Source organism: Oreochromis aureus, linkage group 11 (assembly GCF_013358895.1).
Source record: "Oreochromis aureus strain Israel breed Guangdong linkage group 11, ZZ_aureus, whole genome shotgun sequence".
In the NCBI taxonomy this organism is placed as follows: domain Eukaryota; kingdom Metazoa; phylum Chordata; class Actinopteri; order Cichliformes; family Cichlidae; genus Oreochromis; species Oreochromis aureus.
The window spans coordinates 28,513,532-28,574,479 of record NC_052952.1 but is presented as its reverse complement, the minus strand read 5'-3'; the positions used below and the strand labels follow the sequence as shown (position 1 = coordinate 28,574,479).

The following is a 60,948-nucleotide window of genomic DNA, read 5'->3' as shown; positions in this document are numbered from 1 at the left end:
GTACCCACCAATGCATTAATATAGCAATGTTCAAATAAGATTGCATAGCAATTACTAAGAAAAGCAGAAATGCTGCACAATATAAATGGATACAAATAAAGCTTAAATATGCAGAAGTGTTAGCAGAGAGGCTGCAAACACTTCTGCTCTTGCTCTTTAAAGCATTCAATCTGTCTCAAGGAACATTTTTTTTTTACACTGAGTACATAAGAAGCACTTATAAAGCAATATAATGGTTTTTGATCGGTTGTATGATGTTGAATGTGAAATAAAGATAAGCTAAATGCCATATACAAATCATGTGTTCACTCTAATATTGTGGGGTCTGTACCTCACAGTGATAAGGGCCATGAAGTGAATGATGATTATTTGACGCTATATGAATATATAAAACTTATTGGAGCACCATTACTACAATCTTAAAATCTCAAGATAACAGCATGTTTTAAAAAGGTAAATTATTTAATAAACAATAAAAAAAATTTATAATTATATATAGCATACAGAGGAACTTGAATGTCAGTCTGTAAAGTTGAGTGGTTAACTGAGAAACTTCCTGAAATCTTGTTGCAAGCAGGAGGAAGAAGGCAAAGAGAAGACAGATGAGGATTTAGAGAGTCAGCGAACATCAGTGAGAAGAGACGTTTTGAAGAACAAAGCAAAACAGGTAAAAAATAAAGTTTAATGAGTTTCAAAAAATCTTTTTAAAAGAATAAATGTAAAGACTTTTTCACATCTGTAGCAGTGATGGTGAATAAGATCACTATTTATTAATTAAATATTATCAGTGACCTAATGCTGTCCTCTTATTTGGGAGTTAATATACATTTATATTGTATTATATATATTGTATATCTTTTATTGAGCTGTGTGATGTGAACTGTTGACGTTTTCTTTATTTTATTTTTTGTTTTGATTTCTTTTTGCTTCATCTGCTGGATAAGTTATTCTGTGGAGGGAGAGACTGAACGTCTCGAGCATCGAACATGTTTGTTCTCATCTGGTTGACTCTGTTTGTCTCTGTAAAAGGCAGCATTGCTGACACAGGTTTGTATCTTCTCCTTTACTGTAATTCTGCTATATTTGTATTTACATTTTTTTTATATTTGTATGTAACACTCTTTTTCTGAAATTTATCCAGATGATAAGAATTTATTATTACCCACAGTTCGTCATAAATTTGTGCCTTTACTATCATCTGTTGGCTTGTGTGCCATTTTAATTTAATCTTTTGTTAAACATGTCCTGAGATATTGTTAACCAATATCCAGGAATATTTCATAGCCTGGATATAACAGGCTATGAAATGTGAAAACCATAGTAGCTGTGCAGACTACAGCACAAACATGCAAACTGTGAAAACATAAAAGTTACTGTAATATCTTTATTTCGATATCATGTTTATTGTTGTAATCTAAATATTTTTTCTCACTTTGTTTATCTTTCCCTTTGCATTAACAGGTGCCTCAGCCTGGGGACAACAACTCTGTGTTGGAAGATACTGTGTTACTCTGAGTGAGCGAGAACTAACAGCAGAGGCTGGACTCTGTGTTGTGATCCCGTGTTCTTTCACTACTGCTGATGAGTTTACACCCAAACATACAATTTGGTACAAATGTGAAGCATCTCAAAAATTTTGCACTGATGCTGACATAATATTTCACAGCAACAAAAACACAGACAAAAAAGCTCAGGCTGGGTTTGAAGGACGAGTGTCACGTTTGGAGCCTGATGTGAGTCAGAAAAACTGCAGCATCATCATTAATGATCTCAAAGAGTCTGATTCTGGATCTTATCAGCTCAGAGTTACTGGTGAACTGAATGGACAACAAGATGCATTCTCATTCATTCCAAGAGTAAATGTCTCTGTTAAAGGTGAAAAAAGCTTTTTCAAGGACAATCATACAGACAAACAAGATATTTGTTCACGTACAATAACATATTTAGAACTGCAGCAGTTCCTGATAAAACTTGTGCTTGCCATTAACCATTTTCATTTTAAACCACTGTTCTTTCTTATTATTTGAAAAAACAGATTAATGTACTAGACAAACTTCAGATAGTTAATCTGTTTCTATAAATGCAATTTATTTCCATTAGGTCTTAGTCAGAAGCCCACAGTAATGATTCCCACACTGACAGAGGGACAGCAGGCCACACTGACCTGCACTGCTCCTGGTCTCTGCTCTGGATCTGTTCCTGAAATCACCTGGACATGGAGAGGAGCAGGAGGGACTGAATCTTACATTACAGGAAACAGCACTGATTTCAAGACTGAGAATCTGACTGATGTAACACAGAGACACATCTCAACTTTAACCTTCAATCCTTCAGCTGAACACCACGACACTAGTGTAACCTGCAATATCAGCTTCACAGGTGGAGAAAGTACAGAGAAGACTTTGGCTGTAAATGTGAACCGTGAGTACTTTGTAACCTCTGAGTTTTTTGTATTTTTGTATTTATTTTTTAAATCTATTGAATGATCAGCAGAGTCTTAAAAGGAAATCACATGATTGTAAAATGTATATTTTTATCTCACAGATAAGAAAGAAATTACAATCAGTGGTGTTACAACTGTTAAGGAGGGAGATGTTCTGAATCTGACCTGCAGTGTTGAAAGTTTCCCTCCATCCATGATTGTGTGGTCTAAACTTGGTTCTGACACAAACCTGCACAGTTATTCTGGATCAGCCAGGCTTGTCATTGAGAATGTGAAACCAGAACATTCTGGACAGCACATCTGTGCAGTTACATATATGAACAATACCCTGAAGAAGGATGTCAATATCACAGTGATATGTAAGTACACAACTTTGTGCTTTTAAGCAGAACGTTTTTAGCAGTGGTCATTTTGTTTCATCTGGTACCTGAAATGGTGAGTTTAGATTAGTGTAATTCTTTTGAATAACTCTTACAGCCGCACCTCGTTAAATATGTGATATTATCTCAACATCTGTGCATATTGGCTTTGAATTGTTTAGATAGTGATACCATTGACTACTTGTATTTAACAAAATGTCATAAATGTCATTGAAAATAATTTTGAAAAGTTGAAGACGATGTACAAATGTATATCTTTTATTTATAGGTGTAGAGTAAAACTTTGTTTAGAAAGAGAAACACTGTAGACTGCAATATACAGGGGAAGTAAGAGGAAATGTATTAAGAGCCTTTTGAAACCTATTATGATAATGTACGGTGACCAAATTGTAATTAGCATTTTATCGACATCTGTGGCATTTTACACTTTGCATTAATTAAACACACATTGTTATCATTCTTATGCTTCATTTTTCTGGTTGAATTATTACATGTCGGTGTAATTTGCCCTCTCCTTAAATATACCACTGAAATCACTGAATGTATTTTACAGATAACAGGACTGCTCAGATCATTGGGAATACAACTGTTAAGAAGGGAGATGTTCTGAATCTGACCTGTAATGTTGATAGCTTTCCTCCATCTCTGATTGTGTGGTCTAAACTTAGTTCTAACACAAAGCTGCAAAATGACACTGGATCAGCTACACTTGTCGTCCATAATGTGACATCAGAACATTCAGGGCAGTACATCTGTACAGTAAAACATCTGGACACAACTCTTAAATCATCTGCTGATGTAACTGTGACTTGTAAGTAGATGCCATGTATTTTTAACCTGAAATTCATATTAACATTATAGCTTGCAGCGTCCCCTGTTTTATGATTCTGGTTACATGTTTACAGGGCATACAAAGATACAGAATGGCTCAGGATGTGTGCTTCAGTCTGAGGGTTTGACCTGTGTGTGCATCAGTGAAGGCTTTCCTTTACCTACCATCAAATGGCCTCTGTTGAATCAACACACTGAGTACTCTGTCATTACCACTGTATTAAATCACACAGTCAACAGCACTGTCAGTGTAACTGTGAAAAACCATGGCAACAGCACTGTCCAATGTGTCAGTAACAATGGAAATGGAGAAGAAAGAGAAAATCTGCTGATCAATAACAACTTGTCCAAAAAAGATGGTAAGTTTTGTTTGGTTGTTGTTGTTTTAAATTAAAACCCTTTCTGTAACACTTTACATTTTTACTACCATTTTTTTGACCCATGTAATCTATAACCTATATAATTAAGACAATCCGTAGACCAGCAATTAGGTGTACTGTATATAATTCAATGCCATATGTGAGTTAACAGGTTTTTCATGTTGTTTTCTGTGATTGCAGAGGAGTCATCGGGTCTTAGGTGGCGATTTCTGGAAATTATCATTGCATTTTTGATTGGTGCAGTTCTTTCATCAGGTGTTTGCTTTTTGGCCAAAAAGTGCTACAGGTACAGAATTTATTTTTGTAGTTATTATTAAGGTTTCTCTGTAGATGCAATTTAACGTTCATTTCAACATCGTTTCTGTAAATATGCCCTTTTCTACAGGACTGAAATGACGAGTTCCGGACATTTGAATGACACTTTTGTGATGCTGACATGTCCAGATGATCCACTGGTATTTATGTTAATTCGTCTTTTTTGATATAGCTTAAAATAGTTCAAATGGGTTTCTGCACAAATATCTCGCATACATATGGTGGAAGTCTCACTGCTGCTGGTAATCCAGCAGTGTCGCCACCTTTATTCTGCTAGGCGGTGTTTAACACAGCCTGGCAATTCTCAGGTGTACTCCAGCGCAATGCAGTAAGGGACAGATGGAGAGAGAAACCATGCAAATAAGATGGTTTGACTTAAAATATGACACATCTCAACTTTCTGTCACAGTAAAAGTTTGATCTTTAATATTCATGATAAAACAAACATATAATAAAATAAATAAACAAATACACAAATGGAAACCAGAATTACAGTAATGCAAGGTTCCTTTCTTGTGTAAAGCTAATTTTCAGGCCACCCAATGAGAACTCAAACCCTTTGAAGCATGAAAGACTTTATACAAGATACATGGATAGTATTCACAATGTTGGTGTGCCTGTAGCTGATAAATGACTGAAACTATTTACTTTGTACCTAACAGATATATGATGGTCAAGCATTACAAAACAACCAGACCCTGAACTCAAACCGTGGGACAAATGAAGTGAAATATGCCAGCATTGATTTTTCCCTGTTAAAAACACACAGCAGCAGAAAGGCAGCAAGGACGCGAGAAAGCACAAAGACGGAGTACGCTGAAATTAAGAAGGTAATAAAAAAAGAACAAGAAGATGATGATGGAGAGGAAGGTAAAATGTTGGAGGGGGAGATGAAACACTGTGAACCAGAAAAGAAGGAAGAGGAAGATGAGCCAGTGTACTCCACGGTGAATGACATAATAGATGATATTTGAGGAATTCTTTTGTATAGTTGCTAAGGATAAATATTGATCTCATCAGATGTAATGGATGGATTGATGGATAGATGGATTTCCATTTTGTGTTGGAATAACTACCTGTAGAACAATTTTCTCTATGCTGTAAACTTCACAAATATTAACAAATCAAATCTTACAGAATGTTAGCTCTGAATATAGTGCTCTGCAATAGTTTAATGATTACAAATATTAGAAAAATGTTATGGTTAAGCAAATTTTAGATACCTATACTTCTTTACTATAAAATCTTGCCCAGTAACATTTAGCTGTAGTAGTAAATATAGTGGCTTATCTTTTTCTTGACTTTATTCTTGATGTATTTTGCAGATTTTTAACGGTTTAAGATTCCAGGTGGCAGATGGCCAACACTGACATTGTCTGGTCAAACATATTTGAAAATGTGCAGCCAAAGTGTGCCAATGTCAGGGTTTCTGGGTCGTTGACCCAGTGTTTTCAGTTAGTCCTCATTCTTTATCTTCTGCCTGTTTCACTTCCTGTTTTATTGTGTTAACCTTGGTCCATGTGCATTATGTTCAGTCCTCTTCCCATTTATCATTAGTTCATTATGTTCAGCTGTGTACTGACCAGTTTCTAATCGCTCCTCACTCAGCCTGTGTATTTATGTTCCTCAGTTCAGCCAGTCCAGTGTCGTGTCATTGATGTTCCTGTGATGTTATGTCGTCTTCCCGTACGTATGTTCAGATCAGCCAGTCAGTCAGTCAGCCAGCCATTCAGTTCTTCAGTCAGTCGTCCACTCAGTCAGCCATTTCAGTTCGGGTTCTGTTCATCCAGCCTGCTTTCAATAAACCCCATTATCCTGCACCGTGAGTCCAGCGTTTGGGTCATCCTTCCCTCGCCTCCGCACACGACACCCCTGACAGCCAAATGACCTTTGGAGTTGTCTTTTTGTGCTTTCACAAAATGCCCTTTTACACCATGTTTTGTGCTTTGTATTCTTCCAGAAAAACATGTCTTTTTGTTAAGTAAATGCATTTTTTACCTCTTTTGCATAAGATCATTTATTTTCTTTTTCAGTTTTTATCTGGCACCATCATCAGGTTGACCAAATCATTTGTTCTAAATGGTAAATAGCCTGTATTTGTATAGTGATTTACTTAGTCCCTAAGCACCCCAAAGCGCTTTACACCACATTTAGTCATTCACCCATTCACACACACATTCACACACTGGTGATGGTGTCAGGTTTATATTATTGGATTGTCATTTATGCGTAGAAATATTTGCTCATATATACTTAGACTTTTATAATCAATTGCATATTGATAGAGGTTTGATCCTTAGCAGTCTGTAAAGACTCTGTGTAGCATGAAGAGGGGAGTGCGTTCACTCCTCTTTAGAGTGTTCTGGCATAGATCACACACCTCCTAGGAGATGATGAAGGAACTGACCTCCCAGCCCATTGTTCCTTCAGTGGGCTGGTTTCAGTCATTATGCAATTGTACTGTTTATAAGGTTTGGGGAAACCTGCAGTCAGCTGAGACTGAAGAAGTCACTTGGATGAGTGACGAAACGTTTCTCCCACAAAACGCTACGTCCAGATGAACAGATTCAACTTTTGGAGACCTCCTAGGAGAGGTCATATCTTCTCTTGCTGATATATGGTATAGCAAACACACGCATATCTGTTTGAATGTAAGAACCTTTGTTTATGTGAACTGCTGGACTCCCTGGCGCCAGTAAGGTGGAGAGTCTTCATGGGGTCATATCTTGACCCCCCCCCCACACACACACACACACACACACACGTACACACACACACACACACACACACACAGACAAGGTATTCTTTCTCCACATGTATACCTATGTGAAACGTCATATGTTAATGAACTTATGCATATTCATGTAACCTCAATAAAGAGCAGTCTTACGAGGGAGCAGAAAGAGCAACAGAGGTCAAGCGAAGGAACGGCGTTTGTCCAGTTGATCTTCCTCGTGCACGAGAAACATAAAGAATTTTGCCTAATCGTGTCTTGCTTTGCTGTGTAAGCTGAAATGTCTCATTCCAGCGACGGGTTTGTGCTAGACAGACCCATCAGATGGCAAGCTACAATGTAGCCACAGCTGCCCTGGGGTGCACTGACTATACCAATAATCCATTTAAAGCTATTGATATAACTAGCTTCAGTAGTTCTAATGCTAATGACAAAAGTCGAAAAACACTTCTGAAGTATGCAATAACAATGCCAGTGTAAGGGTTACTAAAAACAACATACAGAAGTCTTTACAGCTTACAGCTTGATATTAGTTGACAGAGTACTGATCAATAAAAATGACACTTTTTTCTATTATTTACTTGGTTTAAAACCTCTTGAGAACAATAGAGTTCAACACTAAATATGTTTTATTGCCACCCCCCACAGGGCGCCCTGGACCCTGATAAGTATTAGAGTAAGAGAATGGATGGATGAATGAATGTGTGTAATTTAAGCTCTGTGTTTATGAAAATTTTGAAAAATAATAACTAGCTGCTTTAAATAAATCCATTAAGTTGATAAAATTTGATATCTAGGAAGTATCATTCATTTCTAATAAATATGACTCAAAACAGTCTGTCTCAGCTTAAATCTTAGACTGCTTGAGCTCCACGGCTGTTTCACCTTGTCAATATTCAGTGTTTCACAAATGATATAATTTAATATTCAGATTACTGCTATGTATATTTTCCTCTTTACAAATGACAAAGCACGCATCAAATTCAGAAGAACGTCAGTAAGCCAATCTTAACGTAAAAAAGGCTGACAAGATTTTTTTTATGACATATACAATGTTAGTGATCACAGTCCTCTGGGTCGGGCTATGTAGACGCACACAAACAACAAACTGCTGTGCTGATCTGTTTTTTAAATGGTTAAAAATAATTTTCCTAAACACACGTGCAGAGCAGTGCATCGTTATAACAATGTTAAAATAAGGTTGCAGAGCAATACTAAGAGCAGCAGAGATGGTGCAGAATAAAAATGGATACAAAAGAAACAAAAATATGCAGAAGTGTTTGCAGAGAGGCAGCAAACACTTCTGCATATTTGGGCATGAAATATGACTAAATATGCAGAAATGGGGGAATGAGAGAGGAGGAGTTTATTTTAAATTCTTAAGTTCTTTAAAGTATTCAATCTGTCTCAAGGAACTTTTTTTTTAACTAAGTACATAAGAAAACACTTATATAGCAATAAAATGATGTTATATCGGTGGTATGATGTTGAAGTAATGTAAAGTTAAGCTAAATGTCATATAAAACTCATGTTTTCACTCTAATATTGTGGGGTCTTTACCTTACAGTGTAAAGGGCCATGAGGCGAATGATGATGATTTGATGCTATATGAACATATAAAACTTGTTGGAGCATCATTACTGGAATGTTAAAATCTCAAGATAACATTATGTTTTAAAAACAGAAATCATTTAATAAACAATGAACATTTTATAATTATATATAGCATACAGAGGAACATGAATGTCGGTCTGTAAACTTGAGTGGTTTCCTGAGAAACTTCCTGAAATCATTTTGCAAGAAGGAGGAGGAAGAAAAAGAGAAGAGAGACGAGGATGAAAAACCCCAGTTTAGAGAGTCAGCGGACATCAGTGAGAAGAGAAGTTTGAAGAACAACACCAAAGAGGTAAAAATAAAGTTTAATGTGTTTCAAAATGTCTTTTTAAAATAGGAAATGTAAAGACTTTTTCACATCTGTAGCAGTGCTGGTGAATAAGACCATTATTTATTAATAAAATAAGATGAATGACCTAATGCTGTCCTCTTATTTAGCAGTTAATATACATTTATTTATTGTTATAAATGATTATGATTGTAATGTATGATTGTATTGGTGCTATTGCTGCACTGTGAGGATATTTTTTATTCATTAAATAATAATTAAAAACAGATGTCACAAAGGTCTTTACCATAACAAATGTTAGAGTATTGGTATATTGGTGTCACAGTTTGTAAAGTAGACATTACTATGACTCAAAGCAAGCAACATCTTTTATTGAGCTGTGTGATGTGAACTGTTGACTTTTTCTTTATTTTATTTTGTGTTTTGATTCCTGGATGTTTGCTTCATCTGCTTGATAAGTTATTCTGTGGAGGGAGAGACTGAACGTCTCGAGCATCGAACATGTTTGTTCTCATCTGGTCGGCTTTGTTTGTCTCTGTAAAAGGCAGCATTGCTGACACAGGTTTGAAACTTCTCCTTTACTGTAATTTTGCTATATTTGTATTTGTATTTTTTCAAATATTTGTAGTGTGAAACTGTTTTTCTGAAATTTGAGATGATAAGAATTTATTATTACCCACAGTTCATCATTAATTTGTGCCTTTACTATCAGCTGTTGACTTGTGCGCCATTTTAAAATAATCTTTTGCTAAACACATCCCAAGATATTGTTAATCAATATCCATGCATATTTCATAGCCTGGATATAATAGGCTATGAAATATGAACATTATAGTAGCTGTGCAGACTACAGCACAAACAAGCAGCTTGCGTAAAAAATAAAAATTACTGTAGTATCTTTAATTAGATATGTTTATTGTTGTAATGTAAATATTTTTTCTCACTATGTTTATCTTTCCCTTTGCATTAACAGGTGCCTCAGCCTGGGGACAACAACACTGTGTTGGAAGATACTGTGTTACTCTGAGTGAGCGAGAACTAACAGCAGAGGCTGGACTCTGTGTTGTGATCCCGTGTTCTTTCACTACTGCTGATGAGTTTACACCCAAACATACAATTTGGTACAAATGTGAAACATCTCAAACAAGATGTAGTGACGATGAAATAATATTTCACAGCAACAAAAACACAGACAAAAAAGCCCAGCCTGGGTTTGAAGGACGAGTGTCACGTTTGGAGCCTGATGTGAGTCAGAAAAACTGCAGCATCATCATTAATGATCTCAAAGAGTCTGATTCTGGATCATATCAGCTCAGAGTTACTGGTGAACTGAATGGAAAACAAGATGGACTCACATTCATTCAGAGAGTAACTGTCTCTGTTAAAGGTGAAAAAAGCTATTTCAAGGACAATCATGTAGAAAAAAAAAGATATCCAGTCACGTACAATAACATATTTAGTATTTTTATGGCCTTAATGAAGTATTCATTCTTTTGGGGAATTGTTGACCTTTGTGGTAGCTGGTAGGAACTGCAGCAGTTCCTGTTAAAACTTGTGCTTGCCATTTTTATTAAGTATCATATTATTTGAACCCTGATTAATGATGTGCTTGATGAACTTCAGATTAGTTAATCTGTTTCTGTAAATGCAATTTATTTCCATTAGGTCTTAATCAGAAGCCCACAGTAATGATTCCCACACTGACAGAGGGACAGCAGGCCACACTGACCTGCACTGCTCCTGGTCTCTGCTCTGGATCTGTTCCTGAAATCACCTGGACATGGAGAGGAGCAGGAGGGACTGAATCTTACATTACAGGAAACAGCACTGATTTCAAGACTGAGAATCTGACTGCTTTCACACAAAGACACATCTCAACCTTCACCTTCAATCCTTCAGCTGAGCACCACGACACTAGCGTCACCTGCAATATCAACTTCACAGGTGGAGAAAGTACAGAGAAGACTTTGACTGTAAATGTGAACCGTGAGTACTTTGTAACCCCTGATTTTTTTGTATTTCTTTCTTTCTTTTTTTATCTATTGAATGATCAGCAGAGTGTTAAAAGGAAATCACATGATTGTAAAATGTATATTTTTTATCTCACAGATAAGAAAGAAATTACAATCAGTGGTGTTACAACTGTTAAGGAGGGAGATGTTCTGAATCTGACCTGCAGTGTTGAAAGTTTCCCTCCATCTCTGATTGAGTGGTCTAAATTTGGTTCTGACACAAACCTGCACAGTTATTCTGGATCAGCCAGGCTTGTCATTGAGAATGTGAAACCAGAACATTCTGGACAGCACATCTGTGCAGTTACATATATGAACAATACCCTGAAGAAGGATGTCAGTATCACAGTGATATGTAAGTACACAACTTTGTGCTTTTAAGCAGAACATTTTTAGCAGTGGCCATTTTTGTTTCATCTGGTACCTGAAATGGTGAGTTTAGATTAGTGTCAACATCTGTGCATATTGGCTTTGAAATGTTTAGATAGTGATACCATTGACTACTTATATTTTTTTTAAAAAATGTTAAAAATCTCATTTAAAATAATTTAGAAAAGTTGAAGACAATGTACAAATGTATGTTCTTTATTTATAGATGTAGAGTAAAACTTTATTCAATCGTGTGCTGTTTGGTCAGAAATTGCTATAGGTGCAGTATTAAGTTTAAAAATTATTGTCAGGTTTTCTCCGTAGATAAATTTTAATATATATTTGTAAACATATTCTGTAAAAATTATCTTTTCTCCAGAAAAAAAGGGCTCCAGAAATTCGAATTAGACTTTGGAGATGGATTTTTTCTTTGTTTGCATTTCTTATTGTCTTGGGTGAATAATAACCACAATCTTTTTTTTCTCAATACATCCTATAGTTTTTAAATATTGATCTCTACCAAATGGTTTAAATTCAACTTAATGGTTTACTTATATGTTATTTAAATACAAGTACAGTAGATAATAAAGCTGCAATAAATAAAATAAAATATCAAAATATAATTTTATTAACAACAAAAACTATCCAGAGCATTTATTTCTAGTAGTTTGCCACAGAACATTGCTGATTTTCATTCCAGCAAAGGAAAATATTGTATCCAACAACAAAAAGGTGCATTTCAGAATTTTTTTTGTCTTGACTGCATCTGCACTTTAACTGCAGCAGCAGAAAACTCTCACATTCAGGACAATGGTGATTGTATCGCGCGCTGCAAAATCATTTGTACTTTCAAACACAAAAATAAAAAAACCCAAAAAATATGCAAAACAAATGAAATATTTCCATTAAACATTTCCTAATCAACTTTTCTCAACAACATTCTACACACTATGTATCAGTCAATGTGACAGAAATATGTGCAGTATGTACTGTTAAGGTTCAATGTTGAGAGAAGAATCCATAAATAACCACAGATCCAGGCGTGTGCAATTAGACAGTATTTTAATAAACACATGTGTGAGTCCGACCGCTGTGCAGATTTCAGCGTCGAACTGAACTTACAATCATGAGACAAGGTTTTATATGGGTACAATAACAAAGCCCCCCTCTTTTACCAAAATAGACAATAGTACAGCTTACGTCAATCCAAACCACAAAATGTTCCATGACCTTTAACATAGCTCTAAAGAACATTGTCTTCGGGTCGGTGCTTCCCCTCTTCGCTGTCGCTCGTCTGGTGCACTTCCTCTAAGTACTTCGGCACACTTCTGCATTTGCCCTACCAAAATAGATCTACCATGGTGTGTATGTGTGTGTGCGTACACGTGCGAGGGCGCGTGCATGCTGTGTACTGCGTACGTGTCATGACCTCTCACTATTTGTCTGTCTGTACGTGCAGAGTTTGCATCTGCTTTTCTGAACCTTAGTTGACCTTAACTTAAGCAACTTGAACTTTCCCCTATCAGTGATTCCTCTAACTAAGTGTGTGTTAATCACCGATACATGCATAACACCCTGCTCTTTGGCTTGCACTCACTCTGCTTTCGGTTTCACTTCTGCAAAACATGCTCTGCAGACGCGTTTCATTTCCTGTCTCATTTTGGCACAGAGAGTATTTTCCTGTCTCTGCCCTCTACACAGAGATCATAAAAGCATTAATAACATTTAAATTATAGATTCAACAGAACCATTTAAAATGGTTCTTCTTTGGACCTGTAATAAAGACTAATATAACACCAATATATTTGAACATCTGAATGCATCTGAATGCAACATCACATGAAATGGTAATGATGATTATAAAATAGCAGCAAATAATAGCAGGAAAATATTTCTATTCCTCTCACCCCCACTCTCGACCTCTGGCACACCAGAGGTCGCCATACATTATGTTGGGTCACTCCTTGGCCCATTCAACTGTTTCCCTGTCCACCCCTGACGTCATGGACATTTAGGATCACTGTTCTTAGCTCTGACCCTCTCTTGGCATCCTGTGACTTAACAAATCAGACAACCTCATGTCATCTAGGTGGTCTTAGTTATAAAATGCCCGCTCCCACTTGAGAACACTTCATGCTTAAGTGGTCTCTGCTCCTCTTCTGGGTCCCACTCTAGTGGAAATCTGGCCACCTGCAAAGGAAACAAAACACTTTCTCCCTAGTACGGCTTCCCTGCCTTATGTCCCTCAGTTGTCTTCTTTATTCAAACCTAATGTTACTCAACCTAATGTTACTCAAAACATGAACCTAATTACGTATTTGGTTTTTCGACATTTATTTTCATATCTCATTCAACATTACTCAGCATTTGTGAACCTGAAAAGGTCTGAAAGCGTTGTCTTTAAGAGGATCAAAGGAAGCATGTCTCTGCATGTGCTTCCTCTCTGCTCCTTATCTGATCATCAACATCCTGTGCACAAAACTGTCACTGCTGCAAGGGCCTACCTCTCATCTAAAGTCACCTTTCACAAGAAAAATCCTAAACACTTATTCTACTCAAGGATCAAAGAAAAAACAACCATTTTAATCACTAAGTGTAAGCACCTAGTTAATTGCTCCTAGATAAACTTCATCATAGCTAAAAGCTGAACTCTAACAGTATTTTGAACTCCCATTTCCTGGGTGATAACCTGTTTGAATCTATCATTTTATTTCATTTTGCTGCTTTTAATGTAATGACTCCTTCTAACTTAAACTTTATCAGACTTAACCAAAATATATAAGCTTTCTCCCTTTGCTTCTGTTTTCTGTATTTCTGTAACTGCTTTTTATATAAGAGGACTAAGTTAGAGCTGCATCTGTTATCTCAATATTTTACATGTCACCCCATTTAGTTACCACCGAAACTCCTATTCAGTTCCTCTTTTGTGTCACTTGTTACCGGGCCAACTCAAATTCAGTTAAAAGCTAAAGGAATTTCAGGCCCTAGGCCTCACCTATGTTTAAACCATATGTGTTCGTAAGCGTGAATGCTGTTTATCCTTCTGTTGCTCCAAGTCCCCTACAATATATCGACTGAGACATAACGCTCATCGAAGCTTATGACCTTCAAATGGACCGAACCATCAACTCTGTTAATGAGCACGATTGCAATGTGTAAGAAAAAATCATTTCTACATATATAATCTCCAATATTATTCATTTGAGTCCATAACACTTTTAACATCCTCATAAAAAGCTCTCCTCTACCCTAAAAATAAATCTATTTACTATCTGTTTCTAAAGCCTACATTATAACAACATTCTAGCATTATGTCACTGTGACAACTTATCCTAAAAATCAAAAAGAAATCCCACATTTTCTACTCATCAAATGTTCACTATTTTCCCCAAAGCATATCCTTTATTCCCACAGTTTCCCCTTTAAATTTGGTGTACAACTTCTTATTAACACCAGCAATTTATCTTCTAAACCTAATTCAGTTCATTTTAATCCTTTCTTTTAACAAGTCCTCAGTTTTACTATATCTAGATTATCAAACAACCCCAATCATTATAGAATCCTAGTAAAACCCCTTTCAAATTAAACAAATTAAATCTTAAATCCTCTCTTTTTTGACACATCTCATGTGGCAAAAACTCAACATGCTCCACCCAAGCTTAACAAATCAAAAGGAAAAAGGTTAGTCATTTCATTTCTCAGAACAGCTCAGCAATTCTCCTCTCCGGTGTTTTGCTCCAGCCCTGAAAACCTGTGTTTAAGGAACAAAATCAATTTAATCATCATGTCAAATCTCCTTCAACTCGTTGCTCCATGCAAAGTCTGGATCCTTGGAATTTCCTGAAAACAAAACCTTTACTCAACTCTCCCCCTATATGATCCAATCTGTGTCATGACACAAAATAAACTTAAACAGAACAGTTATTAATCATGTGTTACCTCAGTTAATGGTAACTTAAGTTACATCAATGTTTCCCTTTTAGCATTTTATAATGTAGTAATATGGTCTAACCCAAATCAATAAAACAGAAATTCACTCAAAGGAACATCAGCATCCCCAGATTTAAGTCTCCCACTTGTCCTGCGTATGGCAAAAGCAAAACAAAGCATCCCCTTTCTTTTCCTCACATGATAAATCCGTCCACATTTATTCATTCCCACCTTAGTCCAGTCACTCACATTCACTCACATGCATCCACACATGATATTTTTGCTGATCTGCAGCCCTCCGCGCACGTCATCAGATGCTCCACATCAGCAAAATGAGCTCAATCATTTGTTTTATTTCGTTTTCCTTTTTAGGAAAATAGTTCTCTATACTTTTGACTGGATTGAATCGATACAATCCATTTTTAGACAGAGACTTGCCGCCAATCAGTCTCTGATTGTAATCAATTATAATTCTGTAAAGCCCACCTGATTTTTCGACTTGGTAATTTTGTCAGCGCCGTCTGTTCACTCTCTTCCAGGCCTGCTTAGAACAAAATGAAAAAGAGAGCTGATTATTAGCTCATCAAAGTACCAAACAAAATCACCTGACAGGTTTTTCCTGAGTGCACTTACTACTACAAAAATTTTTCTCTGGGCCCCTCTCAGACCTATCCAGGTCCAATCAAACTCCCTCTCTTGAAATAAAACAACAGCCTCAAAAATCTGAAACAATCTTAAATTTCACCCGTTCAACACACCGAAAACCTCGTCAAAAGATCAAAGACCGTTTGCACCATGTCTCCCTTCCTCACTTTACCATGTGTTCATTCAGCACAAGATAAAAACCAATTTCAACCACATATCATCCTTAAATTATAAATTTCCTGTCCAAATCTGCCCCTCTGAACAGGCCTGACCACCGTAATCAACTATCCTGATACTTTACCATTATATTTCGCCAAATACTCTTCCTCAGCCCCGATCTCTCTTGAACTGAAAGCCTCCGACACACACGCACACAGGAAGTGTCTTTGTCACTCACTCACTCCAGCTAATTTGCATAAACCCACAGCTCAACAGCCAACTTAACAAGAGGAATACATGTTTAAACCTTATCACATTATTGAATTATTTTCATTTTCTTTCTATACTAATCACTTACTTTGATAAATCAGTGCAAGAGCACTCCTGAGTCACTCTTATAGACACTTTTCTTTTGTTTTTGTTTGTTTTTTTTTTTCATAACTCACTCCCTTGTCATACAGCTTCGTTTGAGTTATTCCACAACAACTCTATTTTATCCAAGTGTGTTTTAAGTGTATTTTCTTCAACATTCACACCATTTTAACCCTCATGAAATTACCAGGCTGATTTAATTACATATGTTTGTGTTCTTAGCCAAGTTTTAATCACTATCTATGCATTACTCTTCATGAGCTTATCTCTGTATGGTTAGTGCATTTTCTGTTTGTATGTGTGATTTTTATAAATGTTTCTTTATGATCTTTGTGATCTTGTAAATGTTTCTTTTGCAGTGTTTCAAACTCCTTTGACAGGGTGTGTTTTCTCTCTCTGGTTCCTTGTTAATGACATTTCCCCTCGCCTGTGCCCAGTGGCCTTACCTGTTAAATCCCGTCTCCTCCAGTGACTCCACGGTCACTCCGGGACTTAGGTTCAAGCAATCGTGACTGCGCCTTGCCTTAGGTTGTCCCAGGGTTTCGAGGTGGGATCTTACCCGTCATGGGCTGTCCAGCCTTCCATGCCCGCCTACTACAGGGGCCAACTGGCAAGGGTGTTATCAGGCCTAGGGGACACACTGGTTCTGGAAATTAAAGGAGTGTAAACTGCTTTCTTTCTTAAACTTTCCAACCATAATTTCACATGTAACAGTTTGTGTACGTGCGTTTTCAATTCATTAATGTAATTGTTAGTTCATGTATTTATTTCTCTCAGTCTGTCTCTTTTCTAAAACCTGTAATTAATATAATTTTATTACTTTATTACTTTTTCTTAAAACATGCATCCGCTTCATCTTCTTAGAATTTAACTCTGTCTATTTCTCTGGGTGCTCCCCTGACATCATCAGTCACACACACCTTCCTCTCACACACACTTTTAAATATTCTAACCTCTTTCAGACGCCATGACTCGTCTCACACACACTGCCTTCTCTCTCTCAAACTTCCATTTTCCACTCACTCAGACAAATCATGCAGAGTCACTCAAATCACATACTGACAGCCTTCACACAGTTAAAATCACACAAAATACGCTTTCATACGAGTATTTTGGACATGCCTTCCATGATCAGAAAGAGCAAGTCAAAAGAAAAGAAAAAGAAAACTGAAACCTCTCATCGTCTCGCAGCTTCTCCCCACACACACATAACTGAAAAAATAAAACACACCAACATTTATGGCTCACGAAATATACATCTATCAAAATTCAGTCATTTACTATGCATCCACACTAATATATTCAAACTGTATTTACACTCTCATAATAAGCTCTTATATACAGGCATTTAGCAAAAAGCTCAATTCTGTCGAAATTGAAACCCCCCTCTCTGCGCGTCTCCGCGGCTCATTTGCATTTACACACCATCAGTGCACATCCGGCTGTGTATTACTGACACAGAGATTGATCCTACTCATAGATCTCATATTTTATATTACAGACGTCTTTAATTACAACTGCACAGATTTTTTAGGCCTTTTCAACTCCTATGTAATTTCGATAATAGAACATAACGGCTCCAACCGATCAGTCCCAGACTTTTTGTGCTCAATTCACCAGGGCGGTCCCAGACTGTCCTGTCCAGATCTCTAAACCTAACTTAATTTGCCAGCATACCCAATAAGCGCAAAAATAGGAGACTCTAACTCCTAGCAATTTCAGAGGTTCCCAAGTTCTCTCCCGCTGTCGACGGTACTATCCCTACTCTTCAGGGTAGGCCAAGGGTCAGCGTCCTGCCCAGGTGCAAGCGTTACCAAGGAGAAAATGCGCTTCTTAACAGGCGCCGCTGTCGTCCTAGAAAAATTTATAATAATTTGAAACAACAATCTACACCCGGATCAGGATTAAGATTGAGGCAGATCTCCCGTTGTGGACATAAAGGGACTTGAACCCACGAACTGACCATCACACGTAGATCAAATGACCAACGGGGCTTCACCCCACACAATGACCAAATTCCCTATCATTCTAAGTTCACTTCGCAGTCCAACTGCCTTAACTCTCTTCATTCCTTTATTCTCATTAACTCAGTACTGTCACTTATAAACTTCCATTTCATTATCATTACTTCAACCGGTAAACTTCATGAAAACTTCACCAAAATTAAAAAACAGACATTCACCAGTAATTTTCAGTGAGTAGACTTTAATTTGACATGTCCAATCTAGCACATTTTGGAAAATTCAACAGGTATGTGCCTTACCTTTGTTTAAGCCGGCTTATGTCCACTCACTTCAGACCACTGACTCCTATCTGCCCATCCAATCACCACCGACCCTGGATCTCTCCATCTACACCAAAATTAATTCCCTCTCTTCACCGGAACGAGCCCCCAAATGTTAAGGTTCAATGTTGAGAGAAGAATCCATAAATAACCACAGATCCAGGCGTGTGCAATTAGACAGTATTTTAATAAACACATGTGTGAGTCCGACCGCTGTGCAGATTTCAGCGTCGAACTGAACTTACAATCATGAGACAAGGTTTTATATGGGTACAATAACAAAGCCCCCTCTTTACCAAAATAGACAATAGTACAGCTTACGTCAATCCAAACCACAAAATGTTCCATGACCTTTAACATAGCTCTAAAGAACATTGTCTTGGTCGGTAAGCCCCTCTTCGCTGTCGCTCGTCTGGTGCACTTCCTCTAAGTACTTTGCACACTTCTGCATTTGCCCTACCAAAATAGATCTACCATGGTGTGTGTGTGTGTGTGTGCACACGTGCGTGAGGTGCGTGCATGCTGTGTACTGCGACGTGTCATGACCTCTCACTATTTGTCTGTCTGTACGTGCAGAGTTTGCATCTGCTTTTCTGAACCTTAGTTGACCTTAACTTAAGCAACTTGAACTTTCCCCTATCAGTGATTCCTCTAACTAAGTGTGTGTTAATCACCGATACATGCATAACACCCTGCTCTTTGGCTTGCACTCACTCTGCTTTCGGTTTCACTTCTGCAAAACATGCTCTGCAGACGCGTTTCATTTCCTGTCTCATTTTGGCACAGAGAGTATTTTCCTGTCTCTGCCCTCTACACAGAGATCATAAAAGCATTAATAACATTTAAATTATAGATTCAACAGAACCATTTAAAATGGTTCTTCTTTGGACCTGTAATAAAGACTAATATAACACCAATATATTTGAACATCTGAATGCATCTGAATGCAACATCACATGAAATGGTAATGATGATTATAAAATAGCAGCAAATAATAGCAGGAAAATATTTCTATTCCTCTCAGTACACAACTGTATACATGTAGAGCAGAGGTTGGCAACCAGCAGCTCACTGGACACATGTGGCTGTTTAGCCTCTCAGCTGTGGCTCCTGGAAACGCTAAAATTAAAAAAAAGCTAAGCTTACATCTGTCATCTGTCTGTGCCCCCACAGCATTTTAGCCCCCGTGTGTGTGTGCGTGTGTCAGTGTGTGTGTGTGTGTGTGTGTTTACATATATAAAATATGTGTGTGCATGTGCTCTCTTCTGTCTTACAGCAGCCTGTGTGAAACATTGTGGTTCTTACAGTACAGTTCTTCCCTGGATTGTTGCTGGTGTATCTCTCACTTTGAATGCCTTCTGCATAATCTACATATGGTTCCTTTGGTATGTTTCGCCACTTGTATTTTTATGTTTTTTTGACTCTTTGAATGCAATCAAGACTTTTAGACAATAATGGGCTTCTGTTTCTTCTCATCAAAGGAATTCAAGAAAAAAGGTGAACCTACCTCAGGAGGAGAGAACCTACATGTCACTGCAAAAAGTGGATGTGTCATCAGATTATGATGTTATTGCACAACATATAAACTGAAAAGTCAGGTTTCAGATAGCTGTGTGATTGTAATGGCAGCATGTTGTCAATACTTTGATGATGTAATTAATTTAGTTTCATTGTCTTTATTAAAGCAGATACTCTTGTAACCCAGTTCCTAAAATCATTTCAAACAAAAGAGAAGAAAAAGTAAAACATTTTATGTTCATTGTTCCTGTTCTTACTGTCCTTGTTTAATGAAAGTGAAACGAGATCAAAATATTTATTTAAACATAGAAGGGACGCAGATTATATATGATATGCTCTGGTCAAACAAGGGTTAAGTTTCTCCGAGGGTTGATGAGCTCTGATGAGAGCCTATTGTTTTACTCCACTCCTCTAATGTCAGCCAATCGGTGAAGCTCTAGGCAGCTCTTGTCCCTCCTTAGTGCCAGCGCCCAAGTTTTCAGTCTCTTGCTTCTACAGCCGAACAGAGCAGGCAGACTAAAACTTTGTTATCGGTAAGCTGGAGAAATTAATCTCTAACGAGTTAAAAAAATACCATCTAAACTGATATTGTTCACAAAGTATGGTTTTGCACTTGTTGTCGTAGAGGGCAGAGCGAAACCGGAAGGTTTACTGAGCTGTGGCTGCACGTAAACGCTGAGCATCCACTCGACGGCGGTAAGCTAAATGTGGCTAATCAGACACGTGATGTGCGGAGTGTGGGTACAGTTGTTGGGTGTCTCTGAAACGCACTGTTGTTATGCTAGTTATATCGTTAACCAAGTCATTAACATGTGAAAAGCTGTAAATGGTTAAAGCAGCTGAAAATAAGTTTATAAGAGATAATTGTAAGCAGACTTTATGCTGCTTCCTGTTTAATTTTTTGATGGCAATCAGTTGTTTTACAATACTCAGTATTGAATACTTGGAGGTAATTTTTAGTGTATTTCCATTTGTACTAGTAGACCTATGGTACAAGCGGGATTAGGCACGTCTATTTTAATGCTCCTATTTGTGGACTGAGTCCTTGTGTTTACGTGTTATTGAAATTGATTATTTGCACTTTGTTCATTTCTGATAAGCATTTGCATATTATTCCATTTCTTAAAAGGGGTAATATACTTATTTATTTGTGATTAGATATATATATGTACAGTGAGTTTATTTTGATGGATGTAATTAATGTTTACAATGGAAGTGAATTATATGGTGACTACAATTCCTGAATGTTTGAAACCTTGTAGATAATCTTTAATGTTACTGCAGGTTACAAACAAGTATTGAACCTTAATACTGTGAAATTTTGGATATTGATACTTTGAACTTTGAACCTTGATATTTTAATGTTGTACAACATGACTGAACTGATGATGATTGAATTGATGATAGCTGATCTGAATAGTAGTTACTGCAGTGTGACACTAGTTTAATTTGTGAAAGTTATTCTTAAAGTGGACATGACATATATTTGACCATTGTTTATAGGTCAGGTTTTTATATGGGACGAATCCAAAGACCAGGTCAGCGATTCCAGAACCCAGAGTGTTCCAGTGTTCACTGGATGGCGAGCCAACCCAAGATCCTAGGAGACGATATACATACACACGCACACTCATTTGCACATTGATGGACTACAATCCTCTACTGTACAAGTAGTACGGTAGGACAGACAATCACACACACACTCCTCATTGGACGGACTCTAATGCAATACACCCGTTTGTCATGGGCCCCACCGGTACCATTTGGACTTAAAAGACTAATTCTTTTACTTGTGCACAATTTTATTTTATTCTATTGTTTTGCTACTTTGGGGGAAATTTTTATACTTGAAGTTCTGTTAAAACCTGTTGTAATACTGTGTGGTTACAAAATTTCTTTTAAAAGGCTTAACCTCACTAAAGTACTTTTAAGCCACACAACTGTGTTTGTCTGGTTTCTCTACCATTCATGTACCAGAGCTCTAAGAGCCGTTCTTAATCTTCTGATACTAGCCCAAATTGCTCATTACCTTGGTAATTATCCATTGGTACTGTATATAACTCCACGTAAGTGCTACACTCTGGTATTAGAAATTTTAATTCAAATTATCTATTAAATTAAAGCTTAATATTTGTTAATTAGTTTTTACATTGCATTGTAAATAAATGAGATTTTTTTTACATGTAATATATTACACTTTCTATTTCAATTTATACATAGAGTTTAATAAAATTGTTCAACTGTCTACAGCTGCAAATCAAGCTTTTATTGTTCTTTTCTCTTATCTTTGGAAGTTTAGCAGGTTGTAGCTAACAAGCCTACAATTATTTTACCTTTTTATCGATCAGATCAATTCACTAACTCTCTGTGGTCAGCCAGTTACAGCAGTTTTTCTACTGTTCCTCTTTGCTATTGTTGTAAAATGTAGCATGGTGGACTAATTGACAGAATCTCCCATAAAACATTGGGTTAGGAATATTTTCCTGTTCAGTTATTGCATGCATTTGTTTTTGTTTTTGTTTGTGAAAGATATAAGCCACACGAATGTGGGAGTGGAGATTTCAGTCTAGTCCAGCTGCCAGCTATTTGGAGTTGAGTACTGGGAATAGTTGACTGGTGTAGATTGTGGCCCTTCTCTGCAAAAGGTAGAGAAAGGAGGAAGAAGAGACGTTGTACGACACAGTTGCAGCTGGTTGCAGCAGCAGACTCCAGTGAGAGAAACTGATAATAGATTTAACATGGCCTGAATGGTTTTGCTTTCATAATAATTACATTTTACCAGAAGGAGGATTCGTTTTAATTAGGATTTATGTGGATTTGTTTTCACAGGACTGAATAGGAACCTATTAGTTTGCTGGACCTGTGTATTATGGAAGTTTCAGGAGGAAACGGTTTTGAGGCCCACTTCTTAACACCATACTTGCAGTTTCAGCATGCTATTTTATAGTACTCATGAGTGAAACGTCAACAAAACTATTGAGTTTTTCAGAAGGATTGTTGCAAAAAAGAAATGATCAACTAAACACAAATTTCCTCTTTTTTTGCACGAAGTATCCAAACTTAGGTAGCTGATGGACACAGATCAACTAGCGTTTCATCGGATCCACACTTCAGACGTCTGCCAGCTGCAGTCTCTGTACAGCACTGCAGGTCTGATCCGGACAGCAACAGATTTGAGATTTCTCACAGGTAATCACAGTATTATTGCTTTTTATTATGATTCGATTGCATTTAAGTGTCAATTTGACACCATTCAAGTGAAGCAGACTGCCTCTAACTTTAAATATCAAAATATCCAACACCAAACTAAAGCTTACAGTAAGTCTGTTACTTACAAAGTGAGAACAGGAAGTTATCTGCTGTCACATGTGGTCATGTTTGAGTAACGTCATTTCATGTGATATGTTTTTGATATTAGTTGACAGAGTATTTATCAATAATAAAGATTTTCTTTTCTATTATTTACTTGGTTTAAATCCTCTTGAGAACTGTTACGTTTCCCTAAAAAGGTGCAGGGGATGAGGGAAAGTAACAAAAGGTGTCCAGGTTGAAAAAAGGAGACAGGGAAGCAAAATGGTTAAATTAACAGGTATTTATTAATGTTTCTATTAATAACTAAACAAAGAGAGATGGACGAGCTGCTATCACCTTTTAATGAAAGAAAACTCAGGTGTTGGTCAGTAAACTGAAAAGTAAGTACAAAAAGGATTAGTCACCAAACACACACTCCTCTCCACAGAGCAGGAGCAATCAATCACCATGTATACCTCATGTACAGTGGACACATGTGTGACTCTTGTGATTAAAGCATCTTTCTTTCAGCTTAACGAGTGAACCGTCAGCTCGTTCAAACACACGTTAAAGTCCGTTTGGCTCGACACCACCGAACAGAGGCAGCAATATAACATAGCTCAAGGGCGTAGATTTGGCATGGACGGAAGGGACATGTCCCCACCAATATCCTGTGCTGAGCACCCAGAGAGCTGGCCAGCCAGGCAAGATAAACTTTACTCATCACGATGAGACTTCTTCCCTGTCTCTGTCAGTCCCTGCATCCTTAAATGTCTCCAGTTGTCCCGAGTTCTCTATGACTGTCTCCTTGGTGCATTTAAACCCCTGTTCCTCCCTGTCCTCGTCGTCTGTTGTCTTCGTCTCCATTATCAGTCATCATAATTTTACCATCTCTGTGCAAGTCTGCAAATTTCTTTATTAAATCATAAGATTCTTAAATTCATCAAGTCTCTCTGTGCCTGAGTCCTCGTCACAAAACATGACATCACTGTTTTGTACATTTTAACACAATTTAATCCCCACATTTGTGAAAGAAAAACACCTTTTGAAAAGTCTGTAACAAAACCATCAAATCTGATAAAGGTTATTTAAATGCTGCAAAAGAAGAATGGATTGGAATAAAAAAAAATATATATTAACCTTAATTACTGGGGGAGAATAATGAATGATGCTCGTAGTGAGTAAAAAGTAAACTGAGTGCATTTTTTGAGATTCACTTTTAATGTGTATGTATAATATAATACCGATACATAAAAATACACTCCAAAAACAGAAGAGTCCTTGAAATGTACAAATGTACAAAATATTCACAAAAAAATTATAAAAATGGAGGCAACTTTGCCCATGGTACAATGTATACAATGTATGAAAAAATCTTTACTCCAGATACTACTATGGCTCTGGAGATTTTTTATTTTATTTTAACCTATGTGACTTTTCATTTTGGTAACAGATTGGAATTTTGTGTTGAAAGATTTATGAGTTTCATGCTTGGTACTTGGGAGAGCTTGACACTTTCTCAGGTGGTGCACACTGTAAAAAGTTTGAGGAACACTGATAAGGTAAGTGTATGTGTGCTTTTAGAAAACATTTAAAGCTGCTGTACAGAATCTTTGAAACAAGCTAGCTTAAAACATTTTTAGAATATAAACAGAGCACTCTGCTTCTCTTTACAGCTCCTCACTCCACCAGGGCACCGTTTGGCACTTTCTGATAGTGCGCAAATGTGGTGCACGTACTGCAGCAGTCACACAGACAACTAGATGATCCAAAAGTTGGCCTACCTATTACTGGCTGAGGTTTTAGTAGAGTTGTGGCTGAACAACATAAAAATATACCCTGTTTGTTTTGCAGATTCTGTATAGCAGCTTTAATATAGGGAGAACATAACTTCCAGATTGAGTAATGAGTAAAATTAGGTTTTTTGTCTTTGTCAGTTTAACAATTTCTGTTTTGCCTGTCACTATTCCCTGTCTGTTTTCTTACCTGGTTATTCCTGACCTTGTAATTTCTCCTCACGTTCCCCTCTTTCCTCTCTCCCTCTTTGGACTGACAATCATACACAAATAGATTGTATTCAATTAGATGAAAAAACTACATTAATATGAAAAAAAATACTATTATGATCACTAATAAAAAAGTCCTCTCTCAGTGTACTTTCAACCAAAACGCAAATAACCAAACCACATGAACATCTAATAAAAGATATAAATAGTGAAACACAGATCCAACATTATTCTTGATTGACGGATCATTTGATCTTACACTTTTACCTGAATGTGGCTCCTTTTTTTGAAAAACTTCCTTATATCCATTATGAACCTGGCTGTCTCTCTGTACACACACACACACACACACACACACACACAACAGGAGTTATAAGGTTAATGGGGTTCCAGTTAGCTAGCTACCTTGGGCACATGCACATATGACAAAATAAGCAGCTTCTCTCATTCCATTTCAAACAGGACAGAGGTAACAACAGTAGGCTACGGAAAATTTAAAATTTCGATTTTAAATAGGCTGTATAAATTTCAATGGGAGCAACAGGACGGTCAGATGTCGCTGATCTTACTACAGAGTAGGACAGATTGTAGGGTAGCGAACATCGTCGGAAAACACGTTTTCAACACTGCAGATTACCTGGGTGTAATGTTTTTCAGCTAAAAAGAAACATGGTCTGACTCCTACCTAACTATATAAAGAGTAACTGAAGGTTAAATGCAGCGATCATGTCCTGTTTTAAGCCAGGCAATCACACCTCCGCTCTGCTGCGTCTCAGACACCATCGCTCTGGCAGACAGGGAGCTAGAGCCAGAGTAGGGGAGAGGCGAGCTGGAACAAACCATTTTGGTGGGGAGGGAGCTAGCTATACCTTTGTTGTTAAACTATTACGTCTCAACCAGTGGCGGAGGGGGTGGCTTACTGGGCTTAAGCCCGGGTTGTTTTTTCAGAAGCCTGGGGTCTTTTGGACTGTAATTTTTTCATAGTTAGATGCCTGGCTGACAACTGTATAAAACAAAAAACTACACACAATATTCGAAGCACATAGTGCACACTGTGGGAATTTACGACTGTGCGTAAATCCCCCCTAATATTGGTATGATCCGAGCTCAGGCACTAAGCGGGGCGGGGCAGCTGCTGCCTGCGAGTGCGCTGTTGGAGAAACGGAGCCAGGCAGACGGACGAGAACTGAAGTTCGACCAGGTACCAAAGCAAATCATTCGTACTGTACAAATAATGTAAATATGATGGTGTATCATGAAAGATTGATATCAAACTGATCACTTGACCCATATTACGTTACTTGCTCTTCAAGTGAATCAACAAATGGCGAAATGAAAAGCTGAACAACAACAATGCTGTTTCTTTAGAGACTCTTAGCTTACATGTGTGTTTATTTCATATTTTCAGTTGTTACCCTCCACGGCTAAATAAATCGGTTTCAGTAATGTGCTGATATACAAGAATGGACACAAGGGGCTTCTTTCAAAGAAAAAACTCTGGTAGTATTTTATATATTATGCTTTGTATGTTGTTCAGTATATTTCTATGCAAAACGAATTTCAATACACAGCAGCAGAGGTGGGACCAAGTCATTGTTTTGCAAGTCTCAAGTAAGTCTCAAGTCTTTATCCTCAAGTCACAAGTCAAGTCTCAAGTAAAGTCAAGCAAGTCAGAGTCAAGTCGTAAGTCAAGACAGACAACTTTCAAGTCAAGTCCCAAGTCCGAAACTTTGAATTTCAAGTCCTTTCAAGTCTTTTTTTTAACCCTCTGGGGTCCCGGGTATAATTGGCCGTTCTTGACTACTTTTGATTTTACCTCTATATTTCACCTTTAAAATATGTTTTTCTTGCCTTGTTTGGTATCATTATTTACAGCACAACCTCAAATATCTGAAATTTGAGTTATTTTTTTCATTTTGGTATACTATATTAGCACAGTTGATCTAAATTCAGACAAAAAATTCAGAATCCGAGTAGAAAAAGTTATATTTTTTTACATGAATCAACATCACGAATCATTTTCATAACTTGAAATGCAAATAGAAATTGTACGTTTCTAAAAATTATGCACAAGTTTTGCAAACAAAGTTATATGGTACTATTTACCTAAAAATGCAGCCAAGGCCTCAGGCGTTTTTTATATAACCATTTAAATCTATTTACAGAACAATCAGGTGTGCTGCATCAAATAAGAAGGCACACAAATTATTTGTGCCAGTCCAAAAAATGTAGTTTGTGTTCATTATAATACAGAGGAGAACAGCACAGGCCTAAACCCTGCAGGTCTGACAGCAGGAGGTGCAACAGTCCAGTTTTCCATGTGGAGACAGCGTTTACACTGGAAGCTGCCTTTTATGTCTTTTTTAGAGCAAATATGAAATTCAGCAGTCTAACTGACACACAATACAAAACAATAACTACACAACAAACTAACTACAGCCTCCAAACACGCTAAACGTCACTAATGTCTCACATATGAAAACTCTCTCTCTCTCTTTCTTTCGCTCGCCCGCTTTCCGTCGCGGGTGTCACTCCTAAAAACTTCCCCTTCTCCCTAAACAACCAAATGTCACATGTTGCCTTATCGTTTTTTTGATTGGCTGACATGGTAAACTCTAACACCAATAGGAGCAATTTTTTCTTTTTCTTTTTTCACTCGCAAGTGGAGAGCGTATGCTAGGCTGTCTGTAGAAAACGCCGTTTTTGTCTAGCATCCCTGTTGAGAATAACCTTTGCAAATAAACAGCTAATAACAAGATCAAAGTATTTTATTTGATGTATTGACATAAATGACAGAAGAAAAAGGCCATGTATAGCAGGACTACTCAATTACACACTAAGGTGGGCCAGATTTTCTAACCAAAAAAAAATTATTTTCCCTGGCTCAGACATGCAAAAGTTAAACACGACCATACACTAATTGCAAATTAAACACAGTGATTTTGAATTGTGATGTGATGGTAAAATAAATATTTGTCAGTCTAAACTGGGTTAAATCTACGGGGTTAATGATGGGGAGGAGACGGAGAGAGACTGAGTATAGCTACAGAACCCACTTTCTGAAACGGACCCTGCTCACCATTCACCGACAACTCTGAGCTAACAAGTTGCATGTTATTCTTGGATGCGCTTGCAGGACCGGATTTAAAATAGCATGACAAACATATCATACCTGTTAAAGCCAAACAGTATCATCAACGTCGCCCGAAGAACATTTGCTAATAAGATGAAGTTAGCTAAGTCAGCTGTCTCATCGTAGCAAAAAAAAAAAAAAAAAGCACCACCTACCGTTCTTTATGCAACTTCAAATGTCGGACAAAGTTGGAAGTTGTTCCATCTCCGTCTGTGATTCTCTTCTTGCACGTTTTGCATATTGCATTTCGTTTTTTGTTGACTACTTCGTAGTTTATGTACCCGAAAGAAATTACTCTTGGGAGCATTTTTGGCTCGAGCGTTTTTGTTCTTGTTTTTTTCAAATCTGGTTAATTTGATTGGCTGTGCTACAGCCCACGCTCACATACATACGGAGTGTGGTAAGAATGAATGAATGAATAAAGTGAATTAATGGTCCGCAGTTTTTATATGTATGTTGTATGTTAAATTTTAGATTAGGATCAAGTCTTTTCAAGTAAACAGGTTCAAGTCCAATTCAAGTCCCAAGTCACTGGTGTAAAAGTCCAAGTCAAGTCACAAGTCTTACAACCTTTTTTCAAGTCAAGTCTAAAGTCATAAAATTAATGACTCGAGTCTGACTCGAGTCCAAGTCATGTGACTCGAGTCCACACCTCTGCACAGCAGTATATTCACAGTTTAAAGCAGATACTTATATACACTTTATGGAAAACACAAGAACATTTTTTTACTGTACAACATCAATTTAGAGTAAACTTGTTTTGTTTTGGATAAATAAATATTGAAATATCTTTTGAATTAGTTAAATGTCAGAATAAAGAGAGACAGAGCTGTCTATTTTTTATCACTTTCATCAAATTTAGGAGTACATATACACTAAGTTTATTGTTAATTAATAAGAAAACTCCAGACGATTCCATTCTGAGCTTAAGAAGCTTCTGATAGGTTAGTAGAGTCCATGTGAGTAAATTGGTGGCACACCTGTGGATGCATATAAGGCAAAACACAGAGCCTGTTTCTTTGAAATGGGAAAATCAAGAGATATCAACCAAAACACCAGGAAAAGAATTGTGGAGCTCCATAAGTGTGGCTCAATTTTGAATACAATTTGCTGCCATTTGCAATTAAGAAATACAGATAGTTTCTCTCTTTACTCTTAAAGTTAACAAATATGTTTTTATATTTATCAATCTAAAAAAATAAACATTTAGTCTGATTTGATGTTACAATTAAAAAAGTGTTTGTTTTTTGATCTGAAGAGTACGTAAATATCTGGTTTCAACTGTATATTTGATGATTGTCAGCACAAAGAGGGAGAGAGAGGAACAGAGAGGGAGATGGAGAATGAGGACAGAACAGAGATGGAACAAGAGCAGGTGAGACAGACATGTTAGTCAAATGGTTGTTTACCAAAAGTATCACCGTATCATAGGTACTCATGTATCTCGTAGCTAGTGTTTCTTTTTAGGTTTGTTATTTTTCAAGTTATATATTTATTAAGTTATGCAGGCTTGTTTGCACAACAAGGCTAAATAATTATATAAACTTTTCCGAATCTAAATACTGTACTTTGGTAGAATTAAAAAATAAGTGTAGTGTAGGTCTATGATGAATTTTAGTGCTATCATCTAGTTCTGATTCTGGTTCTGTCTTGGTTAAGTCCTAAGTAGTCCTGATTTTGAACTGTTGTAGTCCTGTTTTAATTCCGGATCAGTTCTGGGTCTGCTTGAATTGGGGTTTAGTCCCTGTGTCTTGATACAGCCCTGATTTTGTTCTGCCTTGCTGCTTAATTAAAAAAATAGTTTAAGGTGTCCTGCATAAGTGATATATATTTTTCCCTATATGAAGTCATTCTTTTTTGAATGACCCCCCCCCCACAAAAAAAAAAAAATCCCACATGCATACTACCCTTTAGGGCTAAGCCCCGGGTGTTTCAAATGTCTGGCTCCGCCTCTGGTCTCAACCAAGTACTGTATGGTTTTTATATTTTTAGTAGTGTGTCACACAAACAGCAAATATTGTCAAAAAGAGTAAGAAATCTCTGGGGGTGTTTTGATTCATTTTGGGGGTGCTTCAGCACCCCCAAAAATGGGCTAAAAACGCCCCTGTCCCCACCAATAATTTGATCTCTTCGAGTAAAGAAAGAGAAACCCGATAGAAAGAAAAAAAAACGATCTGTCAGCGTCTCATTCACCCAGTGGTGCAGAAAGAGTTAAATTACATTCTCTACTGGAGTTCTACCTCATGTGACAAATATGGCTAATGTGATTCGCTGTGCCTTTCAGGGAGCTCTGTTTAGTTTTAGCACACCCGAGCCTCAACTCCCGCGGCCCGGTACCAAATGACTCACGGACCGTGGCCTGGGGGTTGGGGACCGCTGCCTTACAGCATAGCAGCATAGGATCAATGGATCAGTCGTGGATTCAGCAAAAGGTTTAAGTTTCTTCTTCATATGGCTATTCTTCTGTAGTCTTTTTTAAATTAATTTATTTTCTTTGTTTTCTGATATTTATTTTTTTCAATGCATTTCTTAAATAAATTACTAAAATGTTTTTTACAGATAAAAGGAAGCCTCAGATCATTGGAAATACAACCGTTAAACTGGGAGATGTTCTGAATCTGACCTGCAGTGTTGAAAGTTTCCCCCCAGCTCTTATAGTCTGGAGAAGTACCACCACAATCCTTCTGACTAAAACTTATCCTGATCTGCACAATGACACTGGATCAGCTACACTTGTCATTCAGAATGTGATAGCAGAACATTCTGGACAGTACATCTGTGCAACCAAATATCTGCACACAACTGTGACTTCATATGTCAATGTGACCGTGACATGTAAGTAGACGGCACTGATCTCAAATCAGAACGTCATCTTTACACTAAAACCAATGCTTCACTTGTTTAATGATCCTAAACATGTGTTTACAGGGTTTTCAAAAATAGTGAATGGCTCTGGATGTGTGCTTCAGGCAGAGGTTTTGACCTGTGTGTGTCTCAGTGAAGGGTTTCCTTTACCGACTGTCAATTGGCCATTTCTGAAGAACCGCACTGATTACTCTGCCCTTACCACTGTGTCAAACCACACAGTAAACAGCACAGTCAGTTTAACTGTGAAAAACAATGGCAACACTACTTTTGAATGTATCAGCAACAATGGAATGGGGGAAGCAAAAGAAAGTCTCACAATCCAAAAAAACTTGCCAGACAATAATAGTAAGTATTTCCAACTACACACTTTTGAACACCAACTTAACCTCTTAGGACCACATTTGTTAATGCAATCTTTGTAAAAACACAATCTTCGAACACACATTTACATGTAATGTATGCATTTTAAGCAACACGGAACCAACTTTCTTCCTTTTTTAAATTCACTTCAATTCACAGTTTTTAGGCTGGAATACGTGAACGTCATCATTGTCTTTTTCACTGGGGCAGTTCTTGCAACAATCATTTGCTTTTTAGCTAAAAATTGCTACAGGTAAGGCTACAGGTGTCTAATTATTATTAGGTTTTTTCTGTAGAGGAATTTGAACATAAATTTGTCTCTCTGTCTTTTTCTTCAGAAAAAATCAGAACATTCAAAAATTGAGAAATTCAGATGAGATTTTGGAGATGGAGACACATCAAAATAAACTGGTATTAATTCATCAGACATTTTTTGATTTACTTGTCAAAATATGAGTTTCTGCACAAATTTTGATATCTTTGAAGCATCCATAGTTTACTTGTTTACATTTTACTGTAAGTTCCTACATAAAGGTTCTGAAAGAAAGTAGTTCAGATTAAGATTAGCCTTAATAATAAGATTATTTAGATTTTTTAATTAACTCCTTGTATACAGTGGTGTGAAAAAGTGGTTGCCCCATCCTAGTTTCCTATTTTATTTGTATGTTTGTCACACTTAAATATTTCAGATCATAAAACAACTTTAGATATTAGACAAAGAAAAAAGTCAACACAAAAGGCAGTTTACTTAGGCCACTCCTAAGTCTTCAGTTTGTTTTTCCTAAGCCATTCAGAGGTGGACTTGCTGGTGAGTTTTGGATCACTGGCAAAACAGTTTTTTTCCCCTTTATGCTCATTTACTCAACACTGGTTTTCATCTTGGAACTCTCCCATGGATGCCATTTTTGCCCATTTTTGCTTATGGTGGCGTCACGCACACTGGCCTTAACTGAGGCAAGTGAGGCCTGCAGTTCTTTGGATGTTGTTCTGGGGTCTTTTGTGACCTCTTGAATGAGTTTTCACAATGTTTTTAGGTTTTAGGGCAATTTTGGTTGGCGGGCCACTCCAGATCACCACTATTCCATGTTTTTGCCATTTGTGGATAATGCCTCTCACTGTGGTTCGCGTGGATTCCCACAGATTTAGAAATGTCTTTAGAACCTTTTCCAGACTGATACATCTCAATTACCTTGTTTCTTATTTGTTGTTGACTTTCTTTGTATTGCAACATGATTTTGAGGCCTACTCAACTTTGTCATGCAGGTCCTATTTAGAGTAAGTGATTTCTTGATTGAAAATGGGTGTGGCAGTAATCAGGCATGGGTGCGGCGAGAGAAATTAAACTCCGCTTTCCAAAGATGAGATACACCACCATAACTTTTTTACACAGGGCCATGCAGCTTCGGATTTTTTTTTTAAGCTTCAGTTCTTTCATCAAGCTGATTGATAAAAAGAAAAATAACCCAGAATGAAACAATGTAAATGTACAAGACAGACAAGATGAGTCTCTCTTCCTTTGTTTTTAACAGGTATATAATAGTCAAGCATTACAAGACACTCAGACCCTGAGCTCAAACAGTGGGCCAAAGGAGGTGGAGTATGCCAATATAGATTTTTCCCTGCTGAAAAGAAACAGTGGCAGGGAGGCAGCAAGGAAGCAAGAGAGCACAAAGACAGACTATGCTGAAATTAAGAAAGTGGTCAAAGAACAATGGGGAGATGATGCTGGGGAGGAAGGAGACATATTGGAGGGCCAAGAGAAGAATGTGATAATGGAGTTGAAACACTGTGAACCAGAAAGGGTAGAAGGGCGAAATGAGGCAGTGAATGAAACGTGAATGTTATAACTAGAGATGGACCGATCCGATATTACGTATCAGTATCGGTCCGATACTGACCTAAATTACTGGATCGGATATCGGCGAGAAATAAAAAATGTAATCCGATCCATTAAATATCAAAAAAACACCTCACAAAACTTGCGACAAGGCGTAACTCGGCTCATAACCGTAGCAAGTAGGAGCAGTATGCCTCACGTGATAGAGCGGCTGTGTGTATTTGGAGCCTCGCTACCAAACCAGCATTTCATCTCCGAGGAAGTTATCCCAGAGAGAAGTAAAGCAAGTGTGTAAGTTCATCTCTGAATGTTTGTAAAGCATTCCCGCGTTAAGCTTAACAACCGATATATGGAGCGACTGCCTCTCTCTCTCCTGCTGCTACTTCAATCGTGAAACTGCTTAATGATCAGCTGATCGGCTTTTCTGTGCGAGTCCATCTCTCTTTTTTTGTATTTGGCCCACTTTGCACCAGAACGAGGAAACCAGCGGCAGAACAACAGCAGCACGTTTAAACTTGATAAGCTGTTGTTAGAATTTATTTAATATTACTTTCTAGACCAGGATCTTTTTCTACGTAGCTGACGGCTGGTAACTGTGCAGGGGCGGATCTAGCAAAGTTTAGCCAGGGGGGCCGATAGGGCATGAACAGGGAAAAGGGGGCACAAAGACATACTTTTCTTCCTTATTCTCATTTGAAATGTCTAGCTTATAATAAATAATTATCTGAATCTTACACCCAAAGTTTTAATCTGATGTAAAATGTATAGAAGTCCATTACTGTATATAGTAACTGTTAAGTCTAATATACCCTAGTAAGCTAGTACTTTTTCCTTTGGGAAGGTACCATCTGTGCAGTCTGCAATTCTGTTGAAGAAAGATGTTGAATCTATTTAATTATTCTTGAAAAATAATTTATTTCTGTGCATTTTTTTTCACCCTGCATCAAATTAAAGTTGATTACATCGATTAAGCATCATGAGGTGGAGGGTGGGGGGTGGTTCCGTATTTTTTTTTGCTGGGAGTTTGCAACCCTATTAGTTAGGTTGCTTAATATTTCTGCTAAGTACTCTTTAAAATACCAGAATAGTGAGGATGGAGTAGGTTTAAGTTTATTAGATTGATCAGTGTTGCTGAACTATGAAATATTTTGGGCGTAGTGTATTTTTTACATACAGGTATAACAGAATAGCTTTAGTGTTGTTGTTTATTTAAACTTGAGTATGAACTTATACAAAATACAGCAAGATATTAAAAAAACAGTTTTATTGATAAAAAAAATACACTATATCGGATTCATATCGGTATCGGCAGATATACAAATTTATGATATCGGTATCAGACATAAAAAAGTGGTATCGTGCCATCTCTAGTTATAACCAATGGAATTTGAGGAATGTTTTGTTATGGAGTTAATGAAAACCATTATTAAGGTATCAGAATGTCCATTTAGGAGCCCGAGATGGAACCACCTCAGTGATTAATGCTCTCAGATTGGTTTTTGATGCTTTATTTGAGAAGGATAAATATATTGGCATATCGGTCAACCAAAAATATACTTCTTAAAGCCAATTATAGTTCCCATTTTGAGCAAATATTAATCAACTGAATTTTTAAGGAAAAGGACAGGTCAGCCTCTCGCTCTCTCAGCTGTTTATCACAGTCTAATAATATTAACCATTTGAATTGAGCAAAAAAGAGACAGTATAGATTAAAAGGCATTTAGAATGAGTGGGAAGACAAAGACAATATGTTAAAGTTAATATATATTAAAGCTAAGCTTAAATGTCTTTCTTGAAACAATCAAAACTTACCAGAAAAATGTAAGCTACCTATTGCATTTTTAATGATATATGCTCAACTTCTTTTTTTTTTTACTCTTTGATTTATTATAAATTGTTTTCCCCCCCCCCTGGCCATTTTTTACATGCACCAGTTGCAGGCAGAGTAAGCCACATGCCCACCAAGTCAACATCAAACACCCGGGGCATAATATTTGTTAGGCCCCAGGTAACTTTTTATCTTGGTCTGACCTTTTTTTCTTTCTTTGATAATTCAGTGTATCATACAGAAATATGCAAATTATATACATTTATATAGAATTATTGTATCTAGAGAACACTTTACCTTACTGAAACAATGAAAAGTAATATTTACAATACATAGTTTCACTAAGATCTTTAAAGTGTCTGATATGAAATCAAAAAAAAAGAAAAGAAACCAGTGTCTGTTGATAGCACACAGGTTTTCTTTTGATTCATTTGTTAAACTCATTTCTTTCCAGGATATTTTTGTTTGTGGTTGTCTTTTGTTTGATTGATATAGGAACATAGCCATCTTTTTGCGTTAAATCATTTTGTAATAAAGCTGAAAAAAATTGACAAATCTTCTCTGTTTGGTTTCTTTCTTTCTTCTGGATTTATTACCCCCCTCATCTATTAGCCATTTTCAAAACGAAGAACCTGACAGACACTTATTGCCAAATGTTGCAACCATAACTATTAACTCTGCAAGTCTCCAGACAACAATCTGGCTGTTTAGTATTCGCTGGGACTGCTGAGTCAGAGACTAGAATTCAAAACTAAAAATTAGGTGTAGATACATAAAAGTCTGAGCTTTCCAATGACTGAACAATAGACCTGGCCAGCCCACTAATAAAGGAGTAAAGGTTTGTTAGGGCTTCCTCACCCACCCTGTTGGGCCATGACTTATACAGCACAGCAAGGGCACATCCAGTAAATTATTTTAGTTACTTATTAATTTCCATTTTCATGTGCAACCTAGCATAGCTAATATGGAGGCACATTTAGCAGCACTTAGCTGGGAACTGGCAGGATCAGCCCAAGGCTAGCCTGGGTTCTTGCTTCTCCAGCTCTTCTGTGTAGCTGCCCACCATGACCCGCATCCATCGGTCCCTAGAGCACAGTCTTCTGGTGACCTCACATTGTTAGATGATGTAATTGCACATTTCATGGATGCTGAAGCATGTTTCAGAGCAATGTGTGTCCAGCAGAGGGCAGTGTTTGACTAATGACAACCATTGTGCTGTGCTGAAACTGATTCACAGCTTAACAAATTAATTTATCTACTTTGCCTTAAAGTTTAAGTTTATTTCAGTTTCAAAGGTGTTGGATTTTCAGTGGCTCTTTCTGTGTCTTTTAAAACACATCCTGTATTTGTGAAATGAAATGAATGTATAACTATAATCAGTGTTGGGACTAACGCGTTATTAAGTAACGCGTTACAGTAACTACGTTATAATTGTGGTAACGAGCACGGTAACTAGTTATTATGCCAAAACCAGGAACGCGTTACTCGTTACTGGGATTTAGATAGGCTCGTTACTCGTTACTTCGTGTGGTGGATATCGCGGAGCTTCCACAGATTCAATAACATTAGCAAGTGGTGGAGGCCAGCAGGTGGATGAAGGAAAAGAGGCAAGAGGAGAGACCCGAAGCGGCCGCCGGTCCGCGTGTCAGGTGAACTGAACTTCAGGTAAGAAGTTATGACCTGCAGTCTATCGGAGTCAGATATAAACCAAGTTTAGGTGGAGTTTATTTTCGGTATGCTGACATTTTCGTACTGCGTGCTAGCTAGCATGACGGAGTTTCTATACAGCTGTGTGGGTGCTATGTTACTGATGTTGAACTTTATTTTGTTCATACGGTTAATTATTAGAGTTGCCAACCGTCCCTAAAAACAGAATCATCTCGTATTCAGAGAAAATATTACGCGTTTCGTACTGAGGTGAAAAGGAACACAGTTTGTCCCGGACTTCAGCTACAATGAAAAAGATACAAAGCTGAAGCTGCACAGCTGCCTCTTCTTCTCTCATTCTCTCCTCTCCTGTTTCTACTTCAATCACGAAACTGATCAATGATCAGCTGATCGGCTTTTCTCTCTTGTTTGTTTATCGCTCACTTTGCGCCAGAAAGAGGAAACCAGCGGATGTCGCGTTAAACAACAGCAGCACGTTTAAGCTTGATCAGCTGTTGTTAGAATTTATTTAATATTAATTTCTAGTATCAGCTGATGTTGGAGCCACAGCTGTAAAGCTGCTGGTCATGATATCGGTTTGGTTATCTGGTGAGAGGAAACATGCAGATGAAACCAGGAGATGTCCTTACTGAATCATCAGAGCTGAACAGGTGATGGAGAAACAGGTTTACCTTTTAGGTGACATGAATGAGTTGAAGGGAAGTTATGAACTGTTTCTGAGAGACAAATAACACCAGGATCCTTTTCTAAGGTGCTGACAGCTGGTAACTGTGCAGGGGCGGATCTAGCCAAGTGTTGCCAGGGGCCAGGTAGGGCATTAACAGGGAGAGGGGGCACAAGGAAATACTTTTCTTTATTATTCTCATTTAAAATGTCTAGCTTTTAAAAAAAATAATTATCTGAGTCTTACAACAAACGATTGATAGATTGATACATATATACCATCAGAACAGTGTACATCACTGTCACAACAGTGTTTGTTTTCATTCAAAGGCTTTATGATTTTTCCTATAATGGTGGGCCGGTCTCTAGTCAAAATGCCGGGACGATTGTTTTGTCCCAGTCCAGCCCTGTATGCAGCTCATCTGCAGTCTGGTGTTACCTACATCTTCCTATTCAGAAGGCAGAATTTCCAAGTTCTGAGTACAATCGAAAGCACCACGACTGCAGTTTTTGTGTTGGATGTAAAAAGCAGGCTAGAATCATGGCGGCGGTCAACGACGGTCCAGGAAATGTGCACATTATTTTTTCCTTTCTATTGGTAGGTGGCACAGTGCACTTGTGGCAAGTAAGCAAGCTAGAAGACTGGCAGTCTGGCTGGGTATCCAGTTACGGAAGCAACACATTAACAAGAGAATTCTGAGTAAAACCAAAGTTACTTTCCCGAGTAACTAGTTACTCTGAAAGTAACGAGTAACTTGAAGTAACTGAGTTACTTTTTTAGAGAAGTAACTAGTAATGTAACTAAGTTACTAATTTAAAGTAACTTACCCAACACTGACTATAATAGAGTATAGCACATTCATATTGAATGTAGAAATTTCACTTCACCTGGCTAATATTGCAAATGGTGAAAGCCAAAGCAAACCTTAACCTGATATTTGGAGTGAATTGTTTCTTTACATTTGAACCCAAATATTGCCTTTTAATCTCAAATTAAGGTGAACTGTACTGTGTACATTACAGTGTACAACAGTAGGGATTGTTGGCATGCAAATATTTAACTCAGTGACTGGTTACAACATGGTTTTGCTCTCTGTTGCGTCATCAGTGAACATACAGGCTGGCAGTGATAGTCTGACCTTTACGTTAGAAGAGGAAGTACTTAATGAGTACAGTGATGCCATATAAGGTTATGTTTAAGTGATCACAGTGATAGAGGGAACAAGTATTTAAAGCAGGTTCATATTTATAAAAGGCAACATGTTTTCTCTCTGTGGTATGTTTTCTCATATTGAATTACCATAGAAAAATGTATTTACATATATACAGCGCCAAATCACAACAACAGTTTTCTCAAGGCACTTTATATTGTAAGGTGAAACCCTACAGTATTACATAGAAAGCCCCAATGATCAGATGACCCCCTGTGAGGAAGTACTTAGTGACAGTGGGAGGGAAAAAAATCCTGTTTAACACCAAGAAATTCTCAGAATCTTTTTATTGTCGTCGTCATCATCATCATCATCATCATCATCATCATCATCATCATCATCACCTTTATTTATAAAATACTTTTAAACAACCAAATAGGCCAGCACAGAGGTTATATGGTCTCTTTTACAAGTTCCTGTTAGCAGTTGTGCAGCGGTATTTTGAACCAGCTGAAACTGTGAGAGCAGCAACTGAATAACCCCCATATAAAGTTACAGTAGTCCAGATGGGAAGAAATAAAAGCATAGATCACTTTTTCAAGGTGCTGCCTAGAAAGAAAAGATTTCACTCTTGCCAGTCGCCTTAAATGATAAAAACTGGACTTCACCACTGCTCTAATTTGGCTGTCCAATTTAAAACCAAGGTCAGTAATAACAGGTTTAAAATAAACTTCCAAGGGTCCCAAATCAATAAAGGAGGACTCACAGGGACCACTGAGTCCAAACACTAACACCTCTGTTTTTGTTTCATTAAAATTGAAAAGGTTTAAAGCCAACCATGCTTTAATGTCATCTAGACATGCCAAAAGAGGTTTTATGGTGATGACATCCTTCTGCTTTAGTGGCAAATAAATTTGGCAGTCATTGGCATAACAATGAAAAGTGATCCCATGCCTTCTAAGGATGGAACCCAGGGGCAATAAATATAATAAAAACAGCAGTGGCCCTAAAATTGAGCCCTGTGGGACAACACACGACAGAGAAGCAGAAGATGATTCAGAACCGAGAAGGCATCAGATGTTCAGCTAAATTAGAAGCAACTTCCTGGTAGGAGAATAAATAGCAATAAACAAATAAATAAAAAAGCTAGCCATAAAAATAAATCTAAAAATACCAACTATTCAAGGTTGATACAGTGTGTGTGTGTGTGTGTGTGTGTGTGTGTGTGTGTGTGTTTGTGTGTGTGTGTGTGTGCTGTAGTGTGATGGTGTATGGAAAGAAACAGTTCCTGAGTCTGCTAGTCCTGGTTTGGATGCATCTGTAGCATCTACCTGAGGGCAGCAGGTCAAACAGGTGGGCTGCAGGATGGGTGGAGTCTCTTGTGATCTCCTCAACTCTGATGCATAGATGTGAAAGAGGGGAGGGGGCAGTCGATCTTCTACGCTGTGTTGACCACTGTGGAGTCTCTTCTGCTGAGTCTGGGTACAGCATGTGTGTGAACCATGCCTAAGTAAATTAGCGAATGGTATTTCTTGAAAATGAGATTTTTAATCTCAATGAGATTTTTTACCTGGATAAATAAAGGACTAATAATAAATACTTTATCAGCTCCCTTTTATCTCAGGGGACACTACAGCAAATTGATCAGCATATTTGGTGCAGCCTCCTCCATTTATATGAGTTCAGGACAAAGCTGTGCATGTGATCTGGGAAACTTTTGGATACAAAGAAGTATTAATAAGTGTTCCTGAAAAGGGTTGGTATAAAATGTTTACATTTACATTTTTGAAGTATAAGCTTCTGAGCAGCAGTTGAGCAATGTGAGAAAACTACTTGAAACTGACCACAACCACTGAACATCCAAGGTATGGACATCAAGGCTGTGGACAGCTACAGGTACCTTGGTGTTCATCTGAACAACAAACTGGACTGGACTCATAACTCAGACGCCCTCTACAGGAAAGGGCAGAGCAGGCTGTACCTGCTGCGGAGATTCAGGTCGTTTGGAGTGGATGGCCCACTCCTGAAGACCTTCTATGACTCTGTGGTGGCCAGACTGAACGTCTCGAGCATTGAACATGTTTGTTTTCATCTGGTCGGCTCTGTTTGTCTCTGTAAAAGGCAGCATTGCTGACACAGGTTTGTATCTTCTCCTTTACTGTAATTCTGCTATATTTGTATTTGTATTTTTTTTTATATTTGCATGTGAAATAGATGAATTCATCATAAATTTGTGCCTTCACTATCATCTGTTGGCTTGTGTACCATTGTAATTTAATCTTTTGTTAAACATGGCCCGAGATATTGTTAATCATTATCCAGAAATATTTCACAGCCTGGATATAACCATAGTAGCTGTGTAGACTACAGCACAAACAAGCAGCTTATGTAAAACATAAAAGTTACTGTAATATCTTAAATTAGATATCATGTTTATTGTTGTAAACTAAATATTTACTAAATATTTCTCACTATATTCTGACAACAACTCTGTAGAGACAGAGGTACTGTGTTACTCTGAGTGAGCGAGAACTAACAGCAGACGCTGGACTCTGTGTAAATGTCTCTGTTAAAGGTATGAAAAGCTACTCCAAGGACAATCATGTAGAAAAAAAGATATTCAGTCATGTACAATAACATATTTAGTATTTTTATGGTCTTAATAGAGTATTAATTCTATTAGGGGATTGTTGACTGCTAAGGTAACTGGGAGAAACTGCAGCAGTTTCTGATAAAACTTGTGTTTGCCATTTACCATTTTCATTAAATATCTCATTATTGTGGAGTGTGGAAACACACTCCCTACTAATGCAAGGCCTATTAAGGTGGGAGAAAAGTCTTTCTCTGGAAGATTCAAGACTGCTAAGCAATTAACTGCTTGTAGTGACCACTACCTCCTGTTTGCAACCATGCTGATAATTCTGACCCTAGTGGCTTTGGGCCTTGAACTACACCTTCAGGCACTCGTCTGCTTCGAAAGAAAAATAAACCTTGTGATGGAATAAACGTGATGAATTTCTATTGGTTTTCTACTGGTCACTGTTAGAACTTCTTCCTTTCTTCTACTGTGGCCGTTTTGTTGTGAGACCCACTTCTTAACTCCATATTTGCAGTTTCAGCATGCAAGTTTATAGTACTGATGAGCAAAACATCAGTTAAACTATTGAGTTCTTCAGGATTGTTACAAAGAAGAAATACTCAACTAAATACAAATTTCCTCATTTGTTTTGCAGCAAGTATCCAAACTTAAGTAGCTGATGGACACAGACACACAGATCAATTGGTGTTTCAACTGATCCACATTTCAGACGTCTGCCAGCTGTTAGTCTCTGTACAGCACTGCAGGTCTGATCCAGACAACAACAGATTTGAAATTTCTCACAGGTTATCGCAGTATTATTGCTTGAAATTATGATTCGATTTGCTTTTAAGTGTGTGTTTGACACCATTCAAAAGAGAACTTGTAGCAGACTGCCTCTAACTTTAAATATCAAAATATCGAACACCAAACTAAAGCTTATAGTAAGTCTGTTACTTACAAAGTGAGAACAGGAAGTTATCTGATGCCACATGTGGTCATGTTTGAGTCACGTCATTTCATGTAATATGTTTTTGATATTAGTTAAGAGAATATTGATCAATAAAGATGACACTTTTTTCTATTATATACTTAGTTTAAACTAACTTAATAACTAAACACAGAGACAGACAAGCTGATATCACCTTTTAAGGAAAGAAAACTCCAGTGTTGGTCAGTAAACTGAAAAGTAACTACAAAAGGATTAGTCACCAAACACACACTCCTCTCCACGGAGCAGGAGGAATCAATCACCACACACACAGCTCACTAGCTACAAACCAACAAGGCTCTCTGGCACTAGAGCTCACCTTTCTCTGGCCTTAAGTACTTCTCACTGCTGATGGGAGTTACCTGTACAAAAAAAATGGCACCTAAGGCAGGAGAGATGGCAGGACACACCCACACAAGGGCAATTTCAGGAAAAGGCCCTGCTAGGGCCATAACAAGAACAATAGAGCTCAACACTAAATGTTTTATTGCCCCCGCCCAGGGCGCATGGGACCCTGATGAGGATTAGGGTAAGAGAATGGATGGATGAATGAATGAATGTATGGTATTTATGAACATTTTGAAAAATAATAACTAGCTGCTTTTAAGAAATCCATTAAGTTGTTAAAATTTGATATCTGGGAAGTATCATTCATTTCTAATAAATATGACTGTCTGTCTCAGCTTAAATCTTAGACTTAGATCTTAGAATTCTGTGAAGGCAGGCATCAAATTCAGAAGAAAGTCAGTAAGCCAATCGTAATGTGAAAAAGACTGAAGAGAATTTTTTATGACATATATAATGTTGGTGATCACAATCCTCTGGGTCCAGCTATGTAGACTCACACATACAATAAACTGCTGCACTGATTTTATTTTAAATGGTTCAAAATAATTTTCACAAATACAAGTGCAGAGCAGTGCATTGTTAGAACAATGTTAAAATGAGTTACACAGCAATACTAAGAGCAGCAGAGATGTTGCAGAATATAAATGGATACATAAGAAGCTTAAATATGCAGAAGTGTTTGCAGAGAGGCAGCAAACACTTCTGCATATTTGGGCATGAAATATGACTAAATATGCAGAAATGGGGGGAATGAGAGAGGAGGAGTTTATTTTAAATTCTTAAGTTCTTTAATGTATTTAATCTGTCTCAAGGAACTTTTTTTTTTTACACTGAGTACAAAAGAAAGCACTTATATAGCAATAAAATTATGTTGTATCGGTGGTATGATGTTGAACTAATGTAAAGTTAAGCTAAATGTCATATAAAACTCATGTTTTCACTCTAATATTGTGGGATCTTTACCTCACAGTGTAAAGGGCCATGAGGTGAATGATGATGATTTGATGCTATATGAATATATAGAACTTGTTGGAGCACCATTACTGCAATCTTAAAATCTCAAGATAACAGCATGTTTTAAAAAGGTAAATTATTTAATAAACAATAAAAAAATTTATAATTATATATAGCATACAGAGGAACTTGAATGTCAGTCTGTAAAGTTGAGTGGTTTACTGAGAAACTTCCTGAAATCTTGTTGCAAGAAGGAGGAAGAAGGCAAAGAGAAGAGAGATGAGGATGAAAAGCTCCAGTTTAGAGAGTCAGCGAACATCAGTGAGAAGAGAAGTTTTGAAGAACAAAGCAAAACAGGTAAAAATAAAGTTTAATGAGTTTCAAAAAATCTTTTTAAAAGAATAAATGTAAAGACTTTTTCACATCTGTAGCAGTGATGGTGAATAAGATCATTATTTATTAATTAAATATTATCAGTGACCTAATGCTGTCCTCTTATTTGGCAGTTAATATACATTTATATTGTATTATATATATTATACATCTTTTATTGAGCTGTGTGATGTGAACTGTTGACTTTTTCTTTATTTTATTTTTTGTTGTTTGCTTCATCTGCTGGATAAGTTATTCTGTGGAGGGAGAGACTGAACATTTCGAGCATCGAACATGTTTGTTCTCATCTGGTCGGCTCTGTTTGTCTCTGTAAAAGGCAGCATTGCTGACACAGGTTTGTATCTTCTCCTTTACTGTAATTCTGCTATATTTGTATTTACATTTTTTTTATATTTGTATGTAACACTCTTTTTCTGAAATTTATCCAGATGATAAGAATTTATTATTACCCACAGTTCATCATAAATTTGTGCCTTTGCTATCATCTTTTGGCTTGTGTGCCATTTTAATTTAATCTTTTGTTAAACATGTCCTGAGATGTTGTTAATCAATATCCAGGAATATTTCATAGCCTGGATATAACAGGCTATGAAATGTGAAAACCATAGTAGCTGTGCAGACTACAGCACAAACATGCAAACTGTGAAAACATAAAAGTTACTGTAATATCTTTATTTCGATATCATGTTTATTGTTGTAATCTAAATATTTTTTCTCACTAATTTATCTTTCCCTTTGCATTAACAGGTGCCTCAGCCTGGGGACAACAACTCTGTGTTGGAAGATACTGTGTTACTCTGAGTGAGCGAGAACTAACAGCAGAGGCTGGACTCTGTGTTGTGATCCCGTGTTCTTTCACTAATGCTGATGAGTTTACACCCAACCATACAATTTGGTACAAATGTGAAGCATCTCAAAAATTTTGCACTGATGCTGACATAATATTTCACAGCAACAAAAACACAGACACAAAAGCTCAGTCTGGGTTTGAAGGACGAGTGTCAAGTTTGGAGCCTGATGTGAGTCAGAAAAACTGCAGCATCATCATTAATGATCTCAAAGAGTCTGATTCTGGATCATATCAGCTCAGAGTTCATGGTGTACTGAATGGAAAACAAGATGCATTCACATTCATTCCAAGAGTAAATGTTTCTGTTAAAGGTGAAAAAAGCTTTTTCAAGGACAATCATACAGACAAACAAGATATTTGTTCACGTACAATAACATATTTAGTATTTTTAAGGCCTTAATGAAGTTTTCATTCTTTTGGGGAATTGTTGACCTCTATGGTAGCTGGTAGGAACTGCAGCAGTTCCTGATAAAACTTGTGCTTCCCATTAACCATTTTCATTTCAAACCACTGTTCTTTCTTATTATTTGAAAAAACAGATTAATGTACTAGACAAACTTCAGATAGTTAATCTGTTTCTATAAATGCAATTTATTTCCATTAGGTCTTAGTCAGAAGCCCACAGTAATGATTCCCACACTGACAGAGGGACAGCAGGCCACACTGACCTGCACTGCTCCTGGTCTCTGCTCTGGATCTGTTCCTGAAATCACCTGGACATGGAGAGGAGCAGGAGGGACTGAATCTTACATTACAGGAAACAGCACTGATTTCAAGACTGAGAATCTGACTGATGTAACACAGAGACACAGCTCAACTTTCACCTTCAATCCTTCAGCTGAGCACCACGACACTAGTGTCACCTGCAATATCAACTTCACAGGTGGAGAAAGTACAGAGAAGACTTTGACTGTAAATGTGACCCGTGAGTACTTTGTAACCTCTGATTTTTTGTATTTATTTATTTCTTTTTTAAATCTATTGAATGATCAGCAGAGAGTCTCAAAAAGAAATCACATGATTGTAAAATGTATATTTTTATCTCACAGATAAGAAAGAAATTACAATCAGTGGTGTTACAATTGTTAAGGAGGGAGATGTTCTGAATCTGACCTGTAGTGTTGAAAGTTTCCCTCCATCTCTGATTGAGTGGTCTAAACTTAGTTCTGACACAAACCTGCACAGTTATTCTGGATCAGCCAGGCTTGTCATTGAGAATGTGAAACCAGAACATTCTGGACAGTACATCTGTGCAGTTACATATATGAACAATACCCTGAAGAAGGATGTCAATATCACAGTGATATGTAAGTACACAACTTTGTGCTTTTAAGCAGAACGTTTTTAGCAGTGGTCATATTCGTTTCATCTGGTACCTGAAATGGTGAGTTTAGATTAGAGTAATTCTTAGCATCTGTGTATATTGGCTTTGAAATATTTAGACAGTGATACCACTGACTACTTGTATTTTTCAAAAATGTCATTTAAAATAATTTTGAAAAGTTGAAGACGATGTACAAATGTATGTTCTTTATTTATAGATGTAGAGTAAAACTTTATTCAGAAAGAGGAACACTGTAGACTGCACTATACAGGGGAAGTAAGAGGAAATGTATTAAGAGCCTTTTGAAACCTGTGATGATGTTGTACAGTGACCAAATTGTAATTTGCATTTTATTGACATTTTTGGCATTTTACACTTTGGATTAATTAAACTCACATTGTTATCATTCTTATCCTTCATTTTTCTGGTTGAATGATTACATGTCAGTGTAACCTGCCCTCTCCATAAATATACCACTGAAATCACTGAATGTATTTTACAGATAACAGGGCTGCTCAGATCATTGGGAATACAACTGTGAGGAAGGGAGATGTTCTGAATCTGACCTGTAGTGTTGAAAGCTTTCCGCCATCTGTGATTGTGTGGTCTAAATGTGGTTCTAACACAAAGCTGCACAATGACAGTGGGTCAGCTACACTTGTCGTCCATAATGTGACATCAGAACATTCAGGGCAGTACATCTGTACAGTAAAACATCTGGACACAACTCTGACTTCATATGTTGATGTAACTGTGACTTGTAAGTCGATGGCATTTTAACCTGTAATTCATATTAATGTTATGGCTTGCAGCGTCCCCTGTTTTATGATTCTGGTTACATGTTTACAGGGCATACAAAGATACAGAATGGCTCAGGATGTGTGCTTCAGTCTGAGGGTTTGACCTGTGTGTGCATCAGTGAAGGGTTTCCTTTACCTAACATCAAATGGCCTCTGTTGAATCACCACACTGAGTACTCTGTCATTACCACTGTATTAAACCACACAGTCAACAGCACTGTCAGTGTAACTGTAAAAAACCATGGCAACAGCACTGTTGAATGTGTCAGCAACAATGGAAATGGAGAAGAAAGAGAAAACCTGCTGCTCAATAACAAGTTGTCCAAAAAAGATGATTTGTGCTTTTCATCTAAACACTTTCCACTTTAACATTTTCAGATTTTTAGTACTGTACTTTTAACACAACCTCTGTTTTTGCATGTACTACTTATAATTCAGAAACCACGGGTATTAACTTTTAACTTTTTCCTTTCCATTTTATTTCCCCCGAGTGCAGAGCAACCATCTAGTTTTAGGCTGGAATTCCTGAAAGTCATCAAAGTCATCATTGGTCAGAAATTGCTATAGGTGCAGCATTTACTTTAGTAATTATTATCAGGTTTTCTCCATAGATAAATTTTAATATATATTTGTAAACATGTTCTGTAAAAATTACCTTTTCTCCAGAAAAAAAGAGTTCCAGAAATTCAGATTAGACTGTGGAGATGGATTTTTTTGTTTGTTTCCATTTCTTATTGACTTGGGTAATTAATAATAACCACCATCTTTTTTTTTAATAGACCTTATAGTTTTTAAATATTGATCTCTACCAAATGGTTGAAATATAACTTAATGGTTTACTTATATGTTATGTAAATACAAGTACAGTAGATAATAAAGCTGCAATAAATAAAATAAAATGCCAAATTATACTTTAATTAACAACAAAAACTATCCAGAGCATTTGTTTCTAGTAGTTTGCCACAGAACATTGCAGATTTTTATTCCAGCAAAGGAAAATATTGTATCAAACAACAAAAAAGTGCATTTCAGAATTTTTTTAATCTTGACTGCATCTGCACTTTAACTGCAGCAGCAGAAAAGTCTCACATTCAGGACAATGGTGATTGTATCGCGCGCTGCAAAATAATTTGTACTTTCAAAAACAAAAATCTAAAAAACAAAAAATATCCAAAACAAAGGAAATATTTGCATTAAACATTTCTGAATCAGCATTTCTCAACAACATTCTACAGACTACGTATCAGTCAACGTGATGAAATATGTGCAGTATGTTCACAACTGTATAGATGTAGAGCAGAGGTTGGCAACCAGCAGCTCACTGGACACATGTGACTGTTTAGCCTCTCAGCTGTGGCTCCTGGAAACGCTAAAATTTAAAAAAAGCTAAGCTTACATCTGTCACCCACAGCATTTTAGCCCCCACGTGTGTGTGTGTGTGTGTGTGTGCGTGTCTGTGTGTGTGTGTGTGTACATATAAAAGATACATAAAATATGTGTGTTTGTGTGTGCTCTCTTGTGTCTTACAGCAGTTCATGTGAAACATTGTGGTTCTTACAGTACAGTTCTTCCCTGGATTGTTGCTGGTGTATCTCTCACTTTGAATGCCTTCTGCATAATCTACATATGGTTCCTTTGGTATGTTTCTCCACTTGTATTTTTATGTTTTTTGACTCTTTGAATGCAGTCAAGACTTTTAGACAATAATGAGCTTCTGTTTCTTCTTATTAAAGGAATTCAAGAAAAAAGGTGAACCTACATCAGGAGGAGAGAACCTACATGTCACTGCAAAAAGTGGATGCATCATCAGATTATGATGTTATTGCACAACATATAAACTGAAAAGTCAGGTTTCAGATAGCTGTGTGGTTGTAATGGCAGCCTGTTGTCAATACTGTGGTGATGTAATTAATTTAGTTTCATTGTCTTTATTAAAGCAGATACTCTGGTATTAGAAATTTTAATTTAAATTGTCTATTAAATTAAAGCTTAATATTTGTTAATTATTTTTTACATTGCATTGTAAATAAATGAGATTGTTTGTTTATGTAATAATTTACACTTTCTATTTCAATTTATACATAGAGTTTAATAAAATTGTTCACATGTCTACAGCTGCAAATTGAGCTTCTTTTGTTCTTTTCTTTTATCTTTGTAAGTTTAGCAAGTTGTAGCTAACAAGCCTACAATAATTCTACCTTTTTATCGATCAGATCAATTCACTAGCTCTCTGGGGTCAGTCAGTTACAGCACAGTTTTTCTACTGTTCATCTTTGCCATTGTTGTAAAATGTGGCATGGTGGAATAATTGACAGAATCTCCCATGAAACACTGGGTTAGGAATATTTTCCTGTTCAATTATTGGATGCATTTGTTTTTGTTTTTGTTTGTGAAAGATATAAGCCACACACATGTGGGAGTGGAGATTTCAGTCTAGTCCAGCAGCCAGGTATTTGGAGTTGAGTACTGGGAATTGCTGACTGGTGTAGATTTTGGCCCATCTCTGTAAAAGGTAGAGAAAGGAGGAAGGAGAGAGGTTGTACGGCACAGTTGCAGCTGGTTGCAGCAGCAGACTCCAGTGAGAGAAACTGATATTTTAAAGGAACATAGATTTAACATGGCCTGAATTATTTTGCTTTCATAATAATTACATTTTACCAGAAGGAGGATTTATTTTAATTAGGAGTTATGTGGATTTGTTTTCACAGGACTGAATAGGAACCTATTAGTTTGCTGCACCTGTGTATTATGGACAGCGATCGGAACAACGGCGTTACAAGTAACAGCGTTACAAGTAACAGCGTTACTAACGGCGTTACTTTATCAAGATGATAAAGGATTAGCGTAGGAGAATGGATTGATGTGTGTAATTTAAGCTCTGCGTTTATGAACATACTGAAAAATAATACATAGCTGATTTAAATAAATCCATTAACTTGTTAAAATTTGATATCTAGGAAGTATTATTTATTTCTAATAAATATGATTCAGTCAAAACAGTCTGTCTCATCTTAAATCTTAGACTGCTGTTTCATCTTGTCAATATTTAGTGTTTCACAGACTGATATAATTAAATATTCAGATTACTGCTATGTATATTTTACTCTTTACGAATGACAAAGCAGGAATCAAATTCAGAAGAAAGTCAGTAAGCCAATCTTAATGTGAAAAAGACTGAAGAGATTTTTTTAATGACATATATAATGTTGGTGATCACAATCCTCTGGGTCCAGCTTTGTAGAGGCACACAAACAACAAACTGCTGCACTGATCTTTTTTTAAATGGTTAAAAATAATTTTCACAAATACAAGTGCAGAGCAGTGCATTGTTATAACGATTTTAAAATAAGGTTTCAGAGCAATACTAAGAACAGCAGAGATGGTGCAGAATATAAATGGATACATAAGAAGCTTAAATATGCAGAAGTGTTTGCAGAGAGGCAGCAAACACTTCTGCTTATTTGGGCATGAAATATGACTAAATATGCAGAAATGGGGAAAATGAGAAAGTAGCATTTTTAAATTCTTAAGCTATCAAAATCTATTTACATCAAAATCTCAAGATAACAGTAGGTTTTAAAAAAGGTACATTATTAAATAAACAATGGAGATTTTGTAATTATATATAGCATACAGATGAACTTGAATGTCAGTCTGTAAAGTTGAGTGGTTTACTGAGAAACTTCCTGAAATCTTGTTGCAAGAAGGAGGAGGAAAAAAAATAGAGAAGAGAGGTGAGGATGAAAAACCCCAGTTTAGAGTCAGCAGTCATCAGTGCCTCAGCCTGGGGTCAGCAACACTGTTACGACAAAGGATACTGTGTTACTCCGAGTTAGCGAGAACTGGTGTTACCAAAAGACATAAATTAAAGGTAGACATTCATACATATTCATCATTTACCATTTATATTAAGGATGTGAAGAATTAGCTATCTCTGCAAGTAGTAGCTCTGAAGATGTGTTAGCCTACTTTCCAACATTCGTTCCAGTTTGGTATGATTTAATATATATCTCATGTGTGAGCCATACAGAGTAGTTAGCATTGCCAGAGTCATTGTTTCAATGTAGCTGCTTCTCACTGTTCAATACATGTCTATATATCTAGTTAATCAGAATGTTCTTCAATTCAAATGCAACCAACAAGAATGAATAAATTCATAAACATAAAAACAATGCATTTATATTAAGCAAGCATTTTTATAGTTAGCAAATCCAATATGACTTAGCTAAAAGTCTTGATACACTGAGCAACTTTATACAACAAATCATAAACCAGTCTTTTTCTTCACATAGGAGCTCAAATCAAATCAAAGACAGAACATACATGTCACTGCAGAAAACAGCTGATTGAATAAATATCACTCTTTAACACGTTGACTCCCATCTCATCCAACACTTTCACACTTGAGTGATTACTAATCACAAGTAGCTCAAACTCATTTTCATGCCAGTTTAATTAGAATGGGAGAAAGAAATAAGTAAAGTAAACATTTCTAAAAGGACGCTTTTCATTTACAAATGAGAAAAATAAGTGTTAAGGTCAATGTATGACCCACTCCCACTGTAAATACATGTGTAAATGTGCGTAAATACATTTACATAAATGTTGTGGAAATATTCTGTATGCAAGTTAGGTGTTGTCGCTCAAAGGTTAAAAGAGCCAGACAGTGGGGATATGAAATTATGTGTAGGCTGGTGGAAACAGGGAGAGCATGAGACAGATTGTTAAAATTAAGGTCAAAACAGGAAAGAGAATGAGACAAGTGTTGTGGATTTTATTATGACATATATACCTCTATACTGTAGATATGTAATCATAATTACTCACATAAATGCTGTGTAATCATATGTGCTCATCTATACTGTGCACACTTACAATGATGTGTCTTATATAGTGGAGTTGCTGTGTTAAGCTTTTAACCTGCATGTTCAAATAACATGACCCATATATTTAGATCAAATTTATCTACCATTATAGTAATGAAAACGTTTGTGCCACTTGTATGACCACATGCTGATCAATAGTGTTTGAAAATGTAATAATAAGGAACAATAAGTGACCATTGATTGCATTATGGCCAAGAGTGACTAGTCCAACATAGGGTTAATTCAGCTTGGCACTGCTGAAGTATGCACATAGGACCCTTTCTCGGTGTTGATCTGTGTTTATTTGTGCTGTCCCACATTGTGTCCAGTCCCTTCAATGCCTATACGGTAAACAAACCTGGCCTCGCTGGGCATGCACCTGAGATTCTGGTTCTTTCCTCAGTCGCCTGAAGGCGAGAAAAACCCTTTCTTAGCATAGATAGCAGTTTACGTCTGGCATGCGCACCCGACAAAACTGTCAAACTGATTAACTGTTAATTGCGTCTTGCAGACTTTTGGACTCAGTTTGGCCATAAAACTGACAAATGGACCCAATTCAATGATGGATGAAAGAGGGTTTTTAGAGAAGTTATGTGGTAGGGTCAGAAAGGATGTATCATAAGTGGAAGATGAAAAGAAAGAACAAAAGGATCATACTTTGAATCATACTCTCTGCGGCTGAGAGTTTGATGAGTGTGATCTCCAAATGCATATGCTTTGCTGAATAAAGAAAACCCTTGACCTTCTCTCAGTGGCTAAAGAAAATTATTTTACCTGGATATGATTGTCTCTGATGACCCTAAGATACAAAACATGCCGGTGAAGACGATAAAGTTTTTCTAGCTCCTTGAGAATAAAAAACGCACACAAAAACAGAGCGACATTTCTAGGTCCATTTTAAAGTTGTCGCGCTGTAGGGCTAGCGACCGGAAAAACGCGGAACTAAGTGTGGACTTGAGCAAAGGTTAGAAGACTGTCCAACTTCACAGCCACTCACTTCCGGCATACCCGGCCTTTGAAGGACCTGCCCTACGTAGACCGGGTAGGTCAGGTCCTTCAAAGCATGCTACCCCTGAATTTGGAGTTTTTGATTGTTTTACTCAAATGGATGAAAGAGTGCCCCCCTCTATGTGGTGATTAATGGTATTGCGCTGCTATAGAGGCTGTCAGTTAAGTTTGCTGAAAGAAGTAGATGCATTTAATATCCATGTCCAATATTATAGTCTTAGTATTCTGTACTAACTGGAAAATGTAGAGAAGGAAACCACTGGAATTGAAAAATAAATAAATAATGCAAGACAAAGTGTTAGTTGATTAACTAAGATAAATAGTATGATTAAAGGAACTACAGTATTAAACAAATTTGAACGTAGTAACAGTCTTTAATAATGGCAGTTAGTAATCATGCTAATATTCATGCTGTCAAGGACAGTTCATCTTCATAAGAAGATGAACTGTCCTTTACAGTCCTTGAACTGTTCTGGTAGGTCAAACAAAAAGTAACAGACAGGAAACTCTCTATGACAAAATGTTTTTTTCAGTGTTTTCACACTTGGTTTCTTTCAGCACTCACAACAAGCTTAGTCAGCAGTCTTCGGTCATTGATTAGTCTGCATTTTTTGTGCATATCTGAATGCTGCAAACAAACTCTGAGTTAAAGTGTTTAATAACATCAGATAGATAAGATTGCTGTATAAAAATAATTTGACAACATTTACTGATTTGCTGAATTTTGCAGGTTGTAATTAATTGAATATTATGATTCTTGACCAGAATAAAATAGAGCATTTCTGTAGTGCAGAAAATGTAAAATATGGGAAAAAAAACTTGAAGTAAGAGTCTGTCAAACATGAGCACAGTAAATGCTGCTTTTTTTAAGTTCAGTTGTTATGTTCATTATATCAGATCATTTATACCCAACCATCTGATTTTCACTAATGTATGTATCAGGGTCTCTGCATCTTTCTGTCTCTCTATTTGTTACTCTCTTTCTCTCTTCTATGTGTGTGTGTGTGTGTGTGTGTGTGCACTTGTAATTTTACTGTCAGATGTTTTTCAGAGATGAGAGCTGGTTCACCCTGAACACAGCTGACAGACATAAAAGGGTCTAGAAAAGCTGTAAAGAATGTTATATTGTACCTGTAACATTTTTCAGCATGTCCGGTTTGGCAGTGAGTCAGTGATGGTCTGGGGACAAATACCCATGATCTGCATGGGTCCTTGGACCCATTGTCAGTCCTGGGGTCCTCCTGGTACGTGACAATGCCAGGTTTCATGCAGTGAGAGTATGCAGGAGGATGAAGGAACTGATTCTACTTACGCGCCCACCAAGCTCTTCTAACCTAAATCCAACAGAACACAGTTGGGACATTATGTTTCCGTCCATCCAATGCCACCAAGTTGCACCTGAGACTGTCCAGGAAATCAGAGATGCCCTGCTCCAGATTTAGGAGGACACCCCCCTGCGTCATCTCATTAGGAGCATGCCCTGACATGGTCAGGCAAGCATACAAACATGTGAAGTCCATACAAACTACTAAGTACCATTTGAAGTTGCTCTAATGAAATTTTGTCAGAATGGATTAGCCTGTTGCATAATTTTTTCGCTTTGATTTTCAGGTGTTTGTGAAATTAACTCTCCATAAATTGAAAATTTTCATTTCCGTCAAATGATGTGACATCTTTTCATTCCTCACTTTCTAGAGGGCGTCATTCTATCCCCCCTTATCAAAGATATCAGATCATTTGTTACTCTGACAGACTGCCCAGTCTTAAGGAATCTGTCTCAACTTACTGAACTGGCCATAACCAGGAATCAGTAAATCCAGGTCTGAGGTTATTTGAATCATGCTTATAACACAGATATGCTGAAGAATGTTTCGGTGCCAGAATGTTTTAGGTGTTAATGTCGCCCTCAGACATTAGCATCTCTGTCTGATCTGTGGTAAATCAGTCAACCTTGTATACATTTGTTTTTTGATAGTTCCATTCAGTTATTATTGTATCTGGTTTACTTCCCTGTTACCTTCCTGCAATTCTTCCCACACTACCTTAGAAACCTGTGATCCCTTCTGGAATCTAAGGCCCAGAGTTGTACTAGCACATCAACACCATTCAGGTTTTGGGATTCTCTTTGTGAAAAAAAAAAAAAAAAAAAAAAAAAAAAAACTTATGGGAAACTCACCTGCCTGCCCACGTTTTTTATTCATTTTCACCATGGTAATGCGGGACTGGATGTTAATATTTTGCTAGATGTCTCATACACTACAAGGCCTCCTGTAGCCAAGAAAAAAAATCAGTTTTCTTAATCTATAACATTATTCTACATTATTTTCTTATATCGTTCTACTTATTGGACTCTATGTAGACCATTACAAATCTAAAAGTAGCTGAGTATTTAGTCAATTGAGATCAGACATGAGCATCGTATGGCCTGCAGGCCATCCTTTGGTTGTCCCTGACTGGCTGCATGAGGTTAATGGGAAATCACTGTCTTTTGCAATTTTTATGGAAAGTCAGAATACAGCATTGTTTTACAAACCTACATGTGTACGTGCATGTAGCTTACACACTGGCAGTGTTGTAAAGGTTACTTTTAAAATGTATTCCACTACAGATTACAGAATACATGCCCCAAAATGTATTTTGTAACGTATTCCGTTATGTTACTCAATGAGAGTAACTGTTGCACACTTGGACAAATGACACTTCCAGGCGTGCATGAGTTCAGAATCGTTCTCTTTACTTGCTCATTCGCAACTGCAAATACAAAACACAACCACTTCAGTTCAGCGTAGCTGCACTCTGCAGGCTATCTGTGCAGTAGAACACAGGACAACTTTTCACATAACTACTGAACCTGTGTTAACAAAGTACTCATTTACTCAGTATTTTCCTACCAATGTTCATCTTACAATATTCTGCACACTCGCATGCTCATCCAACTAGTATTGTAGCACCTGGAGACTACCCTCTCGATCCCCTTATTAATCATTTGCGATGTGATATTCCATTTAACACCAGTTCAGGTACATCATGTAAATCACAAACTCCGACATTAGCGTTGTGTTCCATTAATGACAGTACCTTACTCTAATACATTTCTCATACGTCATTCTGTTTATCAACACATTACTTGTGCTCACCTGCAAATACAAAACACAAGCACTTCAGTTCAGCGTAGCTGCACTCTGCAGGCTATCTGTGCAGTAGAACACATAGGACCCCAAAGCTGCCCGATTCAGTGCCTGCGTGAGCGCCACCCCGTGGGAATCATCATTGACCAGAATATTCTAGCTGGATTGCTAGTGAGCACAGTATGTGTCAGAAATAGTAATAAAGAACTGAATGAATAACATAACAATGATAAGAATGCATGAAATTATGGAGAGGGGGGGGGGGGGCAATATCTATTACAATACTTCCATCTGTGTCCATCCATTACATGAGTCCCACATAACATATTCTGAAAACTGATTACTGAATACTGATTACTTAATATAGTGTCTGGGTCAGTAGCCTTACATTAGTTTGTTAACTAATAACAAAACAAATAACACTGTGGATAACATTGTGGAAAGTAAAGACTCTAAAACTAAAAGTTTAAGGGGGTCATCTTTATACTGTCCCTGGCTGCAACAATGAGTTTTATCTTAAGAAACCAAGGATATAATGTCCACTTTCACTGTCTCTCTTTAGCAGTAATTGTAACTGAAGTGTAAATCTATGCAATATTAATTTCATGCATAAAGGGACACCATGAGTGTTAGCTGAGAATATGTAGTGTTTCAAATCCTTGGCATGTCTTCTTTAACAGTTAATTTTTTTTTGAAAGTACATTTTAAGCAATTGTGATAAATTAAGCTTCAGTTCTTTCATTCTTTCTTCTGGACTAATTACCCCCCTCATCTATTAGCCATTTTCAGGCGCATAACGTAAAAATGCACAAAGGAAATGAAGACCAAATAAACACATAGAAACATCTTTCTTACATCACTATTAAAACTGAGAACCTGACAGACACTTATTGCCAAATGTTGCAACCATAATTATTAACTCTGCAAGTCTCCAGACAACAATCTGGCTGTTTAGTATTCGCTGGGACTGCTGAGTCAGAGACTAGAATTCAAAACTAAAAATTAGGTGTAGATACATAAAAATCTGAGCTTTCCAATGACTGAACAATGGATCTAGCCAGCCCACTAATAAAGCAGTAAAGTTTTTGGTAGGGCTTCCTCACCCACCCTGTTGAGCCATGGCTTATACAGCAGCAGCAAGGGCACATCCAGTTAACCTTATTCATTTCCATTTTCATGTGCAACCTATAGCTAAAATGGAGGCACATTTAGCAGCACTTAGCTGGGAACTGGCAGGATCGGCCCAAGGCTAGCCTGGGGTCTTGCTTCTCCAGCACTTCTGCGTAGCTGTCAACCATGACCTGCATCCATCGGTCCCTAGAGCACAGTCCTCTGGTGACCTCACATTGTTGGATGATGATTTGTAGTCCTGTGTCCTAAAACCATTCCATATCTGCAGACCCCTGGCCCAAACGTCAACACAAGTGACCACTTAAACCAGTGTGTCAGCAACAATGGCATGCTTTCTTTCCCAACATGTGATACCTTGAAATTGAACGTTCATCTCTTCCAGTCAGACGACACAAGCACTCACACAGCTCTTAAAATCTGTTTGTTCTACCTGAATATTGCTGTCCTTTCTCTTTGAATAGAATAGAGAATACAATAGAAAAATACAAGTGGCTGTATTAAGTTAGAAAATATGTAGAGAACAGATATAACAAAATCTGTAACATTTTTGTGGTTACTAATAATTGAGGTTATTGCACATTTCGTCGATGCTGAAGGATGTTTCAGAGCAACATGTGTCCAGCAGAGGGCAGTGTTTGACTAATGACATAAATGTTAACCTATTTATTTTCAGGTTAGATGGTATTATCGGCTGGTATCCACAGATTTTGTCTTATAATTCCAATTGTAGTATTTTTGTGATTTCCTAAAGTGTGTGTAGTAACAGAGAGAAATGTCTCTTACTTCTAACTGGACAGTACTTTGTTTAGGCAGCACAACATCACTTTTAAGAGATGCTGGGAACAGCATAATTCACTAACACTGGTCTTTGGGATTTTCCTCACTTATAATACAACATGCACTTCAGTCAGATGTGCATGTTGTGTGGCTTTTTACAGTTGTGAAGGGATTTCTCAACCATTCTGCTGTGCTGAAACTGATTCACAGCTTAACAAATTCATTTAATCTACTTAGTTTAAGTTTATTTCAGTTTCAAAGGTGTTGGATTTTCAGTGGCTCTTTCTGTGTCCTTTAAAACACATCCTGCATGTCTGAAATGAATGTATAAGCATAATAGAGTATAGCACTTTCATATTGAGTGTAGAAATTTCCCTTCACCTGGCTAATATTGCAAATAGTGAAAGCCAAAGCAAACATTAACCTGATGTTTGGAGTGAATAGTTTCTTTCAGTTTGAACCCAAATATTGCCTCTAAATCATAAATTAAGATGAACAGCGCACTGTGTACATTACAGTGCACAACAGTAGTGATTGTTGACATGCAAATACTTAAGTCAGTGACTGGTTACAACATGTTTTGCTCTGTTGCATCATCAGTGAACATACAGGCTGCCAGTGATAGTCTGACCTCTACGTTAGAAGAGGAAGTACTTAATGAGCACAGTGATGCGATATGAGGTTATGTATATATGTGTGTATGTATATATGTGTATGTATATACCGCCAAATCACAACAACAGTTTCCTCAAGGCACTTTACATTGTAAGGTAAAACCCTACAGTATTACATAGAAAGCCCCAACAATCACATGACCCCTGTGAGGAAGCACTTAGTGACAGTGGGAAGGAAAAAAAATCCTGTTTAACACCAAGACATTCTCAGAATCTTTTTATTGTCGTCAACATCATCATCACCTTTATTTCTAAAGCACTTTAAAACAACCAGCCAGGCCAGCACAGAGGTTTTATGCTCTCTTTTACAAGTTCCTGTTAGCAGTCGTGCAGCGGTATTTTGAACCAGCTGAAGATGTGAGAGCAGCAACTGACTGACCCCCACATAAAGTTACAGTAGTCCAGATGGGAAGAAATAAAAGCATGGATCACTGTTTCGAGGTGCTGCCTAGAAAGAAAAGATTTCACTCTTGCCAGTCGCCTTAAATGATAAAAACTGGACTGGAGCCTGCTAGTCCTGGTTTGGATGGACCTGTAGCGTCTACCTGAGGCCACCAGGTCAAACAGGTGTGCTGCAGGATGGGTGGAGTCTCTTGTGATCACCTCAGCTCTGAGGCAGTAGGATGTATAGATGTGAAAGAGGGGAGGGGGCAGTCGATCTCCTACGCTGTGTTGACCACTGTGGAGTCTCTTCTGCTGAGTCTGGGTACAGCGTGTGTGTGAACCATCCCTAAGTAAATTAATTAATGGTATTTATATACTTTATCAGCTCCCTTTTATCTCAGGGCACACTAAAGCAGATTGATCAGCATATTTGGTGCAGCCTCCTCCATTTATATGAGCTCAGAACAAGGCTGTGCATGTGATCTGGGAAACTTTTGGATACAAAGAAGTATTAGTAAGTGTTCCTGAAAAGGGTTGGTATAAAATGTTTACATTTACATTTTTGAAGTATAAGCTTCTGAGCAAGGGTTGAGCAATGTGAGAAAACTACTTGAAACTGACCACAAAGATAGAGGAAGTACATTAGAGGTACTTAAGAAAGAGGAAGTGATAGTTGAAAGCAGAGACACTCTGTAACAAGACACAAGGATGCCCACACAAACACGCATCAACACGAGCACACTGAGAGGGAAGCAGAGGACAGAGACACAAGCGAACCTAATAAACAAGAAACTAAACAGGGAATAGAAGAAACTCAAAACCGACTAACTTTAAACTAATAAATAACCTAAAACATAAACCATACAAAATATCACTAAAACACATGAAACTCAAAAAGCTGGGTCAAAAGGATCCAGAACCATGACACATATCTCATCACCCATGAACTAACTTCACAGCTGGTCAGAGGTTTCTGTGCTGATATGCTTTTTGAGTCAGAAGTTGTTTGGCCTTGGTAGAGAAGATTTGGCAAGTTATTCATAGACGCAATCTATACACTCAACTCTGCTGCTCAGCCTACAAATGTGTGGGGAAATAAACAGGCTTTCTGACTATATAAGATTTACTGCCAAGAAGGATTGTTACAACAAAAAAGTAATCGACCAAACACAAATTTCCTCATTTTTTGTGCAACGTACCCAAATTTATATGGCTGATAAACACAAATACACAGCTCATTTAACAGTTATCATAATAGCATAACTCAGTACCACCTGTAAAATCAGCTTCACTTGTGAAACAAATAAAGAAAAAATGTATGTGAACTGTGACTGCTTTTACTATTTAATATTTTTTTCTATCTTGATGAAAAAATTAGAAAGTTATGGAAGTTATGTGATTGGTCAGTTTGTCCCTTTTTTCTCTCATAGATATAAAGATCACTGACAGTATAAGCCTGAGGAAGGGTGAGACTCTGAATCTGACCTGCTCTGTTAAAAGTTGTCCTCCACCTCAGATTGTGTGGTCTAAACTTAGTTACAACACAAACCACATTATTTTTAAGAGATAATTCTTAAGACTGAATCCTAATTTATCTGCTATGATAAAGGCTTTCTTTCTCCATTAATGATTTTTCCTTTTATTAACAGAGATTTGTAACTCT

The 60,948-nt window shown here is 37.2% G+C and overlaps 3 protein-coding genes and 2 long non-coding RNA genes across 9 annotated transcripts; 4 read left to right on the top strand and 1 right to left on the bottom strand.

The window, feature by feature from the left end:
• Positions 1–588: 588 nt before the first annotated feature.
• Positions 589–6,175, top strand: LOC116333030 (sialic acid-binding Ig-like lectin 16). Its single transcript, XM_039619284.1, has 10 exons — positions 589–667; positions 945–1,047; positions 1,462–1,875; positions 2,101–2,421; positions 2,545–2,802; positions 3,377–3,634; positions 3,729–4,013; positions 4,215–4,320; positions 4,420–4,489; positions 5,012–6,175. The coding sequence occupies exons 2-10, from the start codon at positions 987–989 to the stop codon at positions 5,321–5,323; spliced, it is 2,085 nt and encodes a 694-aa protein (XP_039475218.1). The 5' UTR covers positions 589–667; positions 945–986; the 3' UTR covers positions 5,324–6,175.
• A 2,787-nt stretch (positions 6,176–8,962) lies between these two features.
• On the top strand, positions 8,963–24,158 carry LOC120442536 (sialic acid-binding Ig-like lectin 14). 3 transcript variants are annotated; one of them, XM_039619141.1, is made up of 10 exons: positions 8,963–8,989; positions 9,446–9,569; positions 9,960–10,373; positions 10,652–10,972; positions 11,096–11,353; positions 20,034–20,142; positions 20,239–20,808; positions 20,901–20,971; positions 21,779–23,464; positions 24,098–24,128. In XM_039619141.1, exons 2-7 carry the CDS (start codon positions 9,488–9,490, stop codon positions 20,345–20,347), a joined length of 1,293 nt encoding a protein of 430 aa, XP_039475075.1. In that variant the 5' UTR covers positions 8,963–8,989; positions 9,446–9,487; the 3' UTR covers positions 20,348–20,808; positions 20,901–20,971; positions 21,779–23,464; positions 24,098–24,128. The 3 variants fall into 3 exon arrangements, with proteins under 3 accessions (XP_039475075.1, XP_039475074.1, XP_039475077.1); XM_039619140.1 differs by having other exon boundaries at positions 21,779–24,158; XM_039619143.1 differs by having other exon boundaries at positions 8,967–8,989; positions 9,446–9,548; positions 21,779–24,158.
• A 6,871-nt stretch (positions 24,159–31,029) lies between these two features.
• On the top strand, positions 31,030–33,886 carry LOC120442828. 2 transcript variants are annotated; one of them, XR_005614961.1, is made up of 5 exons: positions 31,030–31,137; positions 31,265–31,540; positions 31,634–31,918; positions 32,093–32,186; positions 32,272–33,886. It is a non-coding gene; the product is annotated as an uncharacterized LOC120442828 (long non-coding RNA). The 2 variants fall into 2 exon arrangements; XR_005614960.1 differs by having other exon boundaries at positions 31,050–31,540.
• A 3,322-nt stretch (positions 33,887–37,208) lies between these two features.
• LOC120442586 (sialic acid-binding Ig-like lectin 10) lies at positions 37,209–49,663 on the top strand. Of its 2 annotated transcripts, XM_039619292.1 has the most exons (10): positions 37,209–37,263; positions 44,203–44,308; positions 44,576–44,678; positions 45,092–45,505; positions 45,799–46,119; positions 46,244–46,501; positions 47,021–47,278; positions 47,368–47,491; positions 48,879–48,956; positions 49,052–49,663. In XM_039619292.1, the coding sequence occupies exons 3-10, from the start codon at positions 44,618–44,620 to the stop codon at positions 49,158–49,160; spliced, it is 1,623 nt and encodes a 540-aa protein (XP_039475226.1). In that variant the 5' UTR covers positions 37,209–37,263; positions 44,203–44,308; positions 44,576–44,617; the 3' UTR covers positions 49,161–49,663. The 2 variants fall into 2 exon arrangements, 1 of the variants encoding a protein (XP_039475226.1); XR_005614786.1 differs by having other exon boundaries at positions 47,368–48,956.
• Positions 49,664–50,492: 829 nt separating this feature from the next.
• LOC120442778 lies at positions 50,493–56,379 on the bottom strand. Its single transcript, XR_005614918.1, has 3 exons — positions 56,329–56,379; positions 55,368–55,459; positions 50,493–51,117 (listed from the first exon to the last, which is right to left on the bottom strand). It is a non-coding gene; the product is annotated as an uncharacterized LOC120442778 (long non-coding RNA).
• Between the last annotated feature and the right edge of the window lie 4,569 nt (positions 56,380–60,948).

Excerpts from the sequence above, each read along its gene's own strand:
- LOC116333030 (XM_039619284.1), top strand. The coding sequence starts at position 987 with ATGTTTGTTCTCATCTGGTTGACTCTGTTTGTCTCTGTAAAAGGCAGC. Across the intron at positions 1,048-1,461 it reads AGGCAGCATTGCTGACACAG|GTGCCTCAGCCTGGGGACAA; the intron begins GTTTGTATCTTC and ends TTGCATTAACAG. Across the intron at positions 2,803-3,376 it reads TGTCAATATCACAGTGATAT|ATAACAGGACTGCTCAGATC; the intron begins GTAAGTACACAA and ends TGTATTTTACAG.
- LOC120442536 (XM_039619140.1), top strand. The coding sequence starts at position 9,488 with ATGTTTGTTCTCATCTGGTCGGCTTTGTTTGTCTCTGTAAAAGGCAGC. Across the intron at positions 11,354-20,033 it reads TGTCAGTATCACAGTGATAT|CAGCCTGTGTGAAACATTGT; the intron begins GTAAGTACACAA and ends TCTGTCTTACAG. Across the intron at positions 20,143-20,238 it reads ATCTACATATGGTTCCTTTG|GAATTCAAGAAAAAAGGTGA; the intron begins GTATGTTTCGCC and ends TTCTCATCAAAG.
- LOC120442586 (XM_039619292.1), top strand. The coding sequence starts at position 44,618 with ATGTTTGTTCTCATCTGGTCGGCTCTGTTTGTCTCTGTAAAAGGCAGC. Across the intron at positions 44,679-45,091 it reads AGGCAGCATTGCTGACACAG|GTGCCTCAGCCTGGGGACAA; the intron begins GTTTGTATCTTC and ends TTGCATTAACAG. Across the intron at positions 46,120-46,243 it reads TTTGACTGTAAATGTGACCC|ATAAGAAAGAAATTACAATC; the intron begins GTGAGTACTTTG and ends TTTATCTCACAG.